The following is a 72,089-nucleotide window of genomic DNA, read 5'->3' as shown; positions in this document are numbered from 1 at the left end:
CCATAACACATTCATTTGTGGTCATCCATTCTGGTAATAAAGTTTCCATCTTGATTATTGATTTATTAGATCTTGTTTGTCCCTAAAAAGCCCTAAAACCCCAAATCCTTGAAGAGAAACCTTATGGTTGGGTTATACTTCAGATCTGGACTCTCATTACCTTCTTGAAGTGTTAAGTTTCGGTCATATTGGCGATTAAGGTCCCTCTTGAGCTTAGAACCCCATTCAGAGTTTAGTTTGGACATTTGAAGCCTCTAAAGCTATGCATGCACATAAAGTTGGGTAAAGTTTGCAACTTTACGTGATAAGCATGCCTTGGAAGCCTAGATCTGTGGTTTGGAGCCGCTGCATGGCTCAAATCAGGTCTGTATAGAAAAAGGACTGAACGAACTCGGCGAGTAGAACGATGGACTCGGCGAGTCCTATGAAGATAGTCGTGGACTCGGCGAGTTGGATGAGCAACTCGGCGAGTCTGATGAAGATTGCCTTAGACTCGATGAGTTGTTCTTCAACTCGGCGAGTCGGATGAACTTGGACTTAGTATGTATGCATCAAAGAAGAACGCGTCGAGTCTTCGCTAAGCTCGACAAGTAGAAACGGGTATAGAACTAGAACAGATGAAAGGGACTCGGCGAGTTGGCGAGCCAACTCGGCGAGTCCGGTCAACCAGGAAGTTGACTTTAACCAGGATGTTGACTTTTACCGGGGGGGGGGGGGGTAAATAGTCATTTTACCCTAAGATTAGTTACCAGTATTTGACTTGGTGTTTTTGGAAATTGTAGCCGGGGAGTTCCGGTTCAGCAGTCAGGCGCTCAGCAAGCAGACTTTCAGCAGCTACTTTGAGGTGAGTTACGTTCTAGTAGCAGTGGGCCTAAGGCTACAATGCCGGCCCACTAGTAGGAATTGTATGATTAGATGATTGTCTCTGTGGTATTCATCTAGGGTTGCCACTACCTGTGTTATGTTTATGTGTTGTATGATATGATGCTATGTGCTAGTGATAGTAGGGGGATAGTCCCCAGGTTGTCGGTCGATAGGGCCGAAGGGGCAGTCATGCCCAGCCATGATAAATAGATTATGTGATACGTGTTATGTGGTAGTGGTAGGGGTGAAATAGTCCCCAATATCCGGTCGAAAGGACCGAAGGGGAGACCAGCACCCAGATATTCTAGTCAGTATCCGATCGAAAGGACCGAAGGGGAGACCAGCACCCAGATATGCTAGTCAGTATCCGGTCGAGAGGACCGAAGGGGAGACCAGCACCCAGATATTCTAGTCAGTATCCGGTTGAGATGACCGAAGGGGTAGGTCGGGCACCCAGATATGCCTGACAATATTTGTATGTTATGTGGTTATTTTGGTATGCGGTATAATGGGAGAACTCACTAAGCTTCGTGCTTATGGTTTTTAGTTGTTGTTTCAGGTACCTCTTCAACCAAGGGGAAGGAGCAGGCGCGGTAGCGGCATATCACACACATGCTCTTGTTTTTCCGCACTATGAGACATTCTGGGATTTGTACTCTGATAGTATTATGATTTACGTTCTGGTTTACAAAAGCGAAACATGTTTTATTAAATGATATGGTCGAATGATATTGTGTTACAAACGTTTTGCAAATCACTTAATTAAAAACGAAATTTTTGGTCCATAATTTTTGGGATGTTACAAGTTGGTATCAGAGCCCTGGTTTGAGGGATTCGGACACACCTTCATGGGTGTCTGAACTCAAATCAAGGGATTACAAGATTTTGGAAAAGAAAAATGTTTTCTAAAAGGTTAAGTAAAGAATTTTAAGAAGGAACAAAGTGTGTGATGTGCACCCGGCCGAGCTCAAGCAAGTATTCCCCAATGTACCCATACAAGTTTATGTATGTTTATCAGTTTCAGTAGAACAGCATGCTAGAATAGGACTAAGGATCTAGGAGTGATGCCTTATGTACCTGCTTTATGTGCTTCAGTATATGAAAATTGCATGCTAGGATTGAGTTGACAGCAGTATGATAGTATGTTTGGGTTATGCCTGATAACATGAGCTTAGCATTGTATGCTAGTACAACTTCCCATTATGAGGATAGAATTGCTTGAGTAGTCTCCTATGTCTGAATGTTGCTTGCTTTGTGCTTTGTGGGACTCTAAGTGATGGGAGTTAGCCATTAGGTGAATGCGTCACGTCACATGTGAACAAGGTTAAATAATCTCAGAGTGCTAGACTTGGCCCTATTGTGCAGCTCTTGTCTGAGTCTAACCGTTGTAAGGACGATCCTTTTTACTTGAAGGATTATCTGATCCTCGCCGCATGTGATGGTATTCGGGTGATGGCTAATTGGCATTGCAAGGAGGCTTTCAGCAGTTGAGGACTGGATCGGGTATAGCCAGAGAACTCCCTAGGGCAAGCCTAGGATGGGAGTAGCAGAGATTATTAGCAGTAATAGTGACTTGGTGGAGTCAAGGCAGTACTTGAGGAAAGTACGGATAGATGTGGAAGGTAGTATGGGCCCGTACTACTGGAAGCAGAGGATCCGTACTCGAATCAAGGAAGCTGAGATGAGATCAGGAAACTTGTGGTAGTAGTGATTCCTCGAGATATATCGGTGTTCCTGACGTTTATTATGTTGTGTTTCAGAATGGTGGTATTACGCCCCAGACCAGCAGTTGGCAGTTCAGGAGAGGGATCGGGTTCGGGATCAGGTTCCGAGCCGGTGGATGAGGGACTACGCGATTTCATCACGTCAGAGATCACCAGGGGCATCCTTGAGTCGACACCCATTATCTTCGGGTCGATCAAGGAAGGGATAGTTGAACTGATGGAGGATCGCCTTCGGGCATTCAGGAGCGACATGGCATCTGGCCAATCGGGATCTCGCACACTGTCCTTTAAGGACTTCAGGGGCAGTGGTGCGCCGGATTTTCACGGGGCAAAGGACCCCATAGCTATCAGGCGATGGATTGCAGACATTGAGTCTGCACAGTTGACTAGCTTCTGCCCTGAGGGGTCGAAGGTGAGATTTGCAGCAGGATGTTTGAGGGATCGAGCTAGGGATTGGTGGGAGTCCGTTGGTGACTCGTTGGGAGCCTCGGCTGTCGAGGCTATGACCTGGTCGGACTTCGTGACCAGGTTTAGGGCAAAGTTTGCACTAGCTATCGAGCTTCAGCAACTGGCCAGGGAGTTTTTAGATATGAGGCAGACGACGGAGACTGTGGTGGAGATCACCGCCAAGTTCCAGGAGAGGGCGTTGTTGGTGCCTCAATACGCGGGTGATGAGGATATGAGGAGGACCCACTATCATGACATGTTACGAGCTGATATTCGAGAGCACGTCAGTTTTTCAGCTTTCCCTACCCTGGACTCTATGATTGCCAGGGCAAGGGAGAGGGAGATAGATCTAGAGCACATCAGGAAGAGGAAAGCGGAAGAGGGTCATGTTATGTGGGCTTCGAGGAAGAAGCCCAAGGGACCAGATGCGGGGCCGAAAGGCCAACAGGGGTGGAGCCACTGTAGGAAATGTGGCAAGGCACACGAGGGAGCGTGCAAGATAGGATCGTCAGGCTGCTATAAGTGCGGCAAGTCAGGGCACTTCAGTAGGGATTGTACCGCCCCTGCGCCTGTGATACAGACGTCCGAGTTGCTATGTTTCCATTGCAACCAGAGGGGCCACAAGAGGGCCAGTTGCCCCCAGTCGACAGCAGCATCGGCGCCAGTAAAGGCGCCAGCTCCAGCGACCCTGCGGATCACGGATGGCTGGTAGGGCAAGGCAGAGGCTCCAGTGGTGAGGAGCCGTGCGTTTCAGTTGACTACCGAGGAGGCACGCGCCGCACCCGATGTGGTGACGGGTATGGTTCTTTTCCCTCTATTTTATTTATATGATGTTATGATATTGATGTGTGCTATGTGTATATGCATTAGGATCGTTCCATGTGAACGGTATCCCAGTTCAGGTATTGTTTGACTCGGGTGCCACCCGATCGTTTGTTTCTCTTGCGCTTAGCAAGAAGTTTTCTGAGTCTTCGGGCATGTTGGATTGCTCTCTAGAGGTAGAGATTGTCGATGATCGATCGGTGCGAGCATTAACAGTGTTCAGGGATTGTGTTCTAAGGTTGTTGGAGGAGCGTTTTTTGGTGGATTTGGTTCCCATTCAGTTGCGTGGAAACAAGGTGATCATAGGCATGGATTGGTTGAGCCCTAATGGGGCAGTGATAGATTGCGAACAACAGCTGGTGCGGATCAGAACCCCAAGTGGGGGAGAGTTGGTGATCCATAGCGAGGGGCCACAATGTGGACCCATAGTATGTTCAACATTGAGAGCTACGCGTTACCTTCAGCAAGGTTGCGCGGGATATGTCGCGTATGTTATGGATACCCAGGAGGCGGGTAGGGCGACGGTGAGCGAGGTTCCAGTGGTACGAGACTACGCAGATGTGTTCCCAGAGGAGCTTCCTAGGATACCTCCGGAGCGTCAGGTAGAGTTCAGGATCGACCTAGTTTCCGATGCTGCTCCGATAGCCAAGGCATCGTATCGGTTGGCTCCTCCTGAGATGCAGGAGTTGTCTACGCAGTTGTAGGAGCTGCTAGACAATGGATTTATCAGGCCGAGCAGTTCACCCTGGGGAGCCCCGATTTTGTTTGTGAAGAAGAAGGACGGGTCGCATCGGATGTGTATAGACTATCGGGAGCTGAACAAGGTGACGGTGAAGAACCGTTACCCACTCCCGAGGATTGATGATCTCTTTGACCAGTTACAGGGAGCATCTTGGTTCTCCAAGATCGATTTGCGTTCAGGTTACCATCAGATGAGGGTCAAAGAGGGGGATGTGCAGAAGACCGCGTTTCGGACGCGTTATGGCCATTATGAGTTCGTGGTGATGCCGTTTGGGCTCACCAATGCTCCTACCGCGTTCATGGACCTCATGAACCGCGTGTGCAGACCGATGCTGTATCGGTCTGTGATAGTTTTCATCGATGATATTTTGGTTTACTCCAAGACGCAGGAGGAGCACGAGGAACATCTGAGAGAGGTTTTGGAAACCCTAAGGAGGGAGAGCTTGTACGCCAAGTTCTCCAAGTGCGATTTTGGTTGCGCGAGGTGCAATTCCTGGGGCACCTTGTCAACCAGAACGGTATACTGGTTGACCCGGCCAAAATAGAGGCCGTGATGAAATGGGAGATCCCGAAGTCTCCATCTGAGATTCGGAGTTTCCTGGGTTTAGCGGGCTACTATCGGAGATTCATTCAGGACTTCTCCAAGATAGCTGTACCCCTGACACGGTTGACTAAGAAAGCCGTAGTATTTCGATGGGGGCCTAAGCAGCAGGCAGCATTCGAGGTTCTGAGACAGAGATTGTGCGAGGCGCCAATCTTAGCCGTGCCAGAGGGCGTAGAAGATTTTGTGGTCTATTATGACGCGTCCATTTCGGGGTTGGGCGCGGTGCTAATACAGAGAGGGCACGTCATAGCCTACGCTTCTAGGCAGCTGAAGCCTCACGAGGCGAACTACCCGACACATGATTTAGAGTTGGGGGCGGTGGTCTTCGCCCTCAAGATTTGGCGACATTACCTCTATGGGGTTCGGTGTACCATTTACACGGACTACAAGAGTTTGATGTACCTCATCGATCAGCCGAATTTGAACATGAGGCAGCGTCGGTGGCTTGATGTGGTGAAGGATTATGATTGTGAGATCCTTTACCACCCGGGAAGGCCAATGTGGTGGCCGATGTGCTTAGCCGCAAGGCGGCGCCGATCAGGGATATTTGCATGCGGATGATAGTGGTGACTCCGCTTTTGGAGCGGATTCGGGAGGCCCTGAAGGAGGAACATCGAAAGAGTGAACGCATAGTGGGTCAGGTTTCCTCCTTCGACTATGACAACAGGGGATTATTGACATTACACCGCAGGGTATGGGTGCCATACCTCGGAGGCGTGCGCCAGATTTTGATGGAGGAGGCGCACAAATCCCGATTCTCCATTCATCCCGGGGTGACGAAGATGTATAGGGATCTTCGTCTGGACTATTGGTGGCCCTGCATGAAGCGGGATGTGGCTTGGTTCGTCGAGCGGTGCTTGACCTGCAGGAAGGTCAAGGCCGAGCATCAGAGACCGCACGGCAAGATGCAGCCGTTGGAAATCCCGTTGTGGAAGTGGGAGGATATTACGATGGATTTTATCACGAAGCTTCCCAGGACCGCGCGGGGAGTAGATTCTATATGAGTCATTGTGGATCGATTGACAAAGAGCGCCCATTTTATTCCGATTCAGGAGAGCATTTCGGCCGAGAAGTTGGCCGACATCTATATCAGGGAGATAGTAGCGTGGCACGGGGTGCCAGTGTTAGTGATTTCAGACAGAGATGTGCGTTTTACTTCCAGGTTTTGGAAGAAGTTTCATGATGAGTTTGACACTCGTCTGCATCTTAGCACTGCCTTCCACCCGCAGACGGATGGTCAGAGTGAGCGGACCATCTAGACTCTTGAGGATATGTTGCGGGCATGCGTGTTAGATTTCGGTGGTAGTTTGGATACGTATCTTCCATTAGCAGAATTTTCGTATAAAAACAGTTACCATGCGAGTATTGACCGCCCTCCTTTCGAGATGCTCTACGGGAGAAAGTGCAGGACCCCGATTTGTTGGGGCGAGGTCGGTCAGCGTGTCATTGGGAACACCGAAGTGGTGCTCAAGACGACAGAGTTGATCCAGTAGGTCCGTAGTAGACTGCAGACTGCGCAGAGTCGACAGAAGAGTTACGCCGACAGAAGGCGTTCAGACTTGGAGTTTCAGGTGGGTGACATGGTCCTCCTGTAGGTATCACCCTGGAAGGGTGTCATTAGGTTCCAAAAGAGGGGCAAGTTGGGCCCCAGGTTCATTGGTCTTTTTAAGGTTTTGGCCCGAGTGGGTCGGGCCGCCTATCGATTGGATCTTCCAGCAGAGCTTAGCCAGATCCACAACATTTTTCATTTTTCATATATATATATATATATATATATATATATATATATAGAGTGGTGTAGAATAGATAACCACATTGTTCACTAATTTTTCTATATACATTTTTTATACAAATTCAAAAAAATTTATAGGTATGATAGATCCTAAATTTTTTTTAAGGTAAGTCCCTAAGAAATTTCTATAGTAATTTTAGATAAATAAAAAAAACTAGGTGTGTAGTAGGACCCACTTTCCTTATACCTAGCATTGCATATATATATATATATATATATATATATATATATATATATATATATATATATATATATAATAGTTTCATGAGAACCACAGTTATAAAATTAATTAAACTTTTAGATTAAAAAATCAAAATTATTAATCAATTATTTTAAATAAATTATTACTTAAGATATATTTTTTAGTTATCTAAATTTATAATCGTTGATTTAAATAAATACGTGAAATTATATCATCTTATAATTTGTATTTATTTTATTTTATTCTTTAATCTAATGTTATTAATTTAGTATAAATATAATGAAATTTTTTATCAATTATTAATTTAATGTAATTAGAGTGGAAAATTTAAAGTTTAAAATTTGAAATTGATAATTAATAAGTTGACAAATGGCATGATAGGTGACATATAATATTAATGAGAAGTTATAATAATATAACACTTGTCAATAGGAAAATAAATTCATTTATTTATATAGATTTATTAGTATTAGAATTATTAGAATATGTAGATGGAGATGGAGATATGATTGTGTATGTTTTTCTAGAAGAGATCCTTGGATATTTATTTATATTTTGTATAATCGGATTTACAAAAAGGAACCCGCTTTTCTTTGTTGATTCACCAATTTTTTTTGTTTTAAAGTCTGGAAAATAATCGACAGCTAGCAGAGTTTGGTTCCCAACTATATCAACTTAAAGAAGATAATAAATGCTTGCATGTACGGTTGATTGGCCATATGATTTATTTATATAAAAATATCAATGATCAAGTAAATTAAAAATGAATATACAAAACCATAAATTTATAATCAATACTCGATTATTATTATTTTTGAAGGTAAAATGTGATCATGTCGATATTAGAAAATGTCCATCACTGTTTTCATATAAGACAAAATCTTGGTCATTTTAGACACTTTTTGTTGGATCACGTTGCAACATTAATGTTATATACATAAATATGTAGCCTTATACCGTTAAAAATATATTGTCGCATATATACTCATATGGTTATATGTCTTTTCAACTACGTACGGGAAGTCATACCAACCACACTTGGAAGAGTATTTTAAGAAAGCATGTCAAGTTAACCATCTCAACGTCTATGATTTGAAGTCATATCTACTCTACTTGAATCCCTCTCCAAAAAAATGACGGTTTCTCCAGCCTTAACTTTTTCTTTAAAGATTACACTAGTTTTCTTAGTCCAAATTCTTTTGATCTTTGCATCCAATGCTAAACCACAAGATCTTATCGTGAAAACGTCTACTCAAAACCACAAGGTTTCTGCTATTTTGGTGTTCGGAGACTCCACTTCTGATCCTGGAAACAACAACTACATTCTGACCCCTTTCAAAGGCAATTTCCCACCTTATGGGAGAGATTTTGCAAATCAAAAAGCCACAGGGAGGTTTACCAATGGATTGCTAACTAGTGACCTTATTGGTAATTTTTATTTCTTTACTCGTCTTTCTTTCTATAATTCTATTCATACGTGAATCTAGCTATGGAATTAAGTTTTATGATATGGGATTTGGTTGCATAGAAAAGATATATGTTAATTAGTTGTGGTGTTTGGATAATGTGTAGGTAGGTATCTTGGTGTAAAGGATAATGTGCCTCCTTATCTGGATCCTTCACTTACCATTCATGATCTGATGACTGGAGTTAGTTTTGCTTCTGCTGCATCCGGATTTGACCCTCTTACACCAACGATAAGCGTCTCTCTCTCTCTCTCTCTCTCTCTCTCTCTCTCTCTCTCTCTCTCTCTCTCTCTCTCTCTCTCTCTCTCTCTCTCTCTCTCTCATACACACACAATCATGACGCTAATTTTAAAAAAAAATTCACTTATTTGAAATAACAGTAAAAAATAGGTACATTTCTATTGTAAATGATATTTACTTTTATACATAATTTAATGATAAAGCTTATGTTTGGGAGAAAACCGATCTCAAAACTGTTAGAAAAATGTGCATTTAGAGTTTTTATGAACTTGTTTTTAATAAAACTCGAATTGTTATAACGTTTCATTTAAAAATACAAGGTTAAATTTTTTTATTTTTAATAAAAAAACTTATAATCCAAATCCAGTCAAACCAAACTTACACTTGGTGTTGCCAAAAACACGTAAAAAGGACCACAAGCCAGTCAAATCCAGATTACCCTTGTTTTGCAAAACATACGTAAAATAGAAAAAAAAAAAAAATATATATATATATATATATATATATATATATATATATATATATATATATATATATATATATATGTTTAATATAAGATTTTAATTTTACAAAAAGTATGGTATTTATCATTCGTACATTTCCTAAAATTTACAAAATTATTACACAGAAAATAATGAAGGAATTAATTTATCCTAATATATTGTGTGTATATATATATATATATATATATATATATATATATATATATGGAAATAATTTTGAAATATATGAAAGTACGTGTTATATTTTGATTGTGAATTTGAATTTTCAGAATGTGATCCCCATGCATGTGCAATTAGAATATTTTAGAGAGTATAAAGTACGATTGACTGCAAAGCTTGGGGTGTTGAGAGCAAAAGAAATTGTAAACAACGCTCTGTATATTGTGAGCGCGGGTACAAATGATTTTGTTGTGAATTATTTCACACTTCCGGTTAGAAGACATGAATACACTCTTCCCGGTTACATGGACTTCCTCCTCAACAAACACTTGGAATTCGTGCAGGTTTGCTATATTATTATTCACAATTCACAATGCTATATATAATGGAGTTGCATGTGTGTTTACAGAATAGTACTCAAACATTAAAAAGAAGAAGAATTATCAACATATATAATTAAAAACCATCATTGAATCATAATAATAAAAGTGATAATATAAAATATGTTTTACTACATGTGTTGGATGGAAGGTGTGCATGCATGATATGATATGATTAATTATATATGTGGTCCTAGAGTTTTAGGGGTGCATCAAATATGATTGATCAGCCTAGCTATGGGGCCTTTCAGAGTTTTAGTCCTTCAAAGTGATCCAACTACCTTGCAACCCAACATTTAATTATATGTTTGTTTTTCTAATAAAAAATATTAAAATCCGTAAACATATTTTATGTTCTGAGTATCACGTTATGATAACAGTATACAGAATGGTATAGTAACATTGTTTTGAGACACGTGTTTAATTATATATCAAATCATTTGGTAATCAAATTACTTAGGTACCATTTGGTTGTAGTCATTTGAATAGGAGGGAATTAGAATCACCATATTCCTATATTTGATTCAAAATAAATAATTTGATTCTTAAATAGTTAAATAAGTCTATCTGAACAGAGATCTAGATGGAATTAAAATGTAATTTAAAAAATATTATATTTTTAACACTACATATAAAAACCTTCCACCACCACCATGTCACCCCACCAACACCACCACCACACACTACCACCTCCACCGCCACTGTTACTATTATCACCATGACCACCTCCACCGTCATCACCACCTCACCTGCCACCACCACCACTTTCATCATCACCACCACACACAACCATCACCATCATCACCACCACCACACCTAGCCTGCCGTCACCGCTGTCGCCATCACCATCGCCACCGTTGCCACCATCATCCCACCCACCTCTGTATCTACCTATTAACACCATTTATTATGTTTATAATTTATATAATATATTTTTACATATAAATTATAAAATAAATTAAAATTAAACAAACAAATGATAATTATTTTATTTTACATTATTCAATTATATTTTCTACTAACCACACACAAATATGAAATTCAATTACAATTCCTAACAAATTACAATTGTTTAACACTTTCCAATTTCTTATGAAACATTTTTTTGAAACCAAATGCTATCTTAGAGTTCTTTCCGATTTAATTCCGCTTGGTTGATTTTATCTTTTTTTTATATATATATTTTAGCTTAAAAAGTAATGATAAAAGAAATACTTAAATCGGCCAAAGGTTATTTCTTATGGGTTTTATATGAGAGCCAAAGATTATTACATGACCTTTTACGTTGGATTTCTTATTTCGTTGATCGTTGATGTTAGAGTATTCTTCTTAGAAATTAATTAAGTATTTTGCTCACAAAATAACGTTGACGTACGTTTCACATTTGATAAGAAATTAAAAACATCAAGATTCGTCTAGCTAGGACAAATATAGTAAAAGATCGATTATTCTGTATATTGAACAAGACCAACTACCCAAATAAACCATGATTAACTATAAACAGGTAAGAATAAACACGTGGTCTCATAATTAATGATTAACATTCAAGAAATCAAGGGCTCAATCACCAAACGTAATAAATAAATAAATAATTTCCTACCTAAAACCTAGAAGATCAAGGATATATGTCAATTTGTTATTTAAAAGACTCGACTAATCATCATATTGTAGGTTTCTCACTCAAAAGAAATACCACAACGTAGAGTGACAAGACTACGTACATTAATTAACACTATTAAATTATATCAGTTTAAGCGTTCAAAAAAAATTATATCAAGTTAAAGCTATATAGTAAGGTATATCTTAATAAGAAAAATCATAAAAAAGGAACCTTATTAAAAAGATTACAAACTTTTTTCTCTTATAATTTGTTATCCGATTAGGGGTTGTTGGATGAAGGAGCTCGCAAAATTGGAGTTGCTGGATTGCCTCCAATGGGTTGCTTGCCAATTGTCATCACTCTTTTCTCTGAAGACGCAGTTTTGGATCGTGGTTGTATTGATTACTTCTCATCAGTGGGCAGGACTTACAATTCCATGCTCCAATCAGGACTAAACATCATGCAATTCAACAATGCGCACCAAGGTGGTCGAATCACCTATTTTGATACTTATTCACCCTTATATGACGTAGTTGCAGGTCATAAATATGGTAAGTTCATTTCCTTTTATCGAGATAATCAAGCTTCTTTGTTCTATATAATATCATCTTCCTTATCATGTGTGTGTGTGTGTTTTCAGGGTTCAAAGAAGTTCAGCTTGGATGTTGTGGGACTGGCTTATTAGAAACGACATTCCTATGCAATCCTAAGTCAAACATATGCCCAGATGCGTCTAAGTATGTATTTTGGGACTCGATACACCCAACGCAAGAGATGTATAAAATTGTTTTCGAATCTCTTCAACCTACCATTGACTACATGATCAAGGACTAAACTAATATATACTTAATTTAAAGCTATATATACATAGTGGTATAAGACTGTGATACATACAGCTTTTCATTATTCATGATTAAACCATGTTAAAATGATGTATTTGCTTATTTGTTTTGCTCCCAAACATATAATCAAAATGTATAATCATGTATCCTTATTCATTTATCCAAATAAACTAGACACGCGATTTAATGCTCATGGAAGGGAATATGAGTATGTACCTAGCCTACTCAATTTAATGAATATATTATATACATATGTGGATGTCGAGTACCATTCATGAGGAAACAAAATTATATATATATATATATATATATATATATATATATATATATATATATATATATATATATATATATATATTGTATTCATATATGAATATATGGTGGCGGCGGTTGTTGGCGAAGGTGGCAATGGTTGGTGGTGGACTTATATATGAATACACTTATATTTATATTCATATATGAATATCACCCCCCCCCCCCCCCCCCCCAATTATAGGGTTCGACATCCCTGTCAAACACATCGATCCGTTCCCTAACTCTGATACCATTTGTAAATTGTAACATCCCCTTTAACACGTACCACAATATTGTCTACTTAGGCTCACAACACAAAAACTTTCAAGGGGTCACCCATCATTGAATTGCTCTCGTTTAGGCACATTTAACTTCATAGTTCTTATGGGATTTGCTGCCCTCACAGATTTAAAATGTGTTGTGACAGGGAAGGTATCCATACCCCCTATAAGGAAATATTTCATTCTCATTCTCAGCGTACACAACGTACTACCCCATTGTCTAAAAACACCAAAATGTCACTATGGTCCATTTTGCACTCTTTCTTATACTCAGGGGACTAAAATGCAATATTTATTCATACATAGGGTTAAAATTAAAAATACCTCAACATCAGGATGTTACAATTCTCTCCCACTTGAACTAGACTTCGTCCTCGAAGTCGGCCGTCACGAACAACACAGGATAATGCTCCCGCATCTCTGCCTCCGGCTCCCAAGTCCACTCAGAGCCTTTACGATGTTGCCATTGAACCTTTGCCAAATGTATCTCCTTGTTGCGCAGGATGTTCATCTTTCTTCCCACTATCGCTACCAGCCTCTCAATATAATTTAGGTGTTCATCGACCTGAATATCATCCAAAAGGACCACGACCTCTGATATTGTCAAATTTATACATACTTTTAGGCAATATTTGAATACATTTTGATTAACATTTTGGTTTTTTGCATAGATAAATGGTACTTATAAGATTAAATTACATTTTGCAACCAGAAGAAACCATCTTGAAGAATAAGGACTAGAAGCGACAAAGATTGGAACTTTGGGGCTTAAAAGCATAAAAGATAAATATTTCAGCTAAAAAAATGTTCTCACGACGTGAGGTCTGAAGGCTCACGACGTGAGCATGGTGATTCTAGAATATAAACATCCCGAAGCAAGAATCCATGTTGGATACGGATTACTATCAAGCTCACGACGTGAGATACCTTGCTCATGACGTGAGGAGAGCCAATTCGGAAAATTATATATATATATATATATATATATATATATATATATATATATATCCTTGATCCTCATGATTTGAGGAGGTTGGCTGGAGATTAGAAGTTCCAGAAGTCTTTTTTAGAGGAATAAAAGCCAAAAACTTGGTAATAACACCAAGGAAGAAGAAAAGTGATAAAAACTTTATTCTAGTTTGGTACAATTTACTATGTCTTTATTAGTTGAGATTGATTATTTATTTGCTGTTATGAATAACTAAATCTAGCTGCTTCTGTTAGTTAGATGAAGCTGGAACTCATTGTTTGGTTATATTAATATAGACTTTTCTTGTTGGTTAATGGCTTGTGTGTGATTGTTATACCTAGCATGCTTAATTTAATATTAGATTGCTTTAAATTCATATTCTATGTAGTTTAGTGACCATTAATCTGCATGAATTTGATTACCTTGTAATTTAGCGAACATTAGATTATTAGAGCTAAAATCGGACCAATCTTATATAAGTAATTAAAGTATTGAATTTGGTTGTGCTAGATAACTCACATTATGACCATAATTGTGTTTGTTAATTCAATCTTACATAGCTCCAATCATATCTAATAATTAATTCTGTGTTAAATTATGTATGACCATGCATAGCACTATTGTAACACCGTAAATTTTCAAGAAAAAATTTCATTTAGAATCTCTCAGTTCTCATAACACATATTACAAAAATCTCTTTAATTTATAAGACACAACTCCATAATTGTTTATATCATAATCCAGGATCCTCAAAGCATAATTTTTTCTCTGGTGTGTAAAATCAAGCCGATGTCGTCCCGTGATCCTGAGAAAAACCTGAAACACATATCACATAACACGCTAAGCACAAAGCTTAGTGAGTTCTCCAAAATACCATGCACAAATCATTGGCCACTCGACGCTATAACACAGTAAGACCCTCTGGTCAACGTGTCTCAGTGGGACCCTCCAGTCCCATAACTCGGGTGGACCCTCCGGTCCTAACTCAGTAAGAACAGAATAATACATATCATAAATGACATATACATAATGCAGGATATCACAGTACTCAATATAAATACATAAGACCCTCCGGTCACACATAGATACCACCCATGGTAAAGTGTAGTGAGAAGACTCACCTCATAAGTTGGCCAATATAAATCTCATACCCGTACATCTCGAACTAGCCTCCTCCTAACACATAGGTTACACACCTCTAAATAATACTTTAATCATACTCAAATACACAATGGGCCACTCTCTCTCTTCCTGCTTAACTCTTAAAGTGGATAAAATACCATTTTACCCCTCCATGGTCTCCATTACACATGGTTGACCCAACCCTAAAGTCAGTTGAAGTCAACTCGAGTCCACAATCCAGATTTGACCCGACTCGGCGAGCGCACCCTTGTGACTCGTCGAGTCCACCCACTTTCTCTGAAGTTTCGCGAAGATTCAGCTCAACTCGTCGAGTTGACCCCACAACTCGCCGAGTTTAGCACGCGATTCAGCTCGATCGGGAAAACCCTAACCGACTCTTCGAGTCGGCTCATTGACTCGGCGAGTCTATCCAGACTCATTCTCATTCAGACGATTTCAACCAGATCTATCACTCTAAACTATAGATCTATCATCTCAAGGCTCAATAATCACGTAAAGCTTAGATCTTTACATTCATGCATGATGCTATTGCTCCAAAACGACATTACATGCCCTTCATGAAGGATTTAGCTCATCAACCCTCATTTGGACAACAAAAGCTAGGGTATCTAGTCTTCAAGGACCTCACAAGGTCCAGATCTGAGGTTTCCCCCCTCAGATCATGTCTCAAATAGCTCATAGGTACAAAGAAGGGGAGTAAAACCCTAAAACTCCCAAAATCATGAGATCTAATAAAAATAGTTGAAAAGGGTGCACGCTTATACCTTCTACAGCAATCCCATGTAAAGAAGTGCTAGATCCCCAGCTCCTATCTTGTTTCTTGCTTGAATCATACTCTTCTCCTTCCAAAAGACCCACCAAATACTTCATTTCATCATAAGAACTCTCTCATTGCTCCAATGGCGATTAAGGGTTTCTCACAGGAGTTATGGGCAGTTGGTGAGACGCATCTTAGGTTATAAGTTCCCTTAAATAGGCCCCAACCCTGGAACTTAGGGTTTTCTCTGCCCATAACCTACTCGGCGAGTCAGTCCTTTGACTCGTCGAGTCCCTCCTTAAACCTCAAAATTGAAACACAAAAATAATGTACCTGAAAATCCGGATGTTACAACTACATGAATTAATTAAATATTAGTAAATTTGGACTTGAATTGCTAATAATAAAATAATTGGTAACCAACGGGATTTGTCATAATTTATAGCTAAACCATTGAGGAAAAGTGGATTTGAACTAACATAAATGTTTTTAATAATTGATTGAATAGTTGTTGAGAATTTAAGTTTGTCTAAACTTGCAAAATTAGATAAAAACCAATTTACCTTTGCTAGAATTTTAGGTTAATTTAATAGTAAGTATGTTAAATAATTAATCTCGTTCCCTGTGTTCAATACCCGACTTTTGTGCTATTCTATTTGCGAAAGGGTACACTGCCCTGGGTCGGATAGCTAGTAGAATAGTAGGTAAAATTAGGTGTATTTATTTGCACGCATTAGCCTCATCGCCCCTACACACACTTTCGTAACTACAAAACATGGAAAGTGTTGTGAATCTGACTGACCTTACTTGGCAAATCTAACCGGTAGGCTACTCTGCCTACCCTGGCAATCACACGGAACGGTCCAAAATACCATGACCCCAATTTTCCCCTCTTACTGAAGCGTATCACACCCTTCCAGGGTGAGACCTTCAGTAGTACCATATCACCGACTTGAAATTCCAACTCCGATTGGCACCGGTCGGCATAACTCTTCTGCCGACTCTGAGTTGTTTGCAGTGTCTGCTTGATCTGCTGAATAAGCTCCATGGTCTGAAGGACTACTTCAGTCCTTCCCATGACTTTGTGACCAACCTCTCCCCAACACATTAGGGTATAACATCTTCGATCATACAAGAGCTCAAAAGGTTGGGCACTAATGTTGGAGTGATAGTTGTTGTTGTTGTAGGAAAACTCCGCTAAATGTAGGTAGGTATCCCAACTCCCACCAAAATCTATGACATAAGCCCGCAACATATCCTCAAGTGTCTGGATGGTCTGCTCACTCTGACCATCGGTTTGCGAATGATAAGCAGTAATGAAATGAAGTCTCGTGCCCAGTTCCTCATGGAAATTCTGCCAGAATCGGGAAGCGAACCGAACATCTCGGTCTGATACAATGGAGATCGAAACCCCATGAAGAGCACTAATCTCTCGAACATATACATAAACCAACTTTTCAGTCGATGAGCTCTCTCAGGTAGCCAAAAAGTGGGCACTCTTGGTCAATCGATCCACGATGACCCATATTGTTGGATTAGTGTCTAAGTCCATAACTATTTTGGTATGTACTTGACCCGATTATGAGCATGGTCCTTTTGGGTTGCCTTCACCATAGCAATATGTAGGATGAATTAAGGAGAGAAAGGTTTAAATATGATTTATTAATATATTATGAGAATAATATATTAAAAGAGAAATCATATTGTTTAATTAATATTAGTCAAGAATTAATTGATAATTAATTTTGTGGCTAAAAGAGATTAATGAAATATAGGGGACTGGACTGCAATTATTGGATAATTAAGTTAGTGGGCTAAGGAATGCTAAAGGAACATGGGGTGAACGAAATTATGATGGGAGCCCATCATATTTTCGTCCATGGCCTCATCCCAAAAGGTTCCATGGGCTGCTTAGAATTTAAGCTGTCCATTAGGGTTTTGAATGAAACCCTAGCAGCCCACACAAATATATAAAGAACCCCTTAGGCCCCAAAAACGTGGGTAACTGAATCCTTAGGGTTTCTAGATATTTTTGGGTGCCTCCTCTCTTCTCCTTCTTCATCTAGTTGCTTAGTGGTGTTTGTGACTCCATTAGAGGTGCAACACTTGAGGCACTAAGCTTTCTGAGGCCAATCAAAGCAAGGAATTGATTGTTATTGCTATATAACAATCAAAGGTAATTCTCTAAACCCTAATTCAGTTTATTATATGTTAGATCTAGGGTTTATAGCTTTGGATATTCAATTGCATGTACATTAGACAAATTAGATCCAAAAGCTATTAGGGTTTGCATGTACACCATAGGATTGATGTTTTGCTTAAAAACCATCACATATAACATCAAATCCCTTGGCAGTCTTCGGTAATTTGGTAATAAATACCATGGTGATATGTCCCCACTTCCACATGGGAACCTCCAAAGGTTGCAGCTTGTCATGTGGCCTCTGATGCTCGACCTTGACCATCCTATAGGTCAAGCACCTCTCAACATACCATGTTATCTCCTTCTTCATACATGACCACCAATAACGTAGTCTCAAATCCCAATACATCTTGGTGGCTCCCGAGTGTATCGAAAATCGAGACTTATGAGCCTCCTCCAAAACCATTAGTTTGATCCCACCAGAAACTGGAACCCAAAACTGACCACATCGGGTCAACAATCCTTGGCTATCGGTGAAAAACCTATCGATATCACCCCTGATCCTCTCCTATTTCCAGTTTTCCTTCCTAACTCCTTCATCTTGTGCCCCTCTGATCAAATCTAAAAGTAAGGAATCAATGGATATCCTCATACACATCTCTCTGGTTGAAGATCCCGTCGACTTGTGACTTAAAGAATATGTGACTCCATTTTCTTTACTCGGATGGTAAAGGATCTCGCAGTCATAATCCTTGACCACGTCAAGCCACCTGCACTGCCTCATGTTCAGTTTCGGTTGGTCCATAAGATATCGCAAACTCTTGTGATCTGTGTAAATGGTATAAAGGACCCCATATAGGTAATGTCTCAAAATCTTGAGGGCAAACACCACTGCCCCCAACTCCAGGTCATGAGTAGGATATCATGCCTCATGCGGCTTCAACTGCCGAGAAGCATACACAATCACTCGTTCCCTTTGCATAAGAATCACCCCCAAACCAGTGATGGATGCATCACAAAATACCATGCAATCCTCAACACCATCCAAAAGGGTTAATACCAGGTCCTCACATAATCCCCGACGTAGTGCCTAAAATGTCATCTGCTGTTCAGATCCCCATCAAAAATCTACTCCCTTCCTCGTCAAACGAGTGAGGTGTACAACAATCTTAGAGAGAAAGTATGGATAATTCCCTGGTAATATCCTGCCAAACCCAAGAAACTCTTGATCTTTGAGGGAGACTACGGAACCTCCCACTGCATCACAGCCTCGATCTTGGTCAGATTGACCAAAATCCCGTTTTGGTTAACGAGATGTCCCAGGAACTGGACCTCTCGTAACCAAAACTCACACTTCAAGAACTTGGCATACAATCATTCTCGCTTTAACACTCCCAAAAGCTCTCGAAGGTGCTCCTTGTGTTGCTCTCTAGTTTTGGAATACACCAAGATATCATCAATGAACACAATAACATATCAATCAAGTATCGACCTGCATACTCGATTCATCAAATTCATAAACACTATAAGCGCATTAGTGAGCCCAAATGGCATCACCACAAACTCGTAATTCTTATAACGAGTTTGAAACACGGTCTTCTCCACGTCCTCCTCTCTCACACTCACCTGATGATACCCCAAACTCAAGTCGATCTTGAGAACCAAGATGCACCCTACAACTGATCAAAGAGGTCGTCAATCCGCGGAAGGGGATAAAGGTTCTTCACCGTCAACTTATTCAACTCTCAGTAATTAATGCACATCCGGTGTGAACCATCCTTCTTCTTGACGAACAATATCGTTGCTCCCCACAGCGAACTGTTCGGTCCGATGAACTGCTTGCCTAACGGCTCCTGAAGCTGAGAGGACAACTCATGCATCTCGGGTGGTGCCAAGCGGTACGACGCCTTGGAAACCGGAGTTGCACCTGGCACCAGGTGAATCCTGAACTCAACCTGCCTCTCGGGAGGCACACTGGATAGCTCCTCTAGAAACACAACAACAAACTCCCTGACAACTGGCACATCTGAAACCGATGCCTACTCCCCCACCCGAGTATGAACCATATAGGCAAGATAACCCATACACCCATGTTGAATATACTACCAATCCCTAGCCACCAAACAAAATCCTGCTCCAATCATGATACCCTCTTCGTAGATGACCAGTTCTCCCCACTTGGGGTTCGAACTATCACTCGCTGACGCTCGCAATCGATCACAACACCAAACCTACTTAGTCAATCCATTACCACTATCACACATACATCCCCCATGGGGATAGGTATCAAATCATTCGAATAAGGCACTCCGGAGATCTCCAATACATAACCTTGATACGCTCTGGATACAGATCCCCATGTTTGTTGGTGATAGAAACCCGCAACGGACACTCCAACTCGCTAAGGGTCATACCAAAATCGCTACTAAAAGATCGAGACACAAAGGACTGATCACGCTCGAGTCAAATAACACAAGTTCATGCAAAGAATTCACTAAGAACGTCCCTATCAGAAACATAAACATAATCATACCATGATATAATTGACAGAATAATAAATAGAAATATACCAGTCACGACGTCTGGCGTTGGCTTAGCCTCCTTGGAAGTGAGCTGAAAAGCATGACCATGAGCCCTCGGGGGCTCCGCCCTACCCTGGCGCCCATCGGTCATCCTCAGAGTGGCTAGCGTCGGGGCATTTGCTGGCTTGGTGGTGAGCAATGGACAATTGACCTTCACATGGCCAACCTGATCACAATCATATCAAATCCTGGTGCTCGGTACTGGGGTCGGCTTGTGACAATCCCTCACAAAGTGCCCATCTTTGCCACATCTGTAGCATCCAAAAGTGGATCGACAAGGACCCTTATGAACCTTGCCGCACTTTCCACAAGAACGGCCCCTCTGACTCGCAGATCTCACGTCAGTGGCCTTGAATCGCTTCGCCGCAGGTTGCGACTGCACTGGAGCCTGCCTCTACTCCCTCGTCTGGAGCTCCAACTCAATCTTCCACCGCCTAGCGGCCTCCTGTAACTCCACAAGTGTACCATAGCATTGTGTAGACACAAACTGGCAGATGTCCGTCTTGAGCATACTTAAGTACCAGGTCATTTGATCTTGCTCAGAAGAAGAAAACTCAAGGCAAAACAACACTCTCTCAGTGAACATCTTAGTGATCTCTTTCACCGACTCCGTCCCCCGCCTCAGGTCTAGATACTCCTAGGCTAATCTCTATCTCTTTCTCTCCCTCTCGCTCTTTCTCTCTCTCTCTCTCTCTCTCTCTCTCTATATATATATATATATATATATATATATAAACCAAAGGAACGTATCTCGAGCGGAACATATCAGAAAACTGCTCCCATGATATAGGAGCTCTCTACTCCGGAGTGTATGAACCAGTGACCAACTTCCACCAATCCGTCGCTCCAGACCGAAGGAGATTCAGAGCGCACTTGACCTTCTAGTCAGTTGGGCAGGAGCTAGTAAAGAAACATCCCTCAACGTCAGACAGCCACCTCATAGCAATAATCGGATCATGAACCCCATCAAACATCGGGGTCTTCGTATTATTGAAGTCCCGATACTGGAAGGCTCTCCCCCCACTAATCCCCACAACATCAACGGTCGCGGTGGTTGCAGTAGCAGTAGCCTCAGAACGTGAAGTGTATTAGTAATCAAAGAACTCCATCATAACGGTCTTGATAGACACAAACAACTCTGGTATCTACCTGCACACAATAGACACAACCTCAGCATGAATCATCTCCCTAACCTGATCCTCCGACAACCCTGGCCTATCCTGGCTATTCGCTCCTACTCCTGATCTGAACCCTGAGTCAAATCGCCTCGTAACAACCATACTGAAAATAAACCATAAAATATTAGATGAGGTGCGCATCATACGAATAGGAACCATTCCACCACAAAAACATAGGGGTTGTGACCTCCCTACTGCGTGTACGGGTCCTGTGCTTCCAATAGTACAGGCTCATACTACCTTCCGCACCTACCCGTATTTGTCCCATAAAATCATCACAACAACCCTAACAACACACATTCAGATACGTATACATCCTATTCTCACTTCCTAGAGAAAGGCTAAACGTCCATCAACTAGCCGACTGGCCCCACATAACTCATCCGTTGTAACATTCATAAAGTTCTTGAAAATTTTAAACTTTTTAAAACAATCACAAAACCATCATTTATCACAAATTGTTTTCAAAATAAGTTTCACATCAGAGAAATCCCAAAAATCGTAAAACAAGACATGAGGAGGTGCACGATCACGCCTTCGCCCTCCCACGATCCTATGAGGTACCTGAAACATAATCCAAACTATAAGCCCAAAGCTTAGTGAGGTCCCCCAAAATACTAATACATAAAAAATAACACAAATATAATAACAACATGTAATGGGTCCACAGCTTTACAGACTGGATTACCCGTGAGCCCACAACATAAGTCTGGCTTGCCCCACGACCCTACAGATTATGTCTGGCTTGCTCCCCAGCCTAATCAGTCAACAGACCGAATACCGCTAAGCCCTCAGTACGAGTCTGACATGCGCTTCCCGACCCTCAGCTCGTATCTGGAATGCTCATGAGTCCTCAGTATGAGTCTGGCATGCCTTCCCTGGCCCTCATGTCATATTTGGCATACTCAAGGGTTTGTTGGCTACAACACAAAGCAATACTACCTCAACCCATCCACACAATATGTCAACATATAACAGATAATATCATAAAAAAATAAACAAGCAATTCACCTGTAGTCCTATAGATTTACTAGACTAGCATATCAAGACTAGCATGCACATTTATATCATACTCAACATAAAAGCAATATCAGGTTATCAAACCAATGGGTCGAACTTGGTGCCTTCAACCTGAAAATATAGTAAGGAAGACTCGCCTCACAATATCAAGTTGAACAGAAACCTCCGACTGTTGACTCACCGAAAATCCCTAACTATCACAATAAACAAACACCCAATCAACAATTGGGATGCCACTCTTGACTAAGGGCCCAAACATAGGGTAATTTTCCATTTACCCTTTCCCCAATTGGCCAAGGCCCAAGTCCAAATCTTAGATCCAAAAGGCCCAACTTACTTCAAGGCCCAAGATTGGCCCAATTTTCCAAATTGGGCCCAAACCCCTTATTGGGCCTCACCCAAAGATCCAGTCCTCTAATTAGCCCAAAACACACTTATCCATATGGTCCATTAGGGCCCAAGTATCAAAGCCCAACAGATGGCCTAATACCCGAAGCCCAAAGTCTGAAACCCTCACAGAAGGCGTACACGAGGCGTACCCCTTCGTTACGTTGGGCGTACTTCGCCTCGCATTGACCACCATCGGGGTGGTTGACTAAGTACGTGGGGCGTACATAACTTACACGGGGTATACCCTCGCAAGTCTTAAAATCCTTATAAGTGCTTAATGAATTAAGCACCTAAGCTCAAACTTCAGATCCATGACTCAAAAGTACTCTAGAACCATAAAAGTCTCAAACTTTAAGACTTTGGTCGTCCAAAAAGGGCTTAATACATGGTATTAATCCGTTAAGACCTCCTACAAAGAACAAGGGACCAAAATAGCTCAAGGGACCTCATTTTTATGCTTTAGGACCCATCCTAGGGTCTGGAAGGACAACCCAACATGACCAAAATAAAGCATGCACAATATTGGGACTCTTGGGACAAGAAGGATACCAAAAAGCAACAAAAGCAAGATCTAAACAATCCAAACATAAAGGTAGAAGCTTTTATACCTTCTGAAGCTTCCCAAGAAGATGATAATCCCATATCTACAAGCTTGCTTCCTTCCTTAACTCTTTTGATTCACTAGCTTCTCCTTTTGGCACACAAAAATCACACTATAAGCTCAAGATGCTCACTATGGGGGTTAGGGTCCTCTCAAAACGGCTAAGGGACTTAGATGCTAAAAGAGTGAGCCAAAATGACCCATAATGGTGCTTAAATACTCCACAAACCCTAAAAATTGGGGTTTCACCCGGACACGCGTACGCCCTGTGTACATATGTGTACGCCCAGCGTACTAGGGTGTGCTCTAGTACGCTTAGTGTACCCATATGTACGCCCAATGTAAAACTCAAGCTCCCAAGAATTACCAATTTGCCACTAGGGCTTCTTAGGGCTAAATCCAACCAACATCAAGATCCACAAATAACATATTACCATACCAAGGGAAGGATTTGAAGATACCTGAAAACCCGGGATGTTACATCCATGAAACTTCCACCAACCCTGCAACACTCGTGTATGCTAATCATACATAACACTGGATCCAATAGATAGTCAGATACTTGATTTTACCCTAATCCCACAACCAGACAAAGAACATGAAATAAGCCCAAATCAAACATTCTCATGCTATGAAATCTTAGTTATGTACAATTTTGATGCACACACTAAGAAACTACAGTAATGATGTCAATTTCATTCAAGAATAACCCTAGTCTACCAGAAATCATATAATCAGACAATTCTATCATGCAATTCCGTAAGATCTCCAGCTTATCACTAGCATGCTATTTTATCATAACATAATAATAGATACATGTATAGCAACTTGGGGTATACTTACTGTCTCTGGCTGATCGTACACATCACATCCTTCCTCGGTTACTTTTCAAACAATTTTAAAAAAATCATTTTAAAAACTTTTGCAGTTCCTTAGTTTAATTATGGATTCACATGGATGTTCCTCCAATTCACTCAAACCAAAACTCTGATACCAACTTGTAACGTCTCAAAAATCACAACAAATTTAGACTTTTCAAAACAACCCATTTACTAAAAAGAAGTGTTACATAACCATTGTTTCTAAAAACATTATTAAAAAAAAAAGAGTCTCCTAAAATCAACAACATAAAACCAAGGATGTGTACGTTCACGCCTTCGCCTTGCCACGATCCTCTAAAGTACTTGAAACAAAACTAAAACTGTAAGCCAACGCTTAGTGAGTTCCCCCAAAGTACCACCACATAAACATAACAAACAACAGCATGCATACAGAACCTTCAACATGACTGGACCGCCTCACCGGGTCTTCATTCTATCTGGACCGCTCTTTAGGCCTTCGGCCTGACTGGCCCACCTTGCAAGCCTTTAGTTTAATCGGACTGCCCTGGGTATCTTGGCCTTCAGCACTATAACATCCGGATTTCCAGGGATAATATTTTGAGTATTCGTTTCGAGATATGGGGAGTGACTCGACGATCGAGTTGGTGCCTTAACTCGTCGAGTAGGGTCGCGCTTTGGTGATGTGTTTAATGAATGGACTCAACGAGCCGGGTATCTGACTCGCCGAGTCAGCGCTGCTGAGAAAAACCCTAATTGTTCGGGTTTATGACCTATTTAAAGGCCCTTATGGCCTTCATTTGCGGCCACACTTCCCTCGAGAGACCCTAATTGATCCAGATAGCATAGAGAGAAAGAGGCAGCTAATTTTCATCATTTTGGGTGGATTCTTGCAAGGAAGAAGGAGAGCGTTCAAGCTAAATTGTTGGAGGGGCTCAAATATACTACTATTCCATTCAAAGCTATTGTTTAAGGTATAAATCTCTACCTATTTTCGTATGGTTAGTAGATCTCATGAATTTAGGGTTTCTTTACCCTCTTTTAAGTTGAGTTATGATGAAAGTGAAATCCCCTTGAGGCATAGACATCAGATCTGGACTTAGACAGGTCCAGAGAGTCCCATGATCCCAGCTTTATGCAGTCACATAAGAGTATTGAGCCTAAAACACCATTATGAGGGTTATTTTGTCAATTAGAGCTAGATGTGCGATGCATGATCATAAAGATTGAACCTTTACGTGGTTAATGAGCCTTGTGAGCATAGATATGAAATTTGGGAAAGTATCTTGCACTAAAATGGTCTGAATGCAAAAGAGTTTGAATAGACTCGCCGAGTTGAGCCGCTAACTCGGCGAGTAGCTAGGGTTTTGTCCCGATAAACTGAGTCAGGTGGTGACCCGACAAGTTAGGGGTTAGCTCGTCGAGTTGGAGCCTGCTGGGGTTTCCATGAATCGAATTGATTGTACACACCAGAGAAAGAGTTATGAGGATAATGGAGTTGTGTTTTGTAATTTGAATAAACGATATTTTTATACAATATGTTATGAAAAGTATGCGATTTTTATATGAAAATTTTGTTTGAAAATTTACGTTGTGACAAGTTGGTATCAGAGCCTTGGTTTGAGGGATTCGGATGCGCCTTTGGGTAAATCTGGACTCAAATTGAGGATTCGAGAAATTTTTTTAAAGAAAGGATTTTTCTAAAACGAGCAAGAGTTTCTAAAAGAGAGAACGAGAAAGAGCAGTGTGTACAATCAGCCAGAGCCCGAACAGTGACTTCCCAAAATACCCTTACTTTTGTGTTATGAAATGTTATGAGATATTTTATGAGATATTATGCATGCTAGAGATAGGCTAGGTATTTCATTTTTAGGACTAAAGTAGCCTGATTCGTTATGCCTTAGCCTAGGAGTTGCTGTTATCTGTGATGTGCTTTCGAGTATGTGCTGAGTAAGAGTATCCAGCAGGAATCCTATGTGGGGAGGGATTTGAGTAGAGGAGTAATCTAGGTGAGATACCTAGATGATCATTGGAGGAGCCTACTAAGAGAGTAGTTATATTCCCGTGTGGCGTAGAGTTGTTTGAGTTCGGTGACACCTGTCGAGTGTTAATAGAGCCAATAGAGTTGTATCCTATAGTGGTTTTATGTGCTGGTGGAGATTATTCAATTCCCGAATGCTGCTTGTTTCGTGCTTCGTAGAACTCTCGATGATGGGAGTCAGCTACTAAGTGAATATGACGATATTCAGGAGGTAGATGGCTGGCATCTTTAGGAGTTCTTCAGCAGTTGATGGCGGAGAAGTGTGAGAACCTAGGAAGAGCCTAGGGGTGACCATGGTCAGATGAGTGCGCTGACAGAGTAGAGAAATTCACTAGGGAGCAAACGCGCATGATGAAATTGGTGATCGAAAAGGTTGAGCGGCTACCTAGAAACTCTGGTATAGTCCGTGTAGAAATTATGGGTAGATGTGACAAGTAGTATGGACCCATACTACCGAAAGCAAAGGACCTATACTCGATACAGGGGGTATTCCGGAGAATCTAAGTAGCAGATTGAGAGGTGATGTCGTGGTTCGAGTACCATGATTACTAGCAGATTGAGAGGTGATGTCATGGTTCGAGTACCGTGATTTGTAGCAGATTAAGAGTTGATGTCATTGTTCGAGTACCACGATTTGTAGCAGATTGAGAGGTGATGTCATGGTTCGAGTACCATGCTTTATAGCATATTGAGAGGTGATGCCATGGTTCGAGCACCATGATCCGAGACAGATTGGGAAGAGGTAACGTGGGTTGAGTATCGTGATTCGTAGCAGATAGTGCTTATGCCTTTTTCTAATTATCCTGTTGGGATTGTTTAACTGAGGTCAGATGTGACAGAGTCTGGGGGCCAGAGGGTCGTGTTGCACAAATTTCAATGAAGCATACCTTGAGAGGGAAATCAGTTTAGTTCTGAGGAATTTTTGGCGAGATGCCAGTAGGAGTCACAGGACTCTGGGATGAGTAAGGATGGTGTTTATGGAGGAACGCGACATGAGTTGAGCAATCAGCCGATAGTGGAGATGTCACCTTCTGTGACCTAGGTGGTGTTATTTTCGTTTCCTGCATAAGAGGTGTCGAGATTTCGGTTTCTAAGCTTGGGGGTAAAACCTTGCGGGTTAGCATTGATGGCGACCTTCCATCAGAGTATTTGGGCAGTATGTCTGCTGAGAGGTAACGATAGAGCATGAGCAGGTTGTTAATGGGGACTGAGATGGTTAAGGACACAGATACACGCTATTTGAGCATAGTAGGGCATGTATTAGATGCACATGCGGACGATCAAGAAGAGGTTATTGGGGCGGTGGCTCTTATTGTCTTTGAGGAGTATCGAGTGTGGTAATGAGGTCTCTGCTCTTATGATAATTCACGTGATAGGATGTTTGTTAGTTCATTATTTTCAGACTGGGAGTCAGGGTTACTACTAGAAAATTGAGATGTCCGGTAGTGGGATCGTACGAGATTCTGAATGACTAGAGGCAGTCATGATGAGAAGTTTCTGAGGATTTCATTTGAGAATCGAGGTATTTGGAGTTGCATGATCTCCATCGGGGAGATCATCGAGCATTGCGTATCACCTTCCAAGAGTAGGTGCGATGTTACTAGTAAAAACAATTTGTGGGATGGATTGTTGGTGAACCAATTGGTGATGGTTTGAACACTGAGTGGGGGAGAACCGGGTACTTTTGAGGAGATCAGAGATTTGTTCAAGAGCGGTTGGAGAACTAGATATAGAGACCTGCAGTACGGATTCCTGAGACCAGGATTATTGGTGGTCAAGGCAAGGTGTAGAGCGAGATAGTGCATGTGGTACGTGTTTGATAAAGGATGAGTGTCTCCACGGCAAGTGGCCCTTGGTCGGAGACCTTGTGGTGGTTAGGAATCCTTCAGGGTTATAATGGTGAATTCGAGGTGGTTGGCTTGTAAGGTTAGTTTGGCGGTTGAGAATTTCTGGTTCAAGGTATGGGCTATTATATGCAGTGTGGGAAGGGAAAAAGTTGATTGGGAAACCAACTTCAGGGTCGTTATGAGTATTCTTTCATGAGTTTTGAGCAATAGAGGAGGAAGTTTTGGATTGTCGTCTACGTGTTCTGAGTCGCTGATGAATCCTCTGTGTTTCAATTGAGAGTTGGAATATTACAGAGTTACGAGTGGTGCGAGAGGAAGATCAGTTGCGAGACTTTGAAAGGATGATTTGCGGTATCAGGGTATGATGTCGTATATAGGAGATCGGTGGGTGAGGAAAGACTTCGTGAGGTTCGGTGACGGTGTACTGAGATATCCAAGCATGATGTCCTGATTATTGGGTTATATTGAGGCTTGAATTACAAGATAGTAAGCGGAGTATCAAGTATCTATGATTCCAGTGGGAACCCTTCGGCTAGTGACAGCAAGTGAGATTGTCTAAGAATGTGGATTGCAACAAGAAAAGGTGTGGGGATACTAAGGGGATCCGTAGTACTCACCAGTCAGTGAGAGAGGGTGTGGTGATACTACGGGGAGCCGTAGTACTCACCAGTCAGTGAGAGAAGGTGTTGTGATATTGCGGTGAGCCGTAGTACTCACTAGTTAGTGAGAAGGTGTTGTGATACTGCGGGGAGCCGTAGTACTCACTAATCAGATAGGGTGTTGTGATACTGCGGGGAGTAGTAGTACTCACTAGTCGGTAAGAGGGTGACGTAGTGCTACGAGGGACCGCGTTATTCGTTAGTCAGAGCATGAATCAGGAGAATTCTTAGGCTTGAGTAGCCTTACTGCATTGAGTAGGCTTGAGTAGCCTTATTGCATTGAGTATCCGAGAGCCTGGTGGCCAGATCAGGAAAGAGACGGAGGTCTCCATAATGGTCGGGAATCATTATATCCTGAGTTAGGCTATAGAGACCATAATGGGAAGGGATCGGAGAAGTGATGTACAAGTGGGTTGTGAGTCGTGAGTCATGAGTCATGAGTTGGGTGCTTTATTGGGACGGGTGGTTCCAATTTCGCGTCGGGCCATACTCTCGAGTTGAGTTTGATTCTAGTGGTGTATCGAGTAAATGGATTGAGATTCCGGATTTAGAGATGGATTTCTTCTTGGAAGGGGTATTGTTTTCATCTGGTGTCTTGGAACTAAGTGGTTCGATTCGTTGGTGTGGGAAAAACCGCGAGACACATGAGACTAATGGGTAGTTGTCGACAAAGGTCGAGGGTGAGACAATTTTAGTTGGGATTATAGTAATCACTTGGGGTAAAGAGAACTCTGTGACTTGTGTGTCACTGGGCCGAGATAGTTGTTGTGAGAAGGAAGTCAGTGAGACATTTCGTGATATGTTATGGATAACCTTTGGAGGTTCAATTGCCGAGTTGAGAGATGACCAAGTACTCAGTGTGGAGTATGGATAATTGAGAGTAAGTTGGGGTTTATGATTTTAGATGTCAGAGGGCACTTCTGAGCGAGCTTAATTATTTTATTGTGTCTGAGGACAAGGTGTTAAGGGTTCAATGTTTAGACGAATTTTGACAGCAGTCCAGTGGATGGGTCTCTGGTAGCATGTGAACCTTTTGTCTATGGAAGTGTGTTTAGGATCGTTTGGTATGTCTGGCATGGGTGATCGGTAGCCGATTGTTGGGCTTATCTTGTGAGAATCAGAGGGGCAGTGAGTTATCGGGGTCTGTTATTCGAGGGGCGAATAACGTGATGATATCTTGAGTGGACGGTCTGGCGGCGGACCACATCACTAGAGTTCCAGATTTGGAAAGTCAGAAGGGGTATCTTAGCGGCAGAGGGGTCGGTATTGTTCCAAATTTAGGAGTTCCTGTTGGGTTCAGGTATCCATGGAGTAAGATATCCTTTTGGTGTGAGATCCTTTCAGTGGTGCTTTTCGGGTGTTTGGTTTCTATCTATGTGGTTGAGGAGCGATTTCGAGGGCAAAATCTAATTCAATTAGGGGTAAATTGTAACATCCGGATTTCCATGGATAATATTTTGAGTATTCATTTCGAGATATGGGGAATGATCCGACGAGTTGGTGCCTTAACTCGTCGAGTAGGGTCGCACTTTGGTGACGTGTTTAATGAATGGACTCGACGAATCGGGTATCTGACTCGCCGAGTCAGCGCTGCTGAGAAAAACCATAATTGTTCGGGTTTGTGACCTATTTAAAGGCCCTTATGGCCTTCATTTGCGGCCACACTTCCCTTGAGAGACCCTAATTGATCCAGAGAGCATAGAGAGAAAGAGGGAGCTAATTTTCATCATTTTGGGTGCATTCTTGCAAGGAAAAAGGAGAGCGTTCAAGCTAAATTGTTGGAGGGGCTCAGATCTACTACTATTCCATTCAAAGCTGTTGTTTAAGGTATAAATCTCTACCTATTTTTGTATGGTTAGTAGATCTCATGAATTTAGGGTTTCTTTACCCTCTTTTAAGTTAAGTTATTATGAAAGTGAAGTCCCCTTGAGGCATAAACATCAGATCTGGACCTTGAGAGGTCCAGAGAGTCCCATGATCCCAGCTTTATGCAGTCACATAAGAGTATTGAGCCTAAAACACCATTATGAGGGTTATTTTGTTAATTAGAGCTAGATGTGCGATGCATGATCATAAAGATTGAACCTTTACGTGATTAATGAGCCTTGTGAGCATAGATCTGAAGTTTGGGAAAGTATCTTGCATTAAAATGGTCTGAATGCAAAAGAGTCTGAATAGACTCGCCGAGTTGAGCCGCTAACTCGGCGAGTAGTTAGGGTTTTGTCCCGATAAACTGAGTCAGGTGGTGACTCGACAAGTTAGGGGTTAGCTCGTCGAGTTGGAGCCTGCTGGGGTTTCCATGAATCGACTGGACTCGACGAGTCCCCTGAGTACACTCAACGAGTCTGGTCAAAGTTGGACTGTTGACTGGAATTGACTTTTGTTTACCTTAGGGTTGGTCAAAAATGAGTGGAAGAGGTCAAGGAAGGGTAGAATGGTCTTCTACCCACCTTTCAAAGATAGGAGTATAAGGATAATATTAATTAGAGTATTACCTTGTGATAGGTGGAGGCTAAATTGAGGATATCGGGCAAGAGAGTTTACTAAAAATCCTGCGAGGTGAGTCTTCTCACTATACTTTACCTTGAGTGGTAGTTATGTGTGACCGGAAGGTCTTATGTGCTTACATTGAGTATTATGTTATCCTATTGTATGTGATATGCTATGCATTATGTCTTTGTGATTTATGTTATGCGGAGTTTATAGTACGGATCGGAGGGTCCAGCGATTCGTGAGGTCAGAAGGTTCACAACCAGACCGGATCGGAGGGTCCAACGAGCTAGACCGGACCGAAGGGTCCAACGAGCTACGGGACTGGAGGGTCCCGTTGAGACACATTGACCGGAGGGTCTTACAGAGTATAGCCTTGAGTGGCAAATTTTTGTATGTGGTATTTTGGGGAACTCGCTAAGCTTTGTGCTTACCGTGTTATGTGTTATGTGTTTCAGGTTTCTCAGGATCGCAGGACGGCACCGGCCTGATTGTACACACCAGAGAAAGAGTTATGAGGATCCTGGATTATTAATGGAGTTGTGTTTTGTAATTTGAATAAACGAGATTTTTATACAATATGTTATGAAAAGTATGCAATTTTTATATGAAAATTTTGTTTGAAAATTTACGTTGTGACAAGCACAAAGCAGGACCGCCTCATCCTAATATACCATCACATATCAACATATACCATAACAATCAATAACTAGCATATACAGGTGGTCATACATATCTAACAGATCAGTACAACATAACAACATCCTATATACAAGGATACATATGTAACAGATCACTACAACATAACAACATATGGTAAAACTAGGATATCAATCCAATGGGCCGTCCTTGGTGCCTTCAACCCGTAAGTATAGTAAGGAAAAATCACCTCATAGTCTGAATGTAGTCTAAATAACTGTCAGCTCCGACAACCGGATCAACCTAAATCCTAAATGTCAAAACATTTCCATTCTAAATTAATAACATTTCCCTAAAACATCATTGGTCAAAACTGGTCAAAATCAACAAGTCAACCGAGTCAACACAACCGAGTCAACTTAGGCTTCGTATGTGGGGCGTACTCCAGAGGTAAGTGGGGTGTACTAGCTATCCGAGGCGTCGGGCCAGATCTGCGTATGCGTAGCGTACCCTTCGGTATGCCCAACGTATGCAACAATCCCCTTCTTAACCTATTAAGAGCTTATTTCTCTGAGTTGACATGTCCAATTGCAAATCTAAGGCTAAAATACCATCAAGAATCATAAAGTTTCCAACTTTATGATTTTGCATGTCCATTAAGTGCTTAATACACAAAATCTCAACATCTTAATTCCTTAAGACCTTCTATAACATGCGGAGTAAAACTAAGCATCAAGACCACATTTTTATGACTCAAGACCCCTCACAAGGTCTGAAAGGATGACTTATTGGGTTAAGAGCATGCCATGCTCAAGAATCACCATATTTAGGACCAAAAATGCCCTAAATGAAGAAAAGGCTAGATCAAGATAGAGTGATCAAGTTATAAACTTTTTACCACCTAGAGATTGCTATCAAGTGGGGAATCCCATATTTAAGTTGCTTCCAAGCTTCAAGGTCCTTGCACCAACTTCTTCTTCTTCAAGAAAATCAACAAAGCACACAAATGAGCTCAAAATCACTCTTCTCACTTAGGGTTTGCTAAGGGGTCAAATTCTCTGTTGGAGGCTGATTAGGGTGATGGTCTTGGGCCATAAAGTTGTTTAAATAGTGTGCAAAACCTAAATTTTAGGGTTTGGAACCCCCGCACGTACGCCCAACGTACGAAGAGTACACCCAACTTACTAGGTCCCTCGCATGTACCCCATGCATACAAAGAGTACGCCCAACGTACAACGTTCTGGCTATAAATTACCAAAATGCCACTATGGGCCATTTTGTACCCTTTCTCATACTCAAGGACTAAAATGCAATATTTATTCATGCTTAGGGTTAAAATTGAAAATACCTTAACATTGAGATGTTACAATAAAGTTGATTGCTATATGTTGCAAAGTACATTGCAGATTGAAGAAAAACCCTTGAAACATTAACACATATATACATACAAAGTAACACACAATAGATATTGCTTGCAATATGAATACAAGATTGATATTTCACAGTGAAAAACCATATAACAAGTAAAAAAAGGAAAAACTTTATGAAAGTTGGTTGCTATTTTGAAAAATACAACGACAAAAGAAAAAAGGGCAAAGAAATGCATACACTTGATGCGTCTAACTTGTGTAAAGCAGAAGTGTGTTAAAGGCCTTTCAGAAGACAGACACGTGAAAGGAAAATATGCCAAAGGTGAGGAACAATTTCTATTATTCTATGTATTTATATTGCAGTAAACAATGACATAAAGGAAAAATCATTGAGGATTTATTCTAAATTTTAAAGATCATGATAATATTTACAAAAAATCATTGAGTTAATTATATCATGGTATTAGGAGATTTTAAATCGTTTCATGACTTATTTGCTAATATTTACCAAATAAAACGACTTACATGCTAAATATACGAGATTAACAAATGATATGCCTAATATGCAGGGATTGCGCAATTAATGATATTCAGGGACAATGTAGGGCATTTAGTTTTATTTATGTAATGTATTGTCTTTTTATTTTTTATTTTTTTATGTAAAGAAATCCACAAATCAATATTATAATAAGACATGGCAAACAATATATACGGATAACAACCCAAAACCATGCTTTTATTAATATAGGACATAAAATAAATAAATAAATAACCCTAAATCAAAATATTTACCGTATATAAGATAAGGAAAGTAGTTTGGACCGAGAGTAAAGAAGACTCCTCTAGTCGAAAAGAAAGAACCACTCACCTCACAAGGCCGGGTGGAATATAAGAGAAATTTCGAATCAAATATGAATGTATTCTTAACAGAAAATTCCCTGGTGGACAATCGAAGCTGAAATGACAGACATGGATTGACCTATTACTAAGAACCAGAAAATCGAGAGATAGTCCAGAGACCAGAGAGAGATATTGGTTTAATAGTGATCTACTACTAAGAACTAAAGACAGATATTGGTTTAATAGACATAGATTGACCTACTACTACACGATACATTCTAGAACTGGGAGAAGGGGGTGTTTGGGAGTGTTTTTTGAACTCTAAAAGTGTTTATTGACTTATAGTGGTGGTAAAATGAGTTTTTTTAAAAAGTGTTTGGATTAGTTTTTATGGTAAAAAAACCAATAAGTCCATAAGTTAAAAAATGTATTGCTTAAAAAATGCTTTTTGAAGTTATTTTCGTTAAAAAACCAAAAACAATTTCAAAAAGCTAAGTATTATATGTTTTTAAAAAAAAATGCTTTTTGAACTTGTAACACTAGCCAAAATAGGTCAATAACAATCACATGTGATTATGCTGATCATGTAATGTGATAAATTTACTATGTATTTCATGATAAATTCTAATACAAATATGAACTTTCTTTATGATACAACTTAAAGTATATGTCCATACGATTCCAAAAATATAGAGAACGTCTGAATCTGACTTCGCATGAAGAAGTTATGATAAACCGAACACTATAAATCTCTATAATAAAAGGAATTTAAAATAGACTTAGAATTAGCTATTTAAGTCTAAAAGAGAGTTGTAGTACTCGTAAATACCTACGCGTGCATATAAAGAATGTCAAAAACAAAGTTCGTATGCAAAAGTTATGACCTTCTGAAGATTCAGCTTTTAGAAACCCTAAGCTAACTAAACTTTTATTCACGACGCGAGGAGTCATTTTGCCACATTTCAGAATCTAGAAGGTGTGACGAGGCTGCGAGGGGATAAAATCCAAACTTACGACGTGAACAAGAAGTTTTTCACGACGTGAGGAGTCACATGGCCACCTTCCGAAGCTAGGGACGCAGATGGCAAGTTTACGGGGTGATCATGCAAGACTCACGACATGAGCCTTATGACACTCACGACGTGAGTTTCTAAAAACCTTACTTTAAATAGCAGGTCCGACTTCAGCCATTCTTACACCAAAACTTCTTCCCTTTCTCTCCTTTGCTGAGGCCATTTTGCATCCCGAGCCTCGACGATCTCGCACGCTAACCGTTTTGCTTAGATAACATAAAATCACGCTACTAGGGTGAGTTTCACGGCCCCACTTTCTAAAATTTTAGGGGAAAACGCATGCTAGTTATTATATATATATTATTATTATGTCTATATGATAGTATATAGCTATGATAACCGGGATATGATTGTTCTAAATATAACATTTTGAATACATACAACTATTATTAACTTATCAGTATGTTAATTTACTAATGTAGATCTTGAGTTATACTTAGGATTCTATATTTGTGTTGTGTGCGATATAATACCGAAGTTATATTCGAAAGTTCTAAATGTTAAGTTATATAGTATGTTGTTATTATTAGTTTTATGTCAAGATAAAACTAGATATGTTATATGTTGTTATTGTTAGTTTTATGTTAAGATAAAACTAGATATGTTATATGTTGTTATTGTTAGTTTTATGTCAATATAAAACTTGGTATTGTTATTGATAGTTTTATGTTAAGATAAAACTAGAAACGTTATATGTTGTTATTATTGGTTTTAGATCAAGATAAAACCTGGTTTTACTTCAAGATATAGCTGTTATACTGCCTAAATATTATGAAGTTAGGAGTAATGTTTAAAAGCATAGTAGTAACTTAAGGTTTTAGACATGAAGATGCTTTTGTTGTTAGAGCTATAGGAAGCCGTCAAAGTTTACATGAGTAATTGTATTAATCAACTAAGATTGGGGATCTTAACGGAAATCCTCTGAACTGTAACTGTTAATCCCGTGTGAGCGAGGAAGTCGTGTATAATTAGTATACGGGTTGACCACCCCACTTGTGACTGTTAGCTATAGTCAACCAAAAGCAAGTGATGAGTTATCCTTTTATTTGTTATTATTCCGGCGTCGATGAAGCGTACGGTGTTGTTTCTCATGGTAAATCATGAGTGTGTTTTGTTTTTCATGGTAAATCATGAGTGTGTTCTATCAGAGGTATTATGTCATAGCAGCGGTGACAGGCTCATGGTAGCAAATTGTTAGAAACATTATACCTTGTCGTATACAAGTATTAATGTTAATTATAAGTTTTCCTCTACTTATACCTTAAGATTAAGAAATGTTTAGGTATAACACTTAATTGATAAGTATACTATTATACCTAATATACATACTAAATGTTGGAGAATCAAAATGATACTTTCAAAATGATACTTTTGAATGTGTGAAAATATATTATTTTATGGAGTCAAAACTTGCGGACTCACCAAATTTATGTTGACGTATTTTTAAAATGCATGTGTTTTCAGGAACTTAAAAAGCTGATATGTATTCGAACAGGTGAAGTTTTACTATTATCTTTCTGTTTATTAGGAAGTATGCCATAGTCGAATATTATGTAATAAATACTAGGAAAACAGTAATGTAACTTTCAATTATCAATAAAGGTATGTATTTTCTTTAGTATTGTTCAATGTATGTTATATAACTGTGATACGAAAAATAACGTTACACTACCCAGTGTTTCCGCCGATAGCGGGGGTGTGACAGAACTAATAGAAAAATATAAAAAATATTTTTGAGTTTGCCAAATATATATTTTTTAATTTATTAGCTTAAAAAAAGAAAAAAAAAGAAAAAGGAGAAGCTTGCCAAACACCCTATTGGTTTAATCAACATTAGGGGATAGGGGATGTTTGATTTATGTTTTGAGAGACCAAATTTTTTTTTAAGAAAAAATAAAAAATGTTTGGTAAAAACACCACTAAAAACTATTTTTAGATTTTAAATATAAAAATATGATTTTTTTGGAAAAGTCGCTGACTTTTTGCCAGCCGAACACCCCTTAGTAAACCCCCAAACCACCAAGTTTTGGAGGGAAAACGTAAACAAGATCTCTCCGGCCTCTCCGGTTTTCAAGTTTTTTGCATCAAATTTATGTGAAAAGCTTGATTATCAGGATTTTAACTGGTTAATATATTCGGGCGTTGGATTTCGTCATCAGCATCTTCGAGTTTTGGAAAACTGGAGTTATTATAGAAGTGAAATTACTCGAAGAAAATGGGGACGACACGAAGAAGAGGAGGCAATGGAGGTATGGAAGAGAATACGATGGCAATTCTCGATACTTCTTGTTTCAGTAAATCTACTCAACATATAGCCGATGACAGTACGTATCGTTTTTCTGTTTACCTAATCTTAATCATTCAAAAAATATTGATTTCATGAGCGTTTTTACAGTTCTGTAAATGTTGTTTTGTTTCTAGGGTTATCTTTTCTCGAAGCGGTTCGTTCTGGTTTCCTTGTTCCTGAAAATGCTCCTGCACCCACAAAGTAAACTCGTTTCCCTTTCCTTTCAGTTTGTAGAATTTTTGCCCACCAAGTGTTCGATAAATTGACGTCGTCACACTAGAGAAAAATAGTTCGTATTTGATTTCATTGGTCAGATGGATTCTTACCTCGACAACTAAAATGATTTTTCGTACCTTTTCCAAACCATCTTTTAGGGTTTTCTTTCGTAAACTGTATCTAATCCTGATCTTATGCTGTATTGTTTAACTACTGATAACTTATAATTGATCTCATAGCAAAATTTACAAGGAAATCTTCCAGATACTGAAAGTTGAGAATTCGCTGTATTTGATAATGTCAAGCTATCAACTCTTACTTGAGTTAGATAAGGTATTCAACCGTGTGCTTATTTTCAGACTTATAATCTTTCTTATTTACTGATCTTTCTTTTGATATTCATTAATGTTTCCTACATCAATCACAGCGCTTCCCTCAAGTTTATCTTTCAACTGCAAAAAAATCAGAATCATCTTCACCTTCTTCCCTCCCATGTAATGAATTAGTTGTGGTGGAAGAGGTATCAGATTTCTCATTTATTTATTATCTTTAAATTATAATTTTCCAACCCCATATCATTATAAATCATTTAGAAAATTTCTTTCAAGTCAGGCATGGTCTCCATTTGCATTTGGCACAGAGTTCTCTCCTAATGAGAAAGAAGATCATGGCAAAACTAGTGGATCACTTGATGCCACTGTGAGTTAAATTTGTTCCTATTTTATTTTTTCAGTTCTTTCTATCTTACCATTGTTGAGCATATCTTCTTTATATGGTGTCAGGCATTTCATGATCTTATAAAAGATCTTGCTGAAGTGGCAGATGAAGCAACTACTGAAGCTCTAGACATAAAGGTACACCATAATTTGTGCAACAAATCTAGCCATTACATTATCTAAGCTTTCTACCACTATTTTTTATAATAAGACAAGAAGGGTATCCATGTCTTTTGCATCCCTTGACATAATTTCATTACAGCCCTTGAGGAATATGCTACTCTTTCAATACCTTGTCAGTTTTCTTGAAGGAGATTTTGTAATCCGTAATTTGGCATTTACAGGTGAACATCATTTTACTAGCTTTAATTTTTTTAAAGAATTTTCTTTTTGTAAATAAAATTCTTCTTTTTTATGCAGAAAACTCAGATTGGGTCACTTTGAGGGAGTCATTGCTCAATATGATATTGGTGTGTGCTAAATATCAATCTCTCTCTTCTGTTTTGTTTTTGACCTTTTTTGTGTGAACACCAAGAAAGACTTTTATGTAATGATATTATTTGAATAAACTTTTCAGGTATCAAGGAAGATAACATACAAAACACTAATCAAAGATTGTTTATCAGCCATGTGTCAATTGTCTCAATTTTCTATGGATTCTAGCAATGTCTTAACACCTTCAGACACTGAATCACCAGAAGTAACTGAAAAATCCCATACAGCTCTTGCCATTGCTTTACCTGAAGTAATCAAACATACATGTGTTTCTGTTCAGAAGTTTTTGTCAATGGTAAATTAATTAATAACCCATTTTCAAATATTTAAATATTTATATACTATTAATGACATTATGAAGCTAAAATAGATCATTGAGCTGGATTCATCTAAGAAGGCAGCTGATATGGAGGGTTGGACTACTAGAGCTGATGGTGTAAGGTATATTTTTTTTTTAAATATCCTTTTCACTTTAATAAATTTATGTTTTAACCAAATTATAAAGTGTCATATTTTTATATATTTTGATGCAGAACCCCTGCCATGGAGATTATCATGGATGAACTTACTTATGATAAAAATATATTGTTACCCTTCTTTCAGGTATATATTAAAATTCTAAAGCTCTATTTCTTTTAAGTTATTTAATATTTTCATATTTATTGGTTAATTTTGTATTAGGCATTGGATAAACCTAAGCTAAAGCTGGATATGATTGTTCAGTATTTCCAAAAGTACATCCCCAAGGTAATTTTAGCATATTCCAGTTATGTGTTTAAAATTGAAGTTCAAACACATTATTTGATTATTAATTATTTAAAAAAAAAAAAAAAACTTAATGTTGTAATTTGCAGACATCTGTTAGCACTAGAAGGTCTAATGACTCTACAAATAATTCAATATTTGGTGGAGTTTTGAAGTGTTTTTCAAATGAGAACAATACAAAAAGTATTATAAAGAAGATTAACACAGAAGTAGCTCAATTGCTTTTAGCACATGCTTTTCAGGTGAGTTTTGTTGCATTCATGATATCAATTAAAGAAAATTAATATGAAGTTTTTTTGTTTTGTTTAGGCATTCATATCATTACCATGTCAAGATTCAACTGAATCTAAGGAAGATAACTCTCTTCCAGAAATTTGCAAAAATATGATCTCAGCCTTCAATTGTCTTAAAAAGACAGATGAGTAAGCTTCTTTCAATTTCTTATTTTGTGGTTTTTATCATTAAATATTAAAAATTTTGTACTATTGATTTTTCAGGCACATTGTGATTCCACCCTTTGGGAAAGAGGCACTTTTCACTGCTGCAGTTATGCTCTCAGGAGTTTGATCTCAATTTTATTAATGGTCAATATTTTATTTTGTGTTTCTTTTTTGGATTCAAACAAATGACATAATTCATATAGGTAGTTAAATTTAAATTATACTCTTCAACAAAACCAAAAAGATATCGTCTTCTTGTTATACTCAAATCCTTTTGACTCCTAAACTTAAAAGTAGGAACTTGAAGATTTGAAGCTTCCCTTAACCATCATCATTGTTACAACTTACAATATTAATAAATATCAAAACCAATAAACATGCAAATGAGATTGTGAAATAGGGAGTCTACATTTTTATAAAATAATTGTAAATACAAAAAGAAAAAATAAAGTAAAGCTTTTGGAAAGTTGTCTGCCCATTATTTTTACATTTAGTTATTAGTAAATTAAAGTTTTGGTCTATGTGGTTTACATCTATTTGTAGTTTTAGTCCAATTTTTAAATGTTTGACATGGTTTGTCCTTATGTTTTTTAAAAATGGCATGCGTGGTCCTTGAGACCGTTACTATCTAATGAAATGACGAAATTGCTATTTTATTTGTCATTTTCTTATTTTCTTTAATTCTATTTTAGTTATTAAATGAAAGAACCACCATTACACAACCGATCACCACCACTATCACCTCATGACCACCACCTAATGTTGCTAGAAAACTAACCACTAAATACCACCACAACCCATTGCCGCTAGAAAACCAACCATCAATACCAACAACACCATCTACCAACCACTACTAACCATCGCCGTTAGAAACCAACCATCAATACAAACAAAACCATATCATTCCACCACCACCACCACCACCACCCATACAGCTTCGAAAAATCATCCACCAAAAACCATCACACATACCAACACCATTAATACCATCACCATCACCACCACTACACCAACACCACCGCCACCGCCACCGCCACCGCCACCGCCTGTGTCCACCACCACCATCACATACATATATAAGATTAAAAAACATATTCAACTCCCTAATATAAAAATCAAAACAAAAGTCATTGTTCAAAATCAAAATCTTATACATGAACTACATTCAAGCATAAATCTAATCCAGAAAACCTAGCTGAAAACAATAGTGGAGTTGATGTGGAGCTCGCATCATTGGAGTTTGCGGGTGATGATGGACGGAAATTCCTTTTGTGACGTTGGGTGAACAAGGGAGGCCGGGAGCAATGAAAAAAATTAAGGCTTTTTGTTGGGTGTATATGGATGCTACGTGGCTCCCGAGATGTATGGTAGCGCTTGGGGTGGGTCCCTCTTCCAATGTTCATGCGAGAAGTTACGCTGCAAAATAGATAGACACTAGGTTGGGAAGCATTGTCGAGGTGTTGCATCGATATTGCTCTATGATGCATAAGTTAGATGTCTGATACGAGCGTTGCTTAAGTTGTATACAATTTATTTAAAGATTACATTGGGATTTCAAGGTTTTTTTTTTTTTTTTTTTTTAATATTTATATTTATATTTTTTTTATTTTTTAAACGGGTCAACCCGTTTATTAAATATGTTGGTTAGGAAAAATAATAAACGTATCAACCCGATTTTAACCCATTTAATAAAAAGATTGGGTTGAGATGGAAAATCTTAATCTGTTACTTAAACATGTTGAGTTGGGTTGAGATTTCTTAATCCGTTTAATTAAACAGATCAAATTGAAAATGACCTAATCCAACTCATTGACAACTATAACCAGGAGAAATGGTATGTGTAAGTGTTCTAAAGGTGCGCTTCAAGGTGTGAGGCGTGACTTCGCCATTATGAAAAGCTTCATAATGTTGCTGTTAGGCGTGACGTGTGACAATGTGTGATATGACATGCCATGACACGTTATGACACGTGTTTTATCGTTTGAGACATGTTTTTTTTTGCTATTTGTTTTGTCTTTTCTAGTTCGGGATACAAGTATTGTGTTTTTTGTTAATTTTTTGTTATTAGTTATTGATATAATATTTTTAAATAGTAGTTATATATAATATAAATTTATATTTATATAATAATATAATTATAAATTATTACAAAATTGCCGACTTTAATTACGTCTTGAAAAACGCTGTGGCTTGCCATGACTCGTTAAGCTTGAGGTTTGACTTTACCGCCACGTCACACCTCACACCATTTAGAACCTTGGTATTTATATCACCCAAACTTTTGTGTTCCGAGTGATTATTTAAATTAACTCAATATGAACTTAGACTTGGCAACGATAGTAGGCGGAGTAAAGAGGTGGGTTAGATGGCTTTATATGCATATCAATAATGCTCCGTTGAGTAGAAGGAGGTTAGCGGCGGTGGCTAGTTCGAGATCTTTGAGGGTGATGGATAGTTGTCCGGATTTAGATTTAAAGTTCTTATTCGTTGAAAGAAAATTACAATAAAAAGAAATGTCATGTATAAAATAGGTGGATCGATGGGAATAAGATTAGTTGGGTGTGCGGTGTTGTGGAGCTAACTTATATTTTGAATTTACAAATAAAAAACAATAAATAAATTAAAAAAGACTAATAAGGAAAATATACTATTTTAAAATTAAACCAAAAACAAAACTAAACCACTAGGCGTTTCAAGTTACAAAAAAATATGGACCATGTAAAATAATAATAATAATAATAATAATAATAATAATAAAAAAGTCGAAGCATATGTTTAATATTTAATTATTTTATCTATTTACTTGTTTAAACATTTTATAAATTAAGATTTTAATCGGCGATTTATGTAAAAGAAATTACGTTTTTAAGGATTTATTTATGGAAAAGAAATGTAAATTAAGACGGTGCAACGATAAAAAAAGAAAAAAGAAACTACGTAATTTCGACGCTACTCCCTACGAAGCGTATATATATGCATTCCCCTTCCCTCGAAATTCATCATCCCTTCCGCCTTTTCTCTCATTCTTTTCGACGACGATTATTTCCCGCCTTCTTCTCATCCTTTTTTCAGACGACGATTATCTCCGGTAAGTTTCTTGTTCCAGTTTCTGTTCTCTCTTCATCTTCTTCTTTCGACGCATTGAAAATTTGTTTTAGAGAAAGGCCTCGATATTATATATTATCTGTCGACTGTGGTATTATTCTTGATCATTTATCTCACACACTTCTATTGCACTTTACCGAGAATTGAAATATCATAACGATCAATGGTTCAATGTAACATCGATTGATCACTATTTATTTAGTTAAAGCGAATAAATTAAGAAGTAAAATGTTTTGGTGATTTTTTGCTTTAGGGTTTTACAGATTTGTGGATATTTTTCTGCACCAGTTATGTCGGTTCAGGGGATCCATTCCTTGGTATTTTACTGCACCAACTAGGGTTTTGATCCCTGTAGTGTATTTTTTTTCTGGTTGTTCAATGTTAATAATGCAAATAAGTTGTCTTATCTATTTTATTAGCTCTTTCTTCCATTTTTTTTAGAGATAATCATGGCATTATTGTATTTTATAATGATGGTTCATGTCATAAACTTGTGCAGGGGATGATGGGGGAATACCAGTCCCTTTGTATACCACACATGGAGGAGTTAGTCATTTTACAATAAGCTTAACTAAATGAAGGGAACTCCTAACAGCATAAAAGAAGATGAACACAATTTGGACTAACTTTGCTTGTATGAGGTAACATCAGCTAATCTTATTTCCTTCATGAAGATATAGTATTAATGAATCCTAAGATGGAGATCTTGGATGCTAGTTAACATCAAACTTTTTTTTTTTTCTTTTTTTCTTTCTAATCTTTGCATTTTGCATTAAAAAATCTTCCAATTAAAACATTCTATTTTCAGTTGTCTTATTATTATTGCATTTTAAAAATTCATCCCATTTTTAGCATTTTGTTACAACATTGAAAATCAAACTTTTTTTCCCATCTATGTATTTTACTTTGAAAAATATTATAATTTTAGCATTCTGCTTTTAGTTTTTAATTACTAACACCTTCCATTTTTAGCATTCTTCTTTAAGTTTTCATATTAGCACCTTGCATTTTCAAAAAACATTCCATTTTTTGCATTATACTTTCACATCTATTTCTGTTACAACATTGAAACAACAAACTTTTTTTTTTCCTGATCTATGGATTTTACCTTGAAAAAAATTCAAGTTTTAGCACTTTTCATATTATTAGCACCATGCATTTTAAAAAACAAGTCATTTTTAAACATTGTACTTTCAATTTTATTTTTGTTACAAATTGAAAAAACATAACTTTTTTTCTCTTTTATTCATTTTACATTGAAAAACATTCCAATTTTAACATTCTACTTTCACTTTTCAGATTATTAGCACCTTTGCATTTTCATAAATCATCCCATTTTTAGCAGTCTACTTTCATTTTTCTTTCTTTAACAACATGAAAACATCAAACTTTTTCTTTTCTTATCTATGCATTTTACTTTGCAATATTTTTCAACTATAGCATTCTACTTTCAGTTTTCTAATCTATTACTTTTAGCACCTTGCATTTTTTAAAAATCATACCACTTTTTACAACATTAAAACATCTATGCGTTTACTTTTAAGAATTTACCTTTAGCAATTTGCATTTTCAAAAATCATCTCTAACATGTCACAACTGCATTTTTCATAATCTAATAAAAGCATGCAGTCACAAGGAAAAAAGATGCTTTTAAAGTGCTCTGATTAACCATCTCTAATTGCACAGAGAAGCTAGAAAAGCTTTTCTTGCTCTTTCTGAAGATGCAAAAGCACCTGTTGCGGGTCCCACTCAAGTTGAAGCTGAGGATGACATGGCATCTGCTGCAGAACTCTCTACTGATGGTGTTAGTCAGCTCCACAAAAGTACTCCAGTGCGTATATATAATTATATATCCTTGTTTTCATCATTTTCCATGCATCACATGAATTGTAAAAGTGGTGATTAGTGTCTCCTCATACTTTTTGTCTTTTTTTTTTTCCAGGTTTATGTGCTAAATCCAAAGCAGGATATGCATGGTCTAGGCTACGATCCATTTAAAGGTGCTCCAGAATTCAGGGGTATGTACGTAATTTCCAGAGACTCACCAACTTAATAGATATTCTACAACTAATTCACTCGCCATTTTTCTGTGTTATTCCTTCAGAAAACAAAAGGTCGCATTTACCTGGGAATAAGGAATCAGGCCACCAAAGAAAGATGGCCTCTTCTCTTTCAAAAGTATGTTTTCATGTTCACTCTTTCTCATTTGCATAATTTATGTGTTCAACTTCGTAACTTTTGTTTGTTTTACATCATGAAAGCATCAAACCTTTTTTTCCCTCATCAATGAATTTACTTTGAAAAATATTCTAGTTATAGCATTCTACTTTAAATTTTTTACAATTAGCACCTTTCATTTTAAAAAATCATCCAATTTTTTGCATTCTACTTTCACTTTTCCTTTTTCTCAACATGGAAACATCAAACTTTTTTTTTTCTCATCTATGCATTTACTTTGAAAAATCTTCCGATTATAGCATTCTAGTTTTTTTACAATTAGCAACTTGCATTTTCAAAAATCATACCAGTTTTAGCATTCAACTTTCACTTTACATTCCTTTACAACATGAAAACATCAAACTTTTTTTTTCTCATGTATGCATTTTAATTTGAAAAATCTTCCAAGTATAACATTCTACTTTTAGCTTTCTTATTTTTTAGCTCATTACATTTAAAAAATCATCCCATTTTGAGTATCACTGTTCTGTTTTATTCTTTTACGACATGAAAATTGCATTTTCCTTTCAATCTTTTACCACTGAAGACATGATACTTTGAAAATTGCATTTCTTTTTCAATTTCTTCATATTAAGTAAATATATATTGAAAATTCATCTTAATTTCATTTTTTTTCTTTTTAAGGCATGATATTTTGAAAATTGCATTAAATAAACTTTTTTCTGTTAAGACATTATACTTTAAAAATTACATTTCTCTTTCAATATCTTCATATTAAGAAAATATATTTTGAAAATTGCATCTTATTTTCATTTTTTTTTTTCTTCTAAGGCATGATATTTTGAAAATTGAATTTAATAATCTTTTTTCTATTAAGTCATCTTACTTTGAAATCATATTTCTCTTTCAATTTCTTTATATTAAGAAAACATATTTTGAAAATTACTTCTTATTTTCATTTTTTTTCTTTTAAGGCATGATATTTTGAAAATTGCATAAAATAAACTTTTTTCTATTAAGAAATCATATTTTGAATATTGCATTACTCTTTCAATTTCTTCATATTACGAAAATATATTTTGAAAATTGCTTCTTATTTTCATTTTTTTTTTCTTTTAAGGAATGATATTTTGAAAATTGCATAAAATAAAGTTTTTTCTATTAAAACATCATATTTTGAAATTTTCATTTTTTTTAATTTCTTCATATTAAGAAAACATATTTTGAAAACTACATCTTATTTTAATTTTTTTCATTTTTTTTCTTTTAAGATATGATATTTTGAAAATTGCATAAATAAACTTTTTTCTATTAAAACATCATATTTTGAAAATTGCATCTCTTTCAATTTCTTCATATTAAGAAAAACATATTTTGAAAATTGCACTCTTTCAATTTCTTCATATTAAGAAAAACATATTTTGAAAATTGCACTCTTTCAATTTCTTCATATTAAGAAAAACATATTTTGAAAATTGCATCTTATTTTCACTTTTATTTTCTTTTAAGGCATGATATTTTGAAAATTGCATAAAGTAAACATTTTTCTATTAAGACATCATATTATGAAAATTGCATCTCTCTTTCAATTTCTTCATATTAAGAAAACATATTTTTAAAATTGCATCTTATTTTCATTTTTTTCATTCTTTTTCTTTTAAGGCATGATATTTTAAAAATTGCATTTTCAAAATTTTCAACTTTTTTACCTATTAAGAAATAATACATTAGAAAGTTGCATTAACTTTTCAATCTTTTTCCTATTAAATTATTATACTTGGAAAATTACATTTTTCTATTAATTTTTTCATATTAAGTCATTTAAAAATTGCATCTAATTTTTAAAATTTAAAATTTGTTTTACCTATTAAGACATTATACATTACAAATTTGCATTAAACTTTCAAACTTTTTCACATTAAGACAACATGTTTTGAAAATTGCATTAAACTTTCAAGCTTTTTCACATTAAGTCATTATTTTTTCATATTAAGACATCATATTTTGAAAGTTGCATTTTTCTTTCTATCTTTTCATATTAAGTCATCACACTTAAAAAATTGCATCATATTTTCAAAATTTTCCTTTTTCTTACCTATTAACACATCTTATATTTCAAAATTACATTAAATTTTCAAAATTTTTCCTATTAAGTCATTATACTTGGAAAGTTGCATTTTTCTGTAAATTTTTTCATATTAAGTCATCATACATTAAAAAGTACATCTTATTTTCAATTTGTTATTTCTATTAAGACATCATACATTACAAATTTGCATTAAACTTTCAAACTTTTTCACATTAAGTCATTATATTTTGAAAATTGCATTTTTCTTTCTATTTTTTATAGTAAGTCTTCATACTTCAAAAATTGCATCTTATTTTTATAATTTTCCTTTTTCTTACCTATTAAGACATTCTATATTTCAAAATTACATTAACATATCAAAATTTTTCCTATTAAGTCATTATATACTTGGAAAATTGCATTTTTCTTTTAAGTTTTTTCATGTTAAGTCATCATACTTTAAAAATTGCATTTTATACATTATAAATTTGCATTAAACTTTCAAACTTTTTCACATTAAAACATCATGTGTGAAAATTCTATTTATCTTCCAGTTTTTTCATATTAAGCCATCATATTTTGAAAACTGCATTTTTCTTTCTATTTTTTAATATTAAGTCATCGTACTTCAAAAATTATCTACTTTTTCATATTAAGTCATCATGCTTCAAAAATTGCATCTTATTTTCGAGATTTTCCTTTTTCTTACCTATTAAGACATTCTACATTTCAAAATTACATTATATTTTCAAAATTTTTCCTATTAAGTCATTATACTTGGAAATTTGCATTTTTCTTTAAATTCTTTCATATTAAGTCATTATACTTTAAAAGTTGCATCTTATTTTCAAAATTTTCGATTTGTTATTTCTATTAAGACATTATACATTACAAATTTGAATTAAACTTTCAAACCTCTTAACATGAAGTCATTATGTTTTGGAAATTGCATTTTTATTTCAATTTTTTCATATTCAGACATCATGTTTTGATAGTTGCATTTTTCTTTCTATTTTTTCATATTAAGTCATGACACTTCAAAAATTGCATCGTATTTTCAAGATTTTCCTTTTTCTTACCTATTAAGACATTCTACATTTCAAAATTACATTAAATTTTCAAAAATTTTACTATTAAGTCATTATACTTGGAAAGTTGCATTTTTTTGTAATTTTTTTTTTCATATTAAGTCATTATACATTAAAAAGTGCATCTTATTTTCAATTTGTTATTTCTATTAAGACATCATACAATACAAATTTGCATTAAACTTTCAAACTTTTTCACATTAAGTCATTATGTTTTGAAAATTGCATTTTTATTCCAATTTTTTCATATTAAACCATCATATTTTGAAAATTGCATTTTTCTTTCTTTTTGTTTCATATTAAGTAATCGTACTTCAAAAATTTTCTATTTGTTATTTCTATTAAGACATTATACATTACAAATTTGAATTAAACTTTCAAACCTCTTCACATGAAGTCATTATGTTATGAAAATTGCATTTTTATTTCAATTTTTTCATATTCAGACATCATATTTTGAAAGTTGCATTTTTCTTTCAGTTTTTTCATATTAAGTCATCACATTTCAAAAATTGCATCGTATTTTCAAAATTTTCCTTTTTCTTACATATTAAGACATTCTATATTTCAAAATTACATTAAATTTTCAAAATTTTTCCTATTAAGTCATTATACTTGGAAAGTTGCATTTTTCTGTAAATTTTATCATATTAAGTCATGATACATTAAAAAGTGCATCTTATTTTTCAATTTGTTTTTCTATTAAGACATCATACATTACAAATTTGCATTAAACTTTCAAACTTTTTCACATTAAGTCATTATGTTTTGAAAATTGCATTTTTATTCCAATTTTTTCATATTAAACCATCATATTTTGAAAATTGCATTTTTCTTTCTTTTTTTCATATTAAGTAATCGTACTTCAAAAATTTTCTATTTTTTCATATTAAGTCATCATATTTCAAAAATTGTATCTTATTTTCAAAATTTTCCTTTTTTTACCTATTAAGACATTCTACATTTCAAAATTACATTAATTTTTCAAAATTTTTCCTATTAAGTCATTATACTTGGAAAATTGTATTTTTCTTTAAATTTGTTCATATTAAGTCGTTATACTTTAAAATTTTCATCTTATTTTCAAAATTTTCAATTTGTTATTTCTATTAAAACATTATACATTAAAAATTTGAATTAAACTTTCAAACTTTTTCAAATTAATACAACATGTTATGAAAATTGGATTTTTCTTCCAATTTTTTCATATTAAGTCATCATATTTTGAAAAGTGCATTTTTTTTTTCATGTTAAGTCATCGTTCTTTCAAAAGTTTTCTATTTTTTCATATTAAGTCATCATACTTCAAAAATTGCATCTTATTTTCAAAATTTTCATTTTTCTTACGTATTAAGACATTCTACATTTCAAAATTACATTAAATTTTCAAAAATTATCCTATTGAGTCATTATAGTTGGAAAATTGCATTTTTCTTTAAATTTTCATATTAAGTCGTCATACTTTAAAAATTGCATTTTATCTTTTCAAAGTTTTAAATTTTTTATTTTTATTAAGACATTATACATTATAAATTTGCATTAAGCTTTCAAACTTTTTCACATTAAGTCATTATGTTTTGAAAATTACATTTTTATTTCAATTTTTTCATATTAAGTCATCATACTTTGAAAATTGCTTCTTATTTCTAAAATTTCCTTTCTCTTACCGATTAAGACATTTTGTATTTTAAAATTAGATTAAATATTCACAAATTTTCCTATTAAGTCATTATACTTGGAAAATTGCATTTTTCTTTAAATTCTTTCATATTAACTCATTATATTTTAAAAATTGCATCTTATTTTCAAAATTTTCAATTTGTTATTTCTGTCAAGACATTATACATTACAAATTTGCATTAAACTTTCTAACCTTTTCATATTAAGTAACTATGTTTTGAAAATTGCATTTTTATTTCAATTTTTCATATCCAGACATTATATTTTGAAAATTGCATTTTTCTTTCTATTTTTTATATTAAGTCATCATACTTCAAAAATTGCATCTTATTTTTATAATTTTCCTTTTTCTTACCTATTAAGACATTCTACATTTCAAAATTACATTAATTTTTCAAAATTTTTCCTATTAAGTCATATACTTGGAAAATTGTATTTTTTATAAATTTTTTCATATTAAGTCGTTATACTTTAAAATTTTCATCTTATTTTCAAAATTTTCAATTGTTATTTCTATTAAAACATTATACATTAAAAATTTGAATTAAACTTTCAAACTTTTTCACATTAATACATCATGTTATGAAAATTGCATTTTTCTTCCAATTTTTTCATATTAAGTCATCATATTTTGAAAAGTGCATTTTTTTTTCATGTTAAGTCATCGTTCTTTCAAAAGTTTTCTATTTTTTCATATTAAATCATCATACTTCAAAAATTGCATCTTATGTTCAAAATTTTCATTTTTCTTACGTATTAAGACATTCTACATTTCAAAATTACATTAAATTTTCAAAAATTATCCTATTAAGTCATTATACTTGAAAAATTGCATTTTTCTTTAAATTTTTTATATTAAGTCGTCATACTTTAAAAATTGCATTTTATCTTTTCAAAGTTTTCAATTTTTTATTTTTATTAAGACATTATACATTATAAATTTGCATTAAGCTTTCAAACTTTTTCACATTAAGTCATTATGTTTTGAAAATTACATTTTTATTTCAATTTTTTCATATTAAGTCATCATAGTTTGAAAATTGCTTCTTATTTCTAATTTTTCCTTTCTCTTACCGATTAAGACATTTTGTATTTTAAAATTAGATTAAATCTTCAAAATTTTTCCTATTAAGTCATTATACTTGGAAAATTGCATTTTTCTTTAAATTCTTTCATATTAAGTCATTATACTTTAAAAGTTGCATCTTATTTTCAAAATTTTCAGTTTGTTATTTCTGTAGAGACATTATACATTACAAATTTGCATTAAACTTTCAAACCTATTCATATTAGGTAACTATGTTTTGAAAATTGCATTTTTATTTCAATTTTCATATCCAGACATTATATTTTGAAAATTGCATTTTTCTTTCTATTTTTTATATTAAGTCTTCATACTTCAAAAATTGCATCTTATTTTTATAATTTTTCTTTTTCTTACCTATTAAGACATTCTACATTTCAAAATTACATTAAATTATCAAAAAATTTCCTATTAAGTCATTATACTTGGAAAATTGCATTTTTCTTTAAATTTTTTCATATTAAGTCTTCATACTTTAAAAATTGCATTTTATTTTCAAAGTTTTCAATTAGTTATTTCTATCAAGACGTTATACATTATAAATTTGCATTAAACTTTCTAACTTTTTTCACATTAAAACATCATGTGATTAAGACAATATAAATTACAAAATTGCATTAAACTTTCAAAATTTTTCATATTAACACATCATGTTTTGAAAATTGCATTTTTATTTTAATTTTTTCATTTCAAATCATCATACTTTGAAATTTACATCTTATTTTGAAAGTTTTCAATTTATTTACCTATTAAGACATCATACATTACAAAATTGCATTAAACTTTCAAAAAGTTTCATATTAAGACATCATGTTTTGAAAATTGCATTTTTCTTTAATTTTTTCATATCAAATTATCATACTTTGAAAATTATTTCTTATTTTCAAAATTTTCAATTTTTTACTTATTAAGACTTTACACATAACAAAATTGCATTAAACTTTTAAAAATTTTCATATTAAGACATGTTTTGAAAATTGCATTTTTCTTTTAATTTATTCATATTAAGTCATCTTACTTTGAAATTTACATCTTATTTTCAAAGTTTTCAATTTATTTACCTATTAAGACATTATACATTACAAAATTACACTAAGCTTTCTAAGTCATCATACTTTGAAAATTGCATCTTATTTACAAAATTATCAATTTGTTTTACCTATCATGACATTATAAGTTGCGAAATTGCAAAAAACTTTCAAACTTTTTCATATTAAGACATCATGTTCTAAAAATTGCATTTTTCTTCCAATCTTTCCTTATTAAGCCATCATACTTTGAAATTTGCATTTTTCTTTCAATTTTTAATATTAAGTCATCATACTATAAAAATTGCATTTTTCTTTCAATTTTTTCATATTAAGACATCATACTTTTAAAATTACATCTTATTTTCAAAATTTTCAATTTGAATTACCTATTAAGGCATTATAAATTACAAAATTGTGTTAACCTTTCAAAGTTTTTCACATTAAGACATCATGTATTGAAAATTGCATTTTTCTTTCAATTTTTTTTCTCATTAATACATTATACATTACTAAATTTCATTAAACATTCAAATTTTTTCATATTAAGACCTCATGTTTTGAAAATTGCATTTTTCTATTAATTTTTTCATAATAAGTCAGCATATTTTGAAAATTGCATCTTATTTTCAATATTTTCAGTTTTTTTACCTACTAAGACATTATACATTACAAAATTGCATTAAACTTTGAAAAAAATTTCAAATTAAGACATCATGTTTTGAAAATTGGATTTTTCTTCCTAAATTTTTCATATTATGTCATAATACTTTAAAATTTGTATCTTATTTTCTAAATTTTCAATTTTTTTACCAATTAAGACATTATAAATTACGAAATTGTATTAAACTTTCAAAAAGTTTCATATTAACACATCTTGTTCTGAAAATTACATTTTTCTTTTAATTTTTTTCATATTAAGTCATCATACTTAAAAAATTGCATCTTATATTCGAAAATTTGTACTTTTTTACCATTTAAGTTTTTATACTTTACAAAATTCGTTTAGTTTTCAAAAAATTTCATATTAAAACATCCTGTTTTGAAAATTTGCATCTTATTTTCAAAATTTTCATTTTTTATACCTATTAAGACATTATACAGTACAAAATTGCATTAAACTTTCAAAATTTATCAGATTGTGACATCATGTTTTGGAATTGCATTTTGTTTCCAATTTTTACATTTTAAATCATCATACATTAAAAATTGCGTCCTATTTTAAACATTTTCAATTTTTTTACCAATTAAGACATTATACATTACAAAATTGCATTAAAATTTCAATTTTTTTTTTTTTACATTAAGACATCATATTTTGAAAATTGTATTTTTCTTCTAATTTTTTCATATTAAGTCATCATACTTAAAAAATTGCATCCTATTTACAACATTTTCAATTTTTCTTACCAATTAAGACATTATACATTACATTAAACTTTCAAAAAATTTCATATTAAGACAAACTGTTTTTGAAAATTGCATTTCTCTTCCAATTTTTTCATATTAAGTCATCATATTAAGACATCATGTATTGAAAATTGCATTTTTCTATCAATTTTTTCATATTAAGTCATCATACTTTAAATATTCCAATATTGCAATTAAATTTTCAAACTTTTTCCTACTAAGTCATTATACTTGGAAAACTACGTTTTATGTAAATTTTTTCATATCGAGTCATCATACTTTGAAAGTTGTATTTTTATGTCAATTTTTTTTCATATTAAGTCATCATACATTGAAATTTGCATTTTTCTTTCAATTTTTTAATATTAAGTCATCATACTATAAAAATTACCTATTAAGGCATTATAAATTACAGAATTGCATTAACCTTTCAAACTTTTTCACGTTAAGACATCATGTATTGAAAATTGCATTTTTCTTCTAATTTTTTCAGATTAAGTCACCATACATTGAAAATAATTTTTTCTTTTAGTTCTTAATATCAAGTCATCATACTATGAAAATTGCATTTTTCTTTCAATTCTTTCATATTAAGTCTTCATACTTTGAAAATTGCATCTTATTTTCAAAATTTTGAATTTGTATTACTTATTTATTCCAATTTTGTCATATTTAGTCATCATACTTTGAAAATTGCTTCTTATTTTCAAAAATTTTCCATTTTCTTACCAATTAAGACATTCTATATTTCAAAATTACATTATTTTTTCAAAAAATACCTATTAAGACATCATGTTCTGAAAATTGTATTTTTCTTCCAATCTTTCCTTATTAAGTCATCAAACTTTGAAATTTGCATTTTTCTTTCAATTTTTTAATATTAAGTTATCATACTATAAAAATTGGATTTTTCTTTCAATTTTTTCATATTAAGACATCATACTTTTAAAATTGCAACTTATTTTCAAAATTTTCAATTTGTATTACCTATTAAGGCATTATAAATTACAAAATTGCATTAACCTTTTAAACTTTTTCACATTAAGACATCATGTATTGAAAATTGCATTTTTCTTCCAATTTTTACAAATTAAGACATTATACATTACATTAAACTTTCAAAAATTTTCATATTAAGACATCCTGTTTTTGAAAATTGCATTTCTCTTCCAATTTTTTAATATTAAGTCATCATACTTTAAAAATTGCATCCTATTTTCAACATTTTCAATTTTTTTTTACCAATTAAGACATTATACATTACAAAATTGCATTAAACTTTCAAAATTTTTCATATTAAAATATTATATTTGAAAAATTGCATTTTTTTTCCAAAATTTTTGATATTCAGTCATCATACTTTAGAATTTGTTTATTATTTTCTAAGTTTTCAATTGTTTTAGCTATTAAGACATTATACATTACGAAATTGCACTACTCTACTAAAAAATTTCATATTAAGCATGATGTTTTGAAAATTGCATTTTTCTTCGAATTTTTTATATAAAATCATCATATAGTAAAAATTGCATCATATTTTCGAAATTTCATTTTTTACCTATTAAGTTATTATACATTACAAAGTTGCATTAAATTTTCAAAAAATTTCATATTAAGACATCATATTTTGAAAATTGTATTTTTCTTTTATTTTTTTCATATTAAGCGATGATACTTAAAAAATTGCATCTTATTTTTAAAAATCATATCATTTTTATCATTGAACTTTCACTTTTTACAACATTAAAACATCAATTTTTTTTTCCGTCTATTCATTTACTTTTAAGAATTTACCTTTAGCAATTTGCATTTTAAAACATTTTGCTTTAACTTTTGTTTGTTTTACAACACGAAAGCATCAAACTATTTTTCCCTCCTCTATGAATTTACGTTGAAAAATGTTCTAATTATACCATTCTACTTTAAATTTTTTACAATTAGCATCTTTCATTTTAAAAAATCATCCAATTTTTTGCATTCTACTTTCACTTTTCCTTTTTCCCAACATGAAAACATCAATTTTTTTTCTCATCTATGCATTTACTTTGAAAAATCTTTCTATTATTCTTGTTTTTTTTTTTATAATTAGCAACTTGCATTTTCGAAAGTCATACCGTTATTAGCATTCAAAATTTTCAATTTTTTTTACCAATGAAGACATTATACATTAAAAAATTGCATTAAACTTTAATTTTTTTTTTATATTAAGGCATCATGTTTTGAAAATTGCGTTTTTTCTTCCAAAATTTTTCATATTAAGTCATCATACTTTAAAATTTGTATCTTATTTTCTAAATTTTCAATGTCTTTTTACCTATCAAGATATTATACATTACAATATTGCATTAAACTTGCAAAAAATTTCATATTAAGACATCATGTTTTGAAAATTGCTATTTTCTTTTAATTTTTTCATATTAAGTCATCATACTTTTAAATTTTCATCTTATTTTCAAAATTTCCAATTTTTTTACCTTTTAAGACATTATACATTACAAAATTGCATTAAACTTCAAAAAATTTCATATTAAGACATCATGTTTCTAAAATTGCATTTTTCTTCTAATATTTTGTATTAAGTTATCATATTTTGAAAATTGCATCTTATTTTTAAAATTCTCAATTTTTTTTACATATTAAGGCTTCATGTTTTCAAAATTACATTTTTCTTTGAATTTTTTTCCCTATTAAGATATTATGCATTACAAAATTGCAGTAAACCATCAAAAATTTTCATATTATGACATCATGTTTTCAAATTTTATTTTTCTTTTAATATTTTCATATTAAGTCAGCATACTTTAAAATTGCATCCTTTTTTCAACATTTTCAATTTTTTTACCAATTAAGACATTATACAGTACAATATTGCATTAAACTTTCAAAAATTTTCATATTAAGACATAATGTTTTGAAAATTGCATTGTTTTTCCTATATTTTCATATTAAGTCATCGTATCTTAAAACTTGCATATTATTTTAAAAATTTTCAATTTTTTAGCTATTAAGACATTATAGATTATAAAATTGCATTAATGTTTCAAAAATTTCATATTATCGTACTTTGAAAAATTGCAATTTTTTTTCAATATTTTTCATATTAAGTCGTCTTTCTTTGAGAATTGCATTTTTTTTTCAATTATTTTTCCTATTAACACATTATACATTAAAAAATTGCATTAAATTTTCAAATATTTACATATTAAGACATTATGTTTTTAAAATTACTTTTTTGATCCAGTTTTTCATATCAAGTCGTCATACTTTAAATTTTGCATCTTATTTTCTAAATTTTCAGTTTTTTAGATATTAAGACATTATACATTACAAAACTACATTAAACTGTCAAAAATTTTAATATTAAGACATTATGTTTTGAAAATTGCATTTTTCTTCCAATGTTTTTTTATATAAAGTCATTTTTTTCATATTAAATTGCATTTTTCATTTTTTTTACCAATTAAGATATTATACATTACAAAATTGCATTCAACTTTCAAAAAATTTCATATTAAGACATCATGTTTTTAAAATTACATTTTTCTTCCAGTTTTTTCATATTAAGTTATCATACTTTGAAAATTGCTTTTTTCTTTAAATTTTTTCATAATAAGTCATCATACTTTAAAAATTGCATATTATCGTCAAAATTTTCAATTTTTTACCTATTAAGACATTATAAATGACAAAAGTGCATTAAACTTTCAAAAAATTTCATATTAAGACATTATGTTTTGAAAATTGCATTTTTCTTCAATTTTTTTTACCTATCAAGACATTATACATTATAAAATTGCATAAAACTTTAAATATATTTCATATTAGAACATCATGTTTTGAAAAATTGCATTTCTCTTTCAATTTCTTCATATTAAGAAAACACATTTTGAAAATTACATCTTACTTTCATTTTTTATTTTTTTTATTTGAAGACATGATATTTTGAAAATTGCATTAAATAAACTTTTTTCTATTAAGACATCATACTTTGAAATTTGTATTTTTCTTTCAATTTCTTCATATTAAGAAAACACATTTTTGAATAATTGCATCTTTCATTTTTTTCATTTTTTTCTTTTAAAGCATGATATTTTGAAAATGGCATAAAATAAACTTTTTTCTATTGTGACATCATACCTTGAAAATGGGATTTCTTTCAATTTCTTCGTATTAAGAAAACATATTTTGAAAATTGCATTTTACTTTCATTTTTTCATTTTTTTTTTCTTCTAAGACAAGATATTTTTTTTTCTTTTAAGACAAGATATTTTTTTTTTCTTTTAAGACATGATATTTTAAGTTATCGTTTTTTGAAAATTGCATTTTTTTCAATTTTTTTTACCTATTAAGACATTATGCTTTGTGAATTACATATATCTTTCAATTTTTTCATATTAAGTCATCATACTTTGAAAATTGCATTTTTCTTTCCATTTTTTCATAGTAAGTCATCATACTTAAAAAATTGCATCCTATTTACAACATTTTCAATTTTTCTTACCAATTAAGACATTATACATTACATTAAACTTTCAAAAAATTTCATATTAAGACAAACTGTTTTTGAAAATTGCATTTCTCTTCCAATTTTTTCATATTAAGTCATCATATTAAGACATCATGTATTGAAAATTGCATTTTTCTATCAATTTTTTCATATTAAGTCATCATACTTTAAATATTCCAATATTGCAATTAAATTTTCAAACTTTTTCCTACTAAGTCATTATACTTGGAAAACTGCATTTTGTGTAACTATTTTCATATCAAGTCATCATACTTTGAAAGTTGTATTTTTATTTCAATTTTTTTTTTCATATTAAGTCATCATACATTGAAATTTTCATTTTTCTTTCAATTTTTAATATTAAGTCATACTATAAAAATTGCATTTTTCTTTCAATTTTTTCATATTAAGACATCGTACTTTTAAAATTACATCTTATTTCAAAATTTTCAATTTGTATTACTTATTAAGGCATTATAAATTACAAAATTGCATTAACCTTTCAAACTTTTAAACATTAAGACATCATGTATTGAAAATTGCATTTTTCTTCCAATTTTTTCAGATTAAGTCACCATACATTGAAAATAATTTTTTCTTTTAGTTTTTAATATCAAGTCATCATACTATGAAAATTGCATTTTTCTTTCAATTCCTTCATATTAAGTCATCATACTTTGAAAATTGAATCTTATTTTCAAAATTTTGAATTTGTATTACTTATTAAGACATTATAAATTATGAAATTGCATTAACCTTTCAAACTTTTTCGCATTAACACATCATGTTTTGAAAATTGGATTTTTCTTTAAATTTTTTCATACTAACTCATCATACATTAAAAATTGTATCTTATTTTCAAAATTATTCATTTGTAATTTCTATTCAGACATTATACATTTCAAATTTGCATTAAACTTTCAAACTTCTTTACATTAAGTCATTATGATTTGAAAATTGCATTTTTATTCCAATTTTGTCATATTTAGTCATCATACTTTGAAAATTGCTTCTTATTTTCAAAATTTTTCCTTTTTCTTACCAACTAAGACATTCTATATTTCAAAATTACATTAAATTTTCAAAAGATTTCCTATTAAGTCATTATACGTAGAAAATTGCATTTTTCTTTCAATTTTTTCATATTAAGTAACGATTCAATAAAAATTGCATCTTATTTTCAAAATTTCCAATTTTTTTACCTATTAAGAAATAATACATTACATAATTGCATTAACCTTTAAAACTTTTTCCTATTAAGTTATTATACTTGGAAAGTTACATTTTTCTTTTAAATTTTTCATTTTAAGTCATTTAAAAATTACGTCTAATAATCAAAATTTTCAATGTGTTTTACCTATTAAGACATTATACATTACAAATTTGTATTAAACTTTCAAACTTTTTCACATTAAGACATCAGGTTTTTTAAAATTGCATTTTTCTTCCAATTTTTTTGATATTAAGTCATCATATTTTGAAAATTGAATTTTTCTTCCTATTTTTTTCATATTAAGTCATCATACTTCAAATATTGCATCTTATTTTCAATATTTTCGTTTTTCTTACCTATTTAGACATTCTACATTACAAAACTACATTAAATTTTCAAAAATTTTCCTATTAAGGGGCCAACTCGGTAAAGGGCCAAGTAGCGAGTACTCGGACGAGTACTTGGCCAACTCGGCGAGTTTTACAACACTATAAGACATGATATTTTAAGACATGATATTTTAAGACCTGATATTTTGAAAGTTGAAAATTGCAATTTTTTTCTAAATTTTCATTTTTTTTACATATTAAGACATGTTTTGAAAATTGCATTTTTCTTTTAATTTTTTCATATTAAGTCATCATACTTTGAAAATTGCATCTTATTTACAAAATTATCAATTTGTTTTACCTATCATGACATTATAAGTTGCGAAATTGCAAAAAACTTTCAAACTTTTTCATATTAAGACATCATGTTCTAAAAATTGCATTTTTCTTCCAATCTTTCCTTATTAAGCCATCATACTTTGAAATTTGCATTTTTCTTTCAATTTTTAATATTAAGTCATCATACTATAAAAATTGCATTTTTCTTTCAATTTTTTCATATTAAGACATCATACTTTTAAAATTACATCTTATTTTCAAAATTTTCAATTTGAATTACCTATTAAGGCATTATAAATTACAAAATTGTGTTAACCTTTCAAAGTTTTTCACATTAAGACATCATGTATTGAAAATTGCATTTTTCTTCCAAAATTTCATATTAAAATATCATATTTAGAAAATTGCATTTTTTTCCAAAATTTTTGATATTCAGTCATCATACTTTAAAATTTGTTTATTATTTTCTAAGTTTTCAATTTTTTAGCTATTAAGACATTATACATTATGAAATTGCATTAGTCTATCAAAAAATTTCATATTAAGGTATGATGTTTTGAAAATTGCATTTTTCTTCCAATTTTTTATATAAAATAATCATATAGTAAAAATTGCATCATATTTTTGAAATTTCAGTTTTTTACTTATTAAGGTATTATACAACATTTAGACCATTATTTGAGAGTATGTGTCCTTTGCGGGAAAGGCTGAAAGGAAGGGATCACATGGGGTTTGTGCTTAAAGACATGAAGAATTTTTGGATCTGTTCTGAGATTATGCGTGTTGTTCTCAAACCTTCTGGATGCAGATTCAATCGGTGACTTACGGTTTGCGTTTTCTTCTCTATACTCCTGAGTTTGTCTTAAGTTGATTCGCTTTAAAGACTAATTTTTGTTTTAGGATAGTTTAAATTTGCGCATTTACTTTCGTTTCTCTCCTATGCAAAAATTTAGGGGGAGAAATAAAAACAAAACAAAAATTAGAAAATAAAAAAAATATAAAAAAATCAAAAATATGGTGTTAACGGAATGTGATTGAGGAAGATGTTTTGGGAAGTGATATTATCAAGTGATAACAGGCAATCTGAGTCTGCGTAATGTACCCGAAGTTGAAGGGTCTATGCTCTGGTTTGATGTGTCGGTAGGCACGAAAAATTTTAAATGGACATGACTAGGCAGAATTGAACTTAGGAAATTTATAGACTTGACAAATCTTGACCTAGTTAGATTCGTTCAGCCTGACAATACGACGCTCGGATAGGTTGAGCAGGGAGATATATATGGGAATCTACTCATCACATTAAATGAACCCGTACTTGGAACCGTGGTTTAACTTTTTCTCGATGTGCGGATTCTATCCTTAATTCTGGTTGGATGGGGCGACTGGTAAATTTTGATAAATTAGGTCTGTAGAATATCATTTTCTTTCTTTCCGTCTATTAGTCATATGTTGTCTCCTTTGCGTGACTTCCAATCCGACCTAGTACACAACATATGCAACTCTATTTCTCTGCAGGCTATATATATATATATATATATATATATATATATATATATATATATATATATATATATATATATATGTGTGTGTGTGTGTGTGTGTGTGTGTGAAATACTTCTTATCTGTTAGCCATATGCTGTCTCCTTTGCGCGACTTCTAATCCGACCTGGTACACAGCATATGCAACCTTCTTCTTCTCAACCCCTCTGAAGTAGTTAGCAATAGAATTCTGAATCTCTTCTCTCTCTGAATGGTTGTCTGCTCACCCGGTGTAAGGAGTACTCTGGAAGTTCTTGATGGCTGGGGCATATCAGAAAGCGGGAAACACGTTCCAGTACACTTAAAATTGAACTCATACAGATTGTTTGTAGATCTCGCTGCTCAATTTAGGTGGACAACAATATCCTTGGTCGTCGTCAGATGAATGGTCCTTAAGATATAATATCTAAGAAAATTAGGATCAGATATAATTTTTTAGGAACTTAAGTTCACCTGTCTTGTAACAAATAGTATGTCCTAAATTTGTCACAATTTTTCGTGTTTAAGTAGACAACAATACCGACGATCGACCAAACAAAGATGTGAATATGCAAGGTACCGACAAGTGGATAAATGCTGTCTAAAAACTTTGATCCCAAATCACTCTTAAAGTTAGATATCACTTTTATTTTTGTTAAATTTGTCATAGTTTCTTCTAATTTAAATATTAAGGGAGAATTAAAAATTAAAAATAATAAAAAAAAATCAAAAATCAAAGAAAAATCAAAAAAATTAAAAATCCAAAAATAGTGTTATTTATGTTTTATTTCTGGTTCAGAAAAATCAAAAATCCAAAAATATTTTTGTTTCTATTTTAATTTGTATGCTAAGTTTTCTTTTAGTTTTGTTTTGTCTTGAAAAGTGATTTCAGGTGAAGATGAAACTCATGGAGTTTGTGTTGAAGATTTCTAAGCTAAAGCCTCGTCCGTGAGCATCGAAGAATTCACATTTAAAGGAGCAAGAAATGAAGATCATTTTTTCAACATTCAATCCTTCAACCCCAGAAGCAAGGTGAATCTGTAACTGAAGATTATGTGACGGATTGCATTGAAGTCTCCTCAATCAGTCTACTGCTATTGTTGTACTTGCTGAAGTGATCTAGAAGATTTGTTCTCTCTGATGTTCTCTCTGAAGATTCTCAAGCTGAAAGCGTTATCTTTCAAGAATCAGAATGTGCGTTCAATGCCAAACTGCTCAAGATGAAGTCATTCATTGAAGATAAATGCTGAAGCCAATCTCTCATTGAAGATTAATAAGAAGAGCCAGCTAATTTTTAGGGGGAGCTTGTTGGGTCATTAAGAAAAGAAAACTATAAACCAAGGGGGAGATTGTTGGGTCAAAATATGGTTTATACTTTACTTTTCTAGGCAGTTGTATTTTTCTATAATATTTGTGAATTTATGGTCTTGTTTATGGCTGAGTTTACGGCCGTAAACTCATTTACGACCCATTTGTTTCCGGCCCATATTCCAAGTATAAATAGAGGTGTTAGGGTGAGGAGTAGAGATTGATGAACCCTAAGGAGTTTACGACCAGAGAGAAAGGAACGTTTGTGTGGATGAATCTTGTGTAAGGAACTTAATTCATATTATCAATACATTTAAGATTCATATTATTCTTCTTCTCCTTCTCTTCTATTTGATCTGACATCATCCGTTTGATTGGGATTCCGCACCATCAAACGGATCTGACTGATACACTGGCAGATTAGGGACTTACAGAATGTAATGGTACTTTCCGGTGGTTTTGTTATTTGTATATTTTATTTTAGAGTGGATGAGCATGATTATGTTTAATTATGTTCAATATATAAGATGTTAGTAGGTTTGTGAGTTTAATCATGCATCATATTCTTTGTCTATATGGGTTTACTTATACGCATGGGACACTTTGTGTGTGATTTTTATCTCTATTTATTTATTTATTTTAATAAAAAATCATTGATAAAAATGAAACAAGACAGCCGGTAAAAACCAGGTTTTAAAAACCGATTGGACCGAAAACAGGAAAAGAGAACGGTTCTACTATCACTGGTTTTACACCAATTTCTAAACCGAATTGAACCGGTTGGTTTTTAGAAAAAACCGGTTCCGGTTGAACTAAATAAAAATACATGGAAAAAAACCATTTTCAATAATAAACTTTGGTGGACTTTTTCACATATATTTAGATTTCTCTAAATAAAAACATATGGTGAATGTTATGATGTTTTTTGATGCACTTGTATTCATTTAAAACTATATTTTGTTTCGGTATTATACTTTATTTTCTTTTTGACGTATGTGAATCATAAGTTGAGGACGTGCTTTGACTTTTCTCTAGTAAGGTGAGGACGTGTTGGAGTTTTTTCAAAATATAGCAAGGTTGTTTTGGTCTTTTATGTGGATTTTTGTTTCATGCACATGTTAGACATAAATAAAGGGCTAATGATATAAAAGTCCTTAAGTTTGCAACTTTTTTTAAAACCTTTTTATGTATGTTTGGTTCATTAAAGCTCTTAAGTTTGGCAAAAATGTTTGGTTTTATCCGTTTTTGTTCGTTAAATCTATTAACTTTGATAGAAATGTTCAGTTTTATGGGCTAACTTAAAAATGGTAAAATCGAAAAAAAAAAAAAAAGGTTGCAAACCTTCGGCTTTAATGAACCAAAAAGATGTAGAAGGATAAAACCGAACAATTCTACGAACATTATAATGTGTTCATACCACTATAAATGGACTGTATAAATTTGGATTTTAACATATATGGACATATTCACCATAAATATTTACTTATTAAATAAAGGTTCTTAGGGTTCTTAATCTTTTGTGGTTCTCATTTGAACCACTCCATATATATATATATATATATATATATATATATATATATATATATATATATATATATATATATATATATATAATAGGAAGTTTAAAGGTCTTAAGACCAAAGTTTTTAAACCAAGGAGTTTAAATCTTGATCATTAATTTTACATCAAATACATCTAATGGTATAAAATCATGATCCTTGTGAACTAAAAATAACCAATAAAAAACAAGCTTTAAAGCAATGACTAATTTTACACACTAGAAATATAAAACACGCCACTTAGTCATTTACTCAAATTTACAAAACCTTTTTTTTTATTTTAAAACCTTCTTCTCAAAACTATCTTCAAACTCTCATTGTGACACCGGCAAAACAACAATGCACCTCCGACTCACCCCTACTGCACCGGCAGCCACTTCTCTATGTTACCTTAATCCTCTATGACACCACTGTCTTCATTACAAACGTTCAGATCCGCCTCCACCGTCTTTATCTCCCTCTTTTTTCATCGTGTTTTGTTTTTAATATATTATATCTCGTATATGTTGTTTTTTATTATTACAAATCTATTCATCATCATGTTTTTTTTTTCTTTTTGTAGATTCTTTTGAAAATAATCAATCTAAAAACAGTCAAGGTATGCATGTTCCATAATCTGTTCAAGATCTGTTTCATATCCAATCTATATTTGACAATTTTGTTTCATAGTTTGCCTTTTATTTTATTTTTTGCAAATCGACGAGTTGTTCGATATATGTGGTTGTAGTTTGTATAATTTTGCAATATGTATTTCATATTTGGTTTGAAATTTGTATTATTTGCAATATGTGTAGATATTGTTTCTGGTTTGTTCTCTTTACTATAAATTTTATTGATTTATTTATGTTTTCTCAAGGTTTGAAGATGGAAAAGATCTGAAGATCAGTAAAGTCAAAAAAATAAAAAATATAGTTTAGACAGAATTTACGTTTACTGATTTATGTGTATTTTGTTAAGCCAAGATATTACTTTTTGTTATTGTTAACACCAGAAAATGAGAGTGACTTTGTTAAAATTTTGTTTTGTTAAATGAAAGATTTTCATCTTTATTTTTAATTTGGTAATGGTGTTTTGTAACTTCACATTATAACCTAGTGTTAAAGTATTTTTTTTTTTTTCATTTATTTTCATAAAGAACTTACAAAACGTAGTTGCAACATTTTGTTTTTGTTTATGGTTTTGAAGTTAAAGTAAAAAATACGAATTATGAATCTATTATGTGGTGTTCGATATTTTTAAATGTTTGTTATGAATTTACTCTTTTGGTGTAAATAATTCAATAATAATATTTAGTGTAAAATACAAACTTATATGATAGTTACACACATCATCTAAAAGGCTTAAAAGTTGAATTTTAACTGATCATTGTTAGAGAGTTTGATCATTGATCATGTATGCTTTTATGTGTGTTTCTGTACTTAAAAAAAATTCAAAAAGCAGAAATAATTTTAATTTTTAATTTTAAATTTTTATTGGTAAAATAAAAAAAAAAGTAAACATGTTAGATATACAATTACAGGAAATAATTTTACTAAATACATACTTGCTATCTCTAATTCACAATTATTACCCTTACATTCTTACATTTCTTGTGTGCCTTTGCACAAAAGATTATTATCCTTACATTTTATTCTCAGTTATTACCCTTATATTTTATTATGCCTTTACATTTTAGACTCTATTGTGCATTTTATAAATTCATGTGTGCCGTTATATATCCTTACAGCCAAACAAATTTTATTTTATATAAAAAAAAAATTATCATTCAAAAGCTGTCATCGCAAAGCTACTGTGTTTTTAGTCAAAAGTTATCATCAAAAAGTTACTATTTGATTTTAATGAATAATAAGTTCAATAACTTATTAGTGTCATGAATTATATTAAATAAATAGAATCATTTACGTTATAATTTTTTTCATATATGGTTGGATTTAGAAGGACATTGAAAATTTGATAAAGAGGAGGAAGTTTTTTTATTCAAAGATCATACCCGAATAAATGTATTTTAGTGATAAATCATATTTTAATCATACATCAATATAAATATATTTTAATTATAAAGGAAATATAAATATAGAATCAATTATTACAAACAAAACTAGCTATCTACTATACAAGAATAGATTTAAAAGATATGTAAAAAAAGAAGTGTATCATTACCTCCTCCCTCTCTCTCTCTCTCTCTTTCTCTCTCTCTCTCTCTCTCTATATATATATATATATATATATATATATATATATATATATATATATATTAAACAAAAATAAGAAAATAACTAAAATTTGAAATATGATGATATAGGGTGCACGTCTAGATTTTAGATTATATCAACTCTCATTATAATATTACATAGTAAATAACAATAAAAGTCTCACACATTATTTAAAATCTCACATATTTAATGATTTTTTATGTCAATAATTTTTAAAAGAAAGTCAAATGAGATATGATTTTTTGAGATTACGAAACTCATGTTAGTAGGAATATGAAAAAATTATGAAACTTGCAATTAAAAAAAACAATTAAATCGATATAAACAAATTCACTTCAGTTATAACTACAAACGAGTGTGTATCAATGACACTAACGAATTAATATTTGTAGTAATTTTAAAATATTTATATTATATTTTAAATAAATACTAAACATTACCTTTACTATCAAAAACTTACTAGAGTGTTTGGATTATTTTTGTGATATAACAAATAACAAAGTAATTATTTATAATATTTTAGGTTAAAAATAAACTTTATATTATCATGATAGATGATAAATAATAACATACTTATGTACTGTAAAAATTGTATTATATAGTACTTTTGCATGATAAAGAGAACCTAAAATCATTTAATATATTGGAATCGCAAACAATGCTTTTCTTTTAATAAACGTATCTAATTAATTCATTTAGTTATAAAAGGTACAAAAATATAAATCAAGATATATTTTTTCATATATAGAAAAAGATTTGCGTAAAATTCAAAAATGTAATTAAAATGTATGTATATAATATCTATTATTTGGAAATAAATTTTAGTTTTAGGGTTAAGTTTTTATAATATTGAAAATATAAATAAATAACAAAAACATAAATAAAAAAGAATACACTTTCTTTTTATTTTGTTTATATACATCTCATTTAATTCTGAGTTTTTATATGTAACATTTAAATATCCTCTATTTTTTAACCTTTAATATTTTAATGTCATTTATGTTAATTTTAATAATGTTTAAAAAAAGAGCTATTATATATATATATATATATATATATATATATATATATATATATATATAAGTCATATAAAACTCATTTCAATATTTTATGCTTAATATCTATTAAATATTTTGAACAAAGAAACGTTTAGAAGGAAATGTTGATTTGTAATTTAATGTAGTATATGACAACATAAATAATTTTATATAAGTGGTGTCTTGGTTGATAAAATTTTAGTCTAATTTGTAGAAAAGTGATTAAAAGTGGAATTGAACAGAAACCTGAATCCAAACCCAAAAGTAAATACCAAAGGGGACTAAAACAAAACCGGACAAAAAAGAAAGACGAGGCAGAAAAAAATAGATCATGATACAAAAAAAAGAGCAATCGAGACCGCTCGATATAGATTTGAAAGCAAATTATTCATCGCTTGAGAAAAAACTAATCACCGGAATGAAACTATTCATCGTCCGCTGTATCGCGCGGGTAGCCCACTAGTATATATATATATATATATATATATATATATATATATATATATATATATATATATATATATATATATATATATATATATATATATATATATATATATATTGTGGACAACAAGTATTATGTAGTCGTAGGAACGATTACTAAGACATATGATTTAGGGTGTATGATATTAAAGTGTAAGAGCATGTACACTATAATAAACCCTAATATGTTTGCAAGGGTATTTTAGACGATTAAACTAATTTTAGAAAATAAAATTTCTGGATTTTAATGGATAATTGATTCTTTTAATTTTAAAAATACAATTTTGGGTTATAACGTTTCACTTAATTCGAGCATTTTGAAAGAATATGTTAATGAGTATGTTGTGCATTATGAAAAATATGTTTATAATATGAAATCAATTTTTTCTTTTTCAAAAATTCAATATTGGCGCAATGTAATACATCTAAACATTCTTTAAACTAATAGCATATCAACTTTTTATTTTTTATAGAAAAAAAATTCTTGGAAGATTTTGACACACAAAATTCCTTCATGAACTAATAATATATCAAAGAATTACATTGTACGAATGTGATACAAATGAAAAGCATTTTTGAAGAATAGCAATTTTTAGAAAGAAGCGAAGAAGAAGAAGTTTGGTGAAGGAGCATTGATCAAGTAAGAGCTTGTAGATCTCAAGTTTATTCATCATTCTCAGCTTCCTAGAGGTATAAATCTTGACCTTGGTTATTTTATGCTTAGATCTAGAACTAGTTGAGATTTTAACATATTTTGGTCCCATGAATGAGTTCTTGTGAGTAAATGTTACTCCACAAGTTATGAGATGTTCCTTTTGATGTTTCTCAACTTCCTAATCCATACAGTTTGCATCTTGATGGTTATAGGTCAACCATTCATGAGTTAATGATCATTTGGTGGAAGTAGAATGTTAAATATAAGGTTTGAGTCTCTTTGAGCCTTGCAAATGCATCGAGTTGGTGACCTTGTCGTTTAAAACATTCCCCAAGAGCTAGATCTGCAAAATGGACGTTTCGACTTAAAGTGTTAAGTGCTAAATGAGATTTTGGCTAGCGGGAGCATACATTGGGCGTACATAAGTGTACGCTGAACGTACGCGATTGAAGTCCGTTTTCCCTTAGTGATTCAAGCTATACGTGGGGTGTACTAGTAGTACACTTAGCGTACTCACTAGGAACCTTTTTTAGGCCTTATGTCTTTTGGGCCATTATTAGGCCTTATGCCTTTTGGGCTGTTGTTGGGATTTATGGTTCTTGGGTCTTAGGTCTTTTGGGCTTGGTTCATAGGTTGTAGAGCCCACTAAAGGAAGGGTAAAATGGTCTTTTACCCCATTAGGGTGTTGGATGGTAGCCTAGATCATTCTTGGGTTATTACCCTGAGTATTAATTAGGGTTACTTTTGAATTTTCAGAGTGAGGAGTCGTAGTAGCAACAGCTCAGGAGTGTGGTTTGTCTGTCTTTAGTTTAAGGTGAGTCTCTTCACTATACTCGTGGGTCGAAGGCACCAATGACAATCCATTGGATCATGTTTGTAGTATGATACTAGTCTTTGTGATACTTGCTAACATGTATGTATGTTCTTGTTGTCTTTGTGACTCTTGCATGTGTATATATATTATTATGGGTGGAGCCTGTTATGCTGTGGGCGAGACCTGTATGCGATTTGGACTGGCCTGTTATGCCATGGGCGGGCCCCATATGCAATTTGTGAAGGGCCTATTTTATATGTATGGTATGGAGTATTTTGAGGGAAGTCACTAAGCTATATGCTTACAATTATGTTTTTTGTTTTCAGGTACTTTCGGTTCAAAAGGGAAGGGCCCGGTTTGATCGCAACACATCCACCCATGTTTTTTTTTTTCATATTTATGGTTTTAGGAATTGTACTTTGATAACTAATTCACCGTAACATACTTTTAGATGGTTGATATGTGATTTGATGGTATTTGGACTGAATTAAAACTGAAATTTTTTACTTAGATATGGTTATGTCTACTTAAAGTCGGATGATAGTTGTGAATCTTGTTTGCTTGGAAAAATGACAAAATCACCCTTCACTAGCACTTGTGCAAGGGATGAGGGTTTGTTGGACCTTATACATACTGATGTATGTGGACCATTTAACACCGCCACAAGGGATGCTAATCGCTATTATGTGACTTTTACTGATGATTACAATAGATATGGTTATGTCTACTTAATCAAGCATAAGTCAGAAACCTTTGAAAGGTTTAAAGAGTTTAAACAGGAAGTAGAGAATCAATTGGGCAGGAACATTAAGATGCTACGATCCGATCGAGGTGGTGAGTATCTTAGTACAAAGTTCCTTGACTATCTTAAGGAATGTGGGATTGTCTCACAATTGACACCTCCCAGGACACCACAACTAGATAGTGTAGCTGAGAGGCATAATCAGACTTTGTTGGATATGGTTCGTTCCATGATGAGTCGAGTTTCGTTACCAATATCTTTTTGAGGGTATGCCTTAGAGACTGCCGCCCATATCCTTAATCTAGTCCCTACAAAAAAGGTTACCAAAACACCTCACAAGATGTGGACTGGGAAAGTTCCTAATCTGGACCACAACAAGATTTGGGGTTACGAGGCTTTCGTGAGACGCGAGAATCGGGATAAGCTCGAACCTCGAAGTGAGAGGTGTATTTTCATCGGCTACCCATGAAATTCTTTTGGTTACCTCTTCTACAGACCCAATGAGAATGTGGTCTTTGTGGCAAGAAGAGGAGTCTTTAGAGAGAGAGAGAGAATTTATAAGCCAAGGAAATAGTGGGAGGAAAATTGATCTTGAAGAAGTTCAAGAGTCAAGTGGTGAAGGAACCTCAGACACTAGCAATCAACCTGAGGAGGAAACTCCTTTTGAGCTAGCTGACGAGTTCGTACCTCCAAGATGTTCCACGAGGGTTAGGAACACACCTGACTTTTATTATGGATTCCATATTACTACGGAAGGTGATATGTTTATCAGTGATAGTACACTGGTAAATTTGGATGAACCTAACAGCTTTAAGGAAGCCATGGCAAGCCTAGAGTCTGCTAAATGGAAGGAGGCCATGGACAGCGAGATACAGTCCATGTATGGAAATCAAGTTTGGAACTTGGTTGACAACGTACCACGCCGTAAGACAGTCGGGTGCAAATGGATCTTCAAGAAGAAGACCGACATGGATGGAAAGGTGCACACTTATAAAGCGCGACTGGTTGCAAAGGGTTTTACTCAAACTCAGGGTATTGATTATGATGAAACCTTCTCACCAGTAGCGATGATTAAGTCTACTAGGATTATGCTGGCCATTATTGCATTTCATGATTATGAAATATGGCAAATGGATGTCAAAACCGCTTTCCTTAATGGGAAGTTGGCTGAGGATGTTTACATGGTTCAGCCATAGGGTTTTTTCAGTACAAAATACCCTAATAGAGTGTGCAAGGTTGAGAGATCCATTTATGGATTGAAACAAGCAT

General features: G+C 33.6%; 3 protein-coding genes across 6 annotated transcripts; all 3 read left to right on the top strand.

The window, feature by feature from the left end:
• The first annotated feature begins 8,216 nt into the window (after positions 1 to 8,216).
• LOC145102002 (GDSL-like Lipase/Acylhydrolase superfamily protein) lies at positions 8,217 to 12,579 on the top strand. The gene is made up of 5 exons (XM_079039317.1): positions 8,217 to 8,624; positions 8,769 to 8,899; positions 9,675 to 9,908; positions 11,828 to 12,095; positions 12,185 to 12,579. Exons 1-5 carry the CDS (start codon positions 8,330 to 8,332, stop codon positions 12,376 to 12,378), a joined length of 1,122 nt encoding a protein of 373 aa, XP_078895443.1. The 5' UTR covers positions 8,217 to 8,329; the 3' UTR covers positions 12,379 to 12,579.
• Positions 12,580 to 37,523: 24,944 nt separating this feature from the next.
• Positions 37,524 to 40,755, top strand: SNI1 (negative regulator of systemic acquired resistance (SNI1)). The gene is made up of 15 exons (XM_079039315.1): positions 37,524 to 37,867; positions 37,965 to 38,031; positions 38,286 to 38,379; positions 38,474 to 38,566; positions 38,659 to 38,745; positions 38,829 to 38,900; positions 39,025 to 39,106; positions 39,183 to 39,232; positions 39,340 to 39,552; positions 39,628 to 39,698; positions 39,791 to 39,860; positions 39,939 to 40,004; positions 40,112 to 40,264; positions 40,332 to 40,444; positions 40,520 to 40,755. The coding sequence occupies exons 1-15, from the start codon at positions 37,759 to 37,761 to the stop codon at positions 40,587 to 40,589; spliced, it is 1,410 nt and encodes a 469-aa protein (XP_078895441.1). The 5' UTR covers positions 37,524 to 37,758; the 3' UTR covers positions 40,590 to 40,755.
• Positions 40,756 to 43,453: 2,698 nt separating this feature from the next.
• On the top strand, positions 43,454 to 63,645 carry LOC145101998 (G patch domain-containing protein TGH-like). 4 transcript variants are annotated; one of them, XM_079039311.1, is made up of 6 exons: positions 43,454 to 43,550; positions 44,067 to 44,208; positions 45,254 to 45,398; positions 45,510 to 45,585; positions 45,672 to 45,745; positions 61,198 to 63,645. In XM_079039311.1, exons 2-6 carry the CDS (start codon positions 44,174 to 44,176, stop codon positions 61,231 to 61,233), a joined length of 366 nt encoding a protein of 121 aa, XP_078895437.1. In that variant the 5' UTR covers positions 43,454 to 43,550; positions 44,067 to 44,173; the 3' UTR covers positions 61,234 to 63,645. The 4 variants fall into 4 exon arrangements, with proteins under 4 accessions (XP_078895437.1, XP_078895440.1, XP_078895438.1 ...); XM_079039314.1 differs by having other exon boundaries at positions 61,162 to 63,645; XM_079039312.1 differs by having other exon boundaries at positions 61,144 to 63,645.
• The last annotated feature ends 8,444 nt before the right edge of the window (positions 63,646 to 72,089 follow it).

This window comes from Lactuca serriola, chromosome 4, assembly GCF_051521515.1.
Source record: "Lactuca serriola cultivar US96UC23 chromosome 4, Lser_US96UC23_V15, whole genome shotgun sequence".
NCBI classification, from domain to species: Eukaryota; Viridiplantae; Streptophyta; class Magnoliopsida; order Asterales; family Asteraceae; genus Lactuca; species Lactuca serriola.
This window is presented reverse-complemented; position numbering and strand designations above follow the sequence as displayed.

Bases quoted from the DNA above. Each gene is read 5' to 3' on its own strand.
- LOC145102002 (XM_079039317.1), top strand. From the start codon at position 8,330: ATGACGGTTTCTCCAGCCTTAACTTTTTCTTTAAAGATTACACTAGTT. The intron at 8,625-8,768 runs GTAATTTTTATT...GATAATGTGTAG, and splicing joins GCTAACTAGTGACCTTATTG to GTAGGTATCTTGGTGTAAAG. The intron at 12,096-12,184 runs GTAAGTTCATTT...GTGTGTTTTCAG, and splicing joins AGTTGCAGGTCATAAATATG to GGTTCAAAGAAGTTCAGCTT.
- SNI1 (XM_079039315.1), top strand. From the start codon at position 37,759: ATGGGGACGACACGAAGAAGAGGAGGCAATGGAGGTATGGAAGAGAAT. The intron at 38,746-38,828 runs GTGAGTTAAATT...ATATGGTGTCAG, and splicing joins GTGGATCACTTGATGCCACT to GCATTTCATGATCTTATAAA. The intron at 40,265-40,331 runs GTGAGTTTTGTT...TGTTTTGTTTAG, and splicing joins TTTTAGCACATGCTTTTCAG to GCATTCATATCATTACCATG.
- LOC145101998 (XM_079039311.1), top strand. From the start codon at position 44,174: ATGAACACAATTTGGACTAACTTTGCTTGTATGAG. The intron at 45,586-45,671 runs GTATGTACGTAA...TTATTCCTTCAG, and splicing joins AGGTGCTCCAGAATTCAGGG to AAAACAAAAGGTCGCATTTA. The intron at 45,746-61,197 runs GTATGTTTTCAT...TTTGCGGGAAAG, and splicing joins TGGCCTCTTCTCTTTCAAAA to GCTGAAAGGAAGGGATCACA.